Source organism: Camellia sinensis, chromosome 5 (assembly GCF_055761805.1).
Source record: "Camellia sinensis isolate YWXY chromosome 5, ASM5576180v1, whole genome shotgun sequence".
NCBI lineage: Eukaryota > Viridiplantae > Streptophyta > Magnoliopsida > Ericales > Theaceae > Camellia > Camellia sinensis.
Genome location: NC_138965.1, coordinates 130,546,790 through 130,618,878, shown reverse-complemented (window position 1 = coordinate 130,618,878; position 72,089 = coordinate 130,546,790). Strand labels below are relative to the sequence as shown.

The 72,089-nt window shown below is 32.9% G+C and overlaps 3 protein-coding genes and 2 long non-coding RNA genes across 6 annotated transcripts in view; 4 read left to right on the top strand and 1 right to left on the bottom strand.

Annotated features, from left to right (window-relative positions):
* The window catches only part of LOC114258970 (putative UDP-rhamnose:rhamnosyltransferase 1), a 1,895-nt gene extending 891 nt beyond the window's left edge, over nucleotides 1–1,004 (bottom strand). For both annotated transcript variants that reach the window (XM_028198966.2, XM_082869793.1), the window contains exon 1: nucleotides 1–1,004. This exon is cut by the window's left edge. In XM_028198966.2, the coding sequence (XP_028054767.2) occupies nucleotides 1–908 (908 nt within the window). In that variant the 5' untranslated portion in view covers nucleotides 909–1,004.
* Nucleotides 1,005–16,380: 15,376 nt separating this feature from the next.
* On the top strand, nucleotides 16,381–19,332 carry LOC114258969 (uncharacterized). The gene is made up of 2 exons (XR_014330136.1): nucleotides 16,381–16,597; nucleotides 18,410–19,332. It is a non-coding gene; the product is annotated as an uncharacterized LOC114258969 (long non-coding RNA).
* A 19,425-nt stretch (nucleotides 19,333–38,757) lies between these two features.
* Nucleotides 38,758–39,751, top strand: LOC114258951 (uncharacterized). The gene is made up of 2 exons (XM_028198953.1): nucleotides 38,758–39,619; nucleotides 39,681–39,751. The coding sequence occupies exons 1-2, from the start codon at nucleotides 38,758–38,760 to the stop codon at nucleotides 39,749–39,751; spliced, it is 933 nt and encodes a 310-aa protein (XP_028054754.1).
* A 1,023-nt stretch (nucleotides 39,752–40,774) lies between these two features.
* On the top strand, nucleotides 40,775–48,724 carry LOC145791685 (uncharacterized). Its single transcript, XM_082872097.1, has 6 exons — nucleotides 40,775–41,387; nucleotides 41,610–42,398; nucleotides 42,491–42,931; nucleotides 43,705–44,367; nucleotides 44,490–44,739; nucleotides 48,577–48,724. Exons 1-6 carry the CDS (start codon nucleotides 40,775–40,777, stop codon nucleotides 48,722–48,724), a joined length of 2,904 nt encoding a protein of 967 aa, XP_082728223.1.
* Nucleotides 48,725–56,381: 7,657 nt separating this feature from the next.
* On the top strand, nucleotides 56,382–58,457 carry LOC145790861 (uncharacterized). The gene is made up of 2 exons (XR_014330135.1): nucleotides 56,382–56,792; nucleotides 57,086–58,457. It is a non-coding gene; the product is annotated as an uncharacterized LOC145790861 (long non-coding RNA).
* The last annotated feature ends 13,632 nt before the right edge of the window (nucleotides 58,458–72,089 follow it).

Genomic DNA, 72,089 nt, shown 5'->3' with positions numbered 1-72,089 from the left:
ATCTCGTAAACTTGGTCTCTGGAGAGTTTACACTCGCTTCCGAACCCAACAAACACCACCGAATTGGGTTTCTGTTCGTCGAGCCATTCGAAGATCTTACTCCACTCCCCGTTATGCGCGGCGGCTATGGGTGTTTTGTTGGATTTTTCAGGCAAAAGTACGCCAGTCGGAATCACCCTCTTATTACCCATGATCTTTCCGAACAAATCAAAATACTCACCTTCGAACTCTCTGCAACTACGAATCGCCACAGCTCGACACCCATCAAGTGCTCTAGCGACTCGCTCGGCAGACGAAATTCCAGAGGCATTTGCTGTGTAGAACCCAGCAATGGCTCCGATTGCTTCATAACAACGATAATGTACCGATGATCGGAAACTGACCCACCACGGAGGCGAGGTTAAGTCCTCCGGCGACGACCTCAGTCTTCTCTGGCCATTACCGGATAAATATTCCGGTGGGCCGAAGAACACATTGGTGGCGGCAGAGAAAGCAGAGAAGATGACGGGAGGAATATGGCACTCCTTGGCTACATCAACAGTCCAGTAAGCAAGGAAGTCGGAGATGATCCAATCGGGTGATTGTTCAATAACGAATTGCTTAAAGGGGTGTTTGAGGAGATCGAAGGCGGCCATTAAGTGCTCGACTTTGTCGGCGGGTATGTCGACGGTGGCCTCCATACCTTCTGGGAGAAGGTTCGAGCCCACCGTCGACCACGAAAGGGGGACGAAGGTGATGAGGGATGACAAATGGGGAGGGAGTTGAGGGAGTCTCTGAATGTTGTTTCGGGTAGAGATGAAGGAGACGTGAATACCGGCTTTGGCTAAGGCGATGGACAGCTCGTAAAATGGCATTAAGTGGCCGAATGCGACGAATGGTACAAGGGCTGCGTGAATGTCTCTCTCCATTGTTTGTTTGGGGCTTCAGTGAGTGTGGATAGAAGATGGGACTGTGTAACCTATTCATTCATTTATATAGGGAACTTATCACTTGGTTTAGATTTAAGAATTATAATTTGATTAGTGTATCATCCATTTATATATGGAAATTAGTTTTAGAATTATAATTTTAGTATAAAGTTATGTTTTGAATTTTGAGTTTTTAAATCATGATTTAAAAAGAAAAAATTTATTTGAATATAAATTTTGAAAATAATTTTAGAATGATTTATTATTTTTTTATTTTTTTAATTAATAGATATATAGAATGTAAGAGGAGAGGAGAGAAAAAAAGTAATTCATTATTTGACTAATAATAATAATAATTAAAAAAGATAGAGGAGTTTAGAAAATAATTATGAATTGTATTTTAAAAATATATTTAGTTAACATGTTTCATCAAAATTATAATTTAAAAATAGAGTTGAATTTTGAAGAATAAATCAAACATTATTTGTTTCATCAAAAAATATCTTTTTTTTGGGGGGGGGGGATTGCATAGTGAAGTAGCAGATAAATAATTATATTTTTTATCTAAATTTTTGTATTGTACAAGTTCATTGTCGTACTTGGTACAAGTATTTCTTATGTGTTAAAATTATATCAAAAAAAATTCATTTCGATAATGTAATTATTTTGTGGTTTTCTTATTTATTTATAATTTGCTTTCTTTTTTTTTTTGAAAAATGATATATATGTTCATTTTTTAAACTTACTTTCTACACTCTACACCGGGTAATGTGTAAATGAGATTAGTTAATAATTAAAGAATAAATAACAAAGAAAACCAACATAGATATTTTAATTTAAAAAAAAATCACATTATTGAGTTTAGAAAATAAATCTAATTTTTAGACACGAATAGCAATATTTAATTTTTTTTTTTTTTTTTTTTTTTGGAAAAAATTAGTACATAGTAAGGTTGCATGCACTTGTACTTACTTTTTTTTCTTTTTCCATTTTTAGATACAAATGAGTGGGTTTTATGTATATTTATTGATATGAGCGCTTTATTTTGTATCTAAAAATTAGAAAACATTGCTCTATTTTATTATGTCCTATAATTTTTTTAATCAATAAAATCTAACTTAGAATACTAAATACTTTTTTAAAATTTTAACAAAACTTTTGATAATTTTAACCTTATTTAGGTGTAAACGCAAATTTTGGGTAGTGGTAAACATGGTTATTTATAGGAGGAATTACAAATAAATTCAAACAGTAATGCTACGCATCATGAAATAAATATAATAAAAAGTTTAATGAAACTAATCTAAAGGTGATTATGTAATATACAATAAAACACTACAAACACTATAAACTAATCTAATGGTGGAGAATTTTCACGAAAACTTTTCATGATACTTCTTTCATGATACCTAGCATTATTGAAATTCAAATGATCAAAAATAATTACACAGAGATGGTGTGCATGTGAGTTTGTTTAGGGAAATTATAAAATGTTTTGGGTGATCATTATTTATTATCACTCAATACAATACTCATTTACTCATCTTCTTTATTAGTTGTAATATTACAGAGTATTATGTGTTTATACTCTTGAATTTCTTGAATAATTATTATTAAGATAAATTACAAATACACTCTCTGAAATTTTATTAAAATACGAATCGCTCCCTGTAGTTTTGAAAATTACATTCTACCCCCTGATATTTCTAATTTCATAATAAATTGTCCTTTTATTAATAAATCATTAAGTCAATTAACCGTTTTTAATGATATTAAAAATATGTTTCAATTAATAATTTAGGTAATTTTATTATTGTATAGGAGAGCAATTATAAATTTAATTTTTTCAGTTAATTTTGATAAATAAAAAATTCTAATAAATGGATATTTATAATTTTTCAAACCACATAAACTAATCTATATTTTAAACAAATCTCGAATAAGTATTTGTAATTTATCCTTATTATTATTATTTTTTTAGGGAGATTTGGTGATAGAACTCTCATTATCTAATTTGTCTTTCAAAATGACAAGAATTATAGAGGCACTTTCAAAACCTCCTAATATTTTAAAATTTGTTTCTTTTACTATATTATCCTCATATCTATCAGCTCTCATATTAAGTCATCCTCACAGTGTATTTCAGAGTAAAGTTTACTATGATTCAAAATAAAATTTTACATCGTTAAGCAAATCAACATATTTTTAACTAGAGTAAAATTTTACTTTGAATCATAGTAAACTTTACTCTGATTCAGAGTAAAATTTACTCTGAATCGAAGTAAAGTTTACTATGATTTAAAGTCAAATTTTATATTATTAAGCAAATCAACATGTTTTTAACCCGAGTAAAATTTTACTCTGAATCATGGTAAAGTTTACTATGATTCAAAGTAAAATTTTATATTATTAGACAAATCAACATATTTTTAACTAAAGTAAAATTTTATTGTTACAAAAAATAAAACATATACTAAAAATGAATGAACCAAGTCAAATTTTATATTGTGCGTATTATAATACAATACAACCCCTGCTCTGTCTTGGCATTTATATTCTATTCTCCATTGTTTTGCTCAACGCCGTTCAAAAGCACTCAAAGCATATAATTAGAAAAGAAAAAGCACTCAAAGTATATAATTAAGGGTATGACTTCTGTTCAGTTCGGGATTGGATTGGATCATATTGTTGGATTCGTGGGGGCCCATAACGGGTCTCGTTTTGATAATTTGAACCGCTCAATATGTAGAACTCGTCGAGTACTATATACCTGTAAAACATCACGTTGATCGGATATCGATAGCTATGTGATCAAAACAGTTTTTTGTCAACCGTTAATTTGTTTACCGTCCAATTTTTTTAATACGAAACTGATTTGATCATATAGCTATCGATATCCGATCAACGTGATTTTTTATAGGTATATAGTACTCGACGAGTTCTACACATTGAACGGTTCAGATTATCAAAAAGGGACCCGTGGTGGGCCTCCACGGGTCCAATAGCACGGTCTAGTCCGATCCCGGACTGGATAGCAGCCATACCTTATAATTAATAATAAACAAAAAAATGAGTTGAACATCAAAATGGTATCGACATCAGCTGTTGAACTCGATTTCTTCAGAATGGAAAGACTGCTCCTCCAAACCTCTTCCGAATAAGCTCTTCGATTGTCGTCGAAGCTTTCAAGGTTCGTCCTCATCAATTTGATTTCATTTTTAAAATTCATTATCTCTCTTATTATGTGAAAATCATTTCGTTGTATCTGATCTACATATATATATGCAAATATTTAAAGTTGCGTTTCAAAGATGAACCCCGAGCTTCTAAAGACTGTGATTGCTTCTGGCTCTATGGGCCAGAGCACCAATTTGTCAAAATCGTCTTCATTTTCAGTTCCGGTGACTCCGAAACATGAAGATAATGTCTTTCTTGCTTCCCCCTATACACTCTAACCAGATCTCATTTGAAACCCTAGCCATGGCGTCATCGTTTATGTATAAGCAATAGTTGTATCAGACGAAGTTTGAGAGAGTGAGATGGTGATTAGGAAAGATTTAGTTGAGGGTATAATAGTCTGATAAAATATTTAAATAATAAATTTTGTCCTTTATACAAGACTTTATAATTGTGAGGGAGTTTTAAAAGTATAATTTTTTTCTTAATCCTTTTAACAATAAAAGAAAGATAAGAGGAGTTTATAGCCAAATTTCTCATTTTTTTATGGGTGGCGGTGAATGGTTGTCTGTGACTTTTCTTTTCTTTTACTAGATAGAGAGAGAGAGAGAGAGAGAGAGAGAGAGAGAGAGAGAGAGAGAGAGAGAGAGAGTAACTTTTTAACAGGAAACAACTATCATTACCCGTGAAGTCATCAACCTTCTTTTTGGGGTGGGGTGGGGTGGGGTGGGGTGGTAACGGTTTGCAGTCCTGTTGTAAGTAGAGGGTGGTGTGATTGGGGCGTTTTAAGAATAAAATAATAAATTGAATAGTAGATTGGTGAATTAGCGGATTGATAAATTACAGTTTGAGCAATTTTTTACGGATTGATAGATTAAAGAATATTCTAATTAATTATCATATATTTGCATAATATATAATACTAATTTATATAATATTTTATATATATATAACACAAAATATTTTTACATAATATGTTTCATATATATAACTAGTAATTTGTAATAAATTTCATATCTTAAATCTCTCTCACGCTCATTACTTTGATATTTTATTAGAGGTTAAAAAATATATATGTATTAACTATAGCAGAGCGGAACGGTTTGGAAGATGGATTATAAATTTTAAAGTTTAAACCGCGGTTAGTGGTTAGAACAGTGCGGATTAATGTGAATCGGTGCAGTTTTAGCATATTTGGCGGTATTTTGCACAGCTATAATTGTAAGGGTTTGTGGGAGTTTATCCTGGATCTATTTTGATTATTCGAACTATTTATATTGTAGGGTTCGTCAAATATATCGTCCTTGCAAAAAAAAAATAAGTTAATCGGACATTTGTAACCCTATGATCAACTCCTAATTGTTTTTAAAAAAATTATTAAATTAAAATCATATTAAATGTTTATTTTTTAAACATCAAATGTACTTTTGTCGTAGAGCTACATATATCCAATTAATTTGATTTTTTTTTATGGATAATCTATTCGATAAATCTTATAATATAAACGGTTTGGATCATCAAAATAGACTCAGGATAAACTCCCACGAGCCCTCACAAAAGGCTACTATGTCTTTAGGCACAACAGCATCCCTCTGTTTGGGTTAGGTACGGTTGGGAATTAGTTATTAGTTGTTGGACAGAAAACGAAATTACACAAAGATGGAGGAGTGCAAGGCTTTTCCTTTATATCCCATCACAAAATCATTTGCATCCTCTATATTTTTATAGTTTTTTTCTATACATCACTGTTAAGTTATTTCACTAAAAATTATTAGTTTGTACATGGACACGGGTGGAAAAAATTAATAGTTGGTACAGGAGCATCAAAATAGACTCAGGATAAACTCCCACGAGCCCTCACAATAGGCTACTATGTCTTTAGGCACAACAGCATCCCTCTGTTTGGGTTAGGTACGGTTGGGAATTAGTTATTAGTTGTTGGACAAAAAAAGAAATTACACAAAGATGGAGGAGTGCAAGGCTTTTCCCTTATATCCCATCACAAAATCATTTGCATCCTCTATATTTTTATAGTTTTTTTCTCTACATCACTGTTAAGTTATTTCACTAAAAATTATTAGTTTGTACATGGACACAGGTGGAAAAATTAATAGTTGGTACAGGAGCACACGTGGCTATACTCTTGGGCAATCACAAATCTCCATATTCTTTCATATTTTTCAATCACCCAATACAAAATCGTTAGTTTTATCATCTCTACCAATCAAAACATTTATAAAACACCAAGTGATGATACTGCATGACCAACCAATAACTTCTCCAGATTGGGGTGGCTATTTTTTTTTTCTTCAATTTTTTTATTTTTTAATTTTGTACGAAGCACTTTTTTTTCCTCTTTAATATTTATCTAATGGAGGTTGGATTTACCCACACTAATTATCTTAATTCATATTATTTTTTCAAATTCCTTTTATTGTCATTGTATCTCTCAAATAAATTACCATCTAAGACAAGAACTACACACCTTTTGTCTAAATATGGCCCTTATGAGGGGCAAAATAGATAGCTTGGACCTTCACATTTTAACAAAATTTAGAGAATCCCAACTATAAATGGATATTATATCATATTATTTGGAGTTCATATTGTAATTATCTCAATACTAATTGAATCTATTGGTTTTTATATTATTGTATCGTGTCATTTTTAATTTATGTCCGATTAATAGTTAAAAGTACCAAATGTATGATGAGAATATAAAAATAAATTCACAATTTAAATTTCATAAAACTAATCACTATTAAATAAAACTATTTACAAAATATTTTAATTTTAATTCAATTGCAATTTCTTTTTGAAAAAAATAATTTACTTTCCTTTGCTCATAATTTTGTTATTAGTTATTCGAGTTTTTTTTTTTTTTTGGGTGTTCTTGTGATTAGGGGTGGGCGCGGGTCGGTTGCGGCCACGGAACCTCCAATCCGCCATCCGTCCGCCAGATTGGCGGATTGGAGAAAATCAATCCGCATTCGTCCGTCAATCCAGCGGATGCAGATTGAGCAGATTGGCGGATGGATACGAATCGGTTTAGCGGTTTGAAATTTTATAAATTTTCAACATAGTTTAACTTGTGCACTTCTTCCAAAAAAAAAGAAAGTATTACAGTCAATGACTTAAAAAAATATTACAATTACTGCATGCCTCATCCAAAGAAAGAAAGTTTGAAACTTTAGAATATCACAATCACTGTATGCCTCATCCACATATTACAATCACAGGATGCCTCATCCACATAAAGTATTGCAATCTGTAGTTCTTCAAATATAAAAACAATTCAAACCACAAAAACCATGAACAGAGCAATAGTAGAGATTGTATGTCTCTGTATTGTTACATTTATATATGTTTTGAAAAGTAAAACCAACCAGCATTTATCATATTTTTTATTTATTACTTTTAGAGTTAGATTTAAAAACCAAAACATATAGATAAATAATACGTTTATTTTTTTCAATTAAAAAAATATATTCAAGTTGAAAACTTTTTTTCAACAGAATATTTGAACTCTTTTTCAATTGAAAACACAAACAAAATGTTTAAACAAATTAAAAATACAAAATCTTATAAATTACTAAGGGTACTCGCAGTTTGGCGGTTTGGTTGCGGCCAAAGGAACTTCAAATCCGTCATCCGTCCGCCAAATTGGCGGATTGGAAAAAAAAAAAAAAAATCACTCCACCCTTTGTCTAACTAGGGTTCTTATGAGGAACGGTAAAAGAGATAGCGGGACCTTCACATTTTAACAAAATTTAGAGAATCTCAATTATAAATGGATTAAAAATGCTTGGGAGTTCTAAATATGGAGTTTTAGGGAGAGTTTTAATGAGTTGGTTCTCCCATGATATAATGGTTGTGTCTGTTTTTTCTCTATTTTTTTTTTTTTTTTGAATTTTCAATTCATTAGAGTTGGTTTAGTGCTTTTTTTTTTTTTTTGAGGAATGTATCGTGATTGTAAATGGATTTTATATCAAGTCACTACAACAAAATACACATTCGGCGACCAATATTAGCGACAAAAAAAAATTTCGTCGCCAAAAGTTATGAAATTGGCGACCAACTAATTTTTTTAGTCGCCAAAAGTAAAATATTTAGCTACTAAATTTTTTTAGACGGGGTATATTAGTTTTTGGTGACTAAAAAAAAAATTTCATCGCTAAAAATGCTTGAATTGGTGACTAAAAAAATTTATAGTCGCCGTACATTAAGTTTTGGCTACTAAAATCATTTTGTCGCCAAAAGAAAAATAAAAAATTAATTTTTACCTTTGGCGACCAAAATTTGGTCGCCAAACGTTTATTTTCAGCGACAAAAAAGAATCTTGGTCGCTATATGTTGACTTTGGGCTACTAAACCATTTAGTCGCCAATTGAAAATTAAAAAATTATTTTTTTACCTTTGGCGACCAAAATTTTGGTCACCAAAAAAGAATTTTATTGTTATTTGGTGACCAAAAATATATTTAGTCGCGAAAGGTTGAAATTTTCGTTTGAGAGGGAAACAAATTATTTTTGGCGCCTGATCTATTTAGACTCTGTTCTGTCTCTCACACACACAGACACACGATATCATATACACTTCTGTGTCAAACACTAGCAAACCTCACCCTCACCATCCCTACTAACAGTTACCATCGAACTTCCACCATCGACATCGCAGCTCTCGCTACTGCCGCTCACCATCACGGCTCTCGCCACCGTCGCTCACCATCGCGGCCCCCCTCCCAGCCACATTCAGGTTTCTCTCTCTCTCTCTCTCTCTCTCTCTCTCTCTCTCTCTCTCTCTCTCTCTCTCTCTCTCTCTCTCTCTCTCTCTCTCTCTCTCTTCCTCTATTTCCCCATTTCACCATCTTGGATCTAGGGTTTTATTAGGTAGATAGCAATTGATTTAAGGTACTGAACAATTTAAGAATATTATTAGCAGGTAAGTTAATGGAAAATTTTAGGACTCAATTCGGTGATGTCCTCTTTGTTTAATAGGATTGAAATTTGCTCTGTATTCTACATATGGGTTTTGACTTTTTTATTATTTTTTGAGTTTTATATTTCAAATCCTACTCAATTTAAGCAAATGGGTTTCAATTTGATTTTTTTTTTTATTATAAAAAAAATGGTCTTGCTTTGATTTGGTGGAGGTAGTGATTTTTGTGATCCTAATAGCTATTCGTGCTCATGATTGAATGATTTTGAGTTTTTTATGCATAACAAAAGCTTGAGTTACTGTGAAATCTCATCCTCCTTTTTGTTTTTTGAATTTGAATTTGAGGGCTTAGCTGTGTGTAAGTATTTACCTTCACAGAGATGTATGAATTTGAATAATAAATGATGTTTCCTTAGCTGGGTAGAATCTGATAGGTGGTTTCATTTTCTTTGAATTTTTATATCCATATTTTGTTTGTCTTTTTTTCTTTTTCATATATTAAACCATACTCAATTCAAGCAACTGGGTTAGAATTGAATTAGATTTTGTTTTTCTCAATTAGCTTGGTTTGAATTATTATTTTTTTTTTTTGGTGGTTGGTAATTTCTGATGCTCTCACTGATTCTGTATTCATGTGGCTTCCCTTCTTGTAAAATAAGAAAAGAGAAAGAAAGGGAAAAAAAAAAAGTATTATTTATTATGGACCTCCTAGTTACACTGCTCTGTTTGTTCTCCAAGAATGTGACAGTCATCAAAGTAAGGCTGATTTCTGCAATGGTTTATATAGATGCAAGATACTTAAGTTTGATAAGGAATTTGTGAATTGTCTTCTTCATCATTGTCATTGATCTACAACTCAGGAGTTTTGGATCTTTCCTTTTTCTATGTTGAGAATCTCATCAGTCATGCTGATCAACATTGACTTGTTGTCAAAGTAATAGCTTAAGAATGGTAGAAGTAGTTCCAAAATTACATAAAAAGTTACTTGAATATACCTGCTTTAGAGTGTGAAAAGCATATTTTTTCGAAATGAATGGATATCCATTATTCATTTTAAAGCTCAAAGATGTTGTGCTGTATTTTTTCTTTGGGCCTCTTTATGTTCTGAACAGTTAGGCTTTCCCTTCTTAGACTTTTTGGTCAATTGTAGCTTCACTAGTGACTTAAACTGCCAATATAGCCTCCTTATTTACTGAGCTTTTTTACTTTGATAATCCTGGACAAAATTAATTTGTTCAGAAATAGACAGTTGATGGTTTGTGGCTGTTATGCTGGAAAATGGAAACCAGTTCAGCTTACATATTCCCATTATGGATCGAACACCATTTACAGGTTTCTGTCCCTCTTAATTTGATGGCATCAGTACTTTTGTTGGATTGCCCTTTTACAATGATGGTCTCTTATGCCGCTGCTGGGTTTATTTTGACCTTCAAAATGGCAAAATGGTGCCTTTAGTTATCTTAAGTTCTTAACTGAATTTCACTAAGAATGTAATAATGCAGTCATAAAAGAAGTGTCCAAATTCAGGTACATCTGGATATCCATTGGGAACTGGATATTTACATTTTTGTGCTCCCATAGTTTGGAGTGGATTTTACTTTGGTCCTTATAGTTTTAATTGTAATGTATTGAACTTCATATTTTTTAATCGGTTTCAATTAGGTCCAACTGTTAATTGTTGTTAGCGATTTGGATGCAAAAATACATGTCAATATCAAATAACTTTCTTTGATCATGTGAAGCTCTCATGAATCTCACGTGGATCACATGGAACTGATGTGGAACTCAAGTGTATTTAATTCTTGTCTAAATTCTTAAGATGAAGTTGACAATTAAACTTAATACACACAACAATGTGTCATACTTGAAACTATGAACACTAAAGTGTTTTTTTTAATAAAAATTATATGGATGCAAAATTTGATTTACCCTTCGAAATATAATGGCTCAATATGCATGAAACTTTAATTTTATTGTATGAATCCATAATACATTTGAGTTACTGATTTCATTTAATACTAAATCCCCCTTTTACATGATTCCTGGTTTCCACATATGCTTTGCCATTCTTACTACTTTGGACCTTTATTTAGTGCTTCTGGGACTGTAGAGTAAAGTTTAGAAGAAAGCAAGCTGGGCCATTTTCAAAGTGCATAAACAAAATTTGTATACTGTTTGAAGTCATTGCCCTTGCCATAAACCCTGTTTACACTGACAGTGGGGGGAGAGAGAGTCTTATTTAATTTTGGGTGAATTACAGTTTGACCCTCTGACTTTAATTGAATTCACTTTGTTTCAATTACATAAACGTGGTGGTGATTAAAATTAATGGGTAAAATTTATCTTGTGATAGAAACTGTGTTTGTTTCTCCCATCCAGGTTAAGTAATGGGGGATTTATTGTGAGATCAGAGAGAATGGAAGCTAAAATGATACAATTATACAAACAGAGGTGATTCTGTCTTACCTTAGGAAGCAAACTGCAAATGCTAAATTGTTTGCCTTCTGAATATTCATTTCTGCCCTTTAGTATGTTCATCATTACCAGCTTGAATATAAATTTCAGTTTGTCTATAAATTTCAGACTAAAATGATTAGTTTATTGACAAACTAAATGGTGATTTTTTTACTTCATTAGTTTGGAGAAACTGACACTACAATGTCAATAAAATGACTTACTTTATTAGTTTGGAAAATGACAATATGAATCTGAGTTTTGACTTATTGCAAAAAGGGTGTGGAGAAAATGCTAACCCTTTATTAGTTGTTATAGGTCTACCAAAATTCAATCTTTTAAAAATTAAAACTGAGATCCATTTTTTGACTGACTTTGTGATTAAGTACATTAAATATATATTTCATTAACTTAAATGGAACATAATGATTTTGGATGCTTTTCATGCCCTAATTGTTTCTTCAGAAAATAAATAAATAGTCTGATTCCAATATCCCATCAAAACACATTCATCCTAAATCATCTAATTAATGACACATTTTTATATACAGTTGAGGATCATGATGGTTTCATCTCTGTGTCTTCAGGGATTGTTGATTTTTGGTAGCTTATGGATTGTTTTGGTGACTGCAATTTGCATTTCTGTTTCCAAAAACTCGATTAGAAAGGCCATGAACGTATCTGCACAGATTATCAGATTTGGTGCTGTTCTATGTATACATTTTTCATTTTTGTTCAACAACTTTCAATTCCTTGAATTTTTTTCCCCTTTTCCCTTTTTCCATTTCACGCAGAGAATATCTGCAAAGGATGCCCTTAATGCTGAATATTTTTGGACTGACCCCTTACCTTGCGATCCTAGAAGGTATGTCTCACATCTTTCTTCTTAGCTATGCTGCATGAATTTTACTTACTTATTCATTGTACTGAGGAAAAGATTTGGTAATAATCATATACCTTCAACAAGACTTGGAAAATTCAGTCATAGTGTGCCAAACCTTCTGCATTTCATATGTTTACACCTCCAATTGAGGTTTCCTGAAGCCTCTCTATTAATATTTTGACTGATCTCCGCTTGTCAAATAAAGGTGTCTCAGTTTTGTTTATATTAAATTAATTTCCACCTGTTCTTTGATTGCATAGTTTGCCTGATGGTGTCTCAGTTTTGTTTATATTAAATTAATTTCCACCTGTTCTTTGATTGCATAGTTTGCCTAAATATGAATCATCACACGAGTTCCAGACAAAGAAAAAAAGGCAGCAGCAGCGACAAAACAAAGAGATGGCAAAGAGACAGAAATTGCAGCACCCACAACAACATGCTAATCTGATTGCTTGCTTTTGCAGGCATGATAAAGAAGGGAATGCTAGATTTGTAGTTTTTGAGTTTGTGGATTATGCTTTGCATCCTTGTCCAGTTGTGTGGCTCAGGAACACAAGTTTTTTGATGAGAGCAACATCTTGAGAATGAAAGTGGTTCAGATTTGGACACTAAGGATGTTGCAACCACTGTTTTCTTAGGTAGCTATCATTTTAATCTTTTGACAAATGGCTTTACAGTGTAGGCCAATCTGCAGAAGTTCACCTGGATTTGGGATAAAGGTTAATTGAGATCTGGGATGGAATCTCACCCACAACTTGATTATAAATGTTCTGAGTTTGTCTCATTGTGTTGATTTATGGATTGACAGAAAAAAAAAATGTGGATAATTTGTTCTGTATACAAATTATATTTATTTAGATATTGTTTGGAATAAATCCCATGCAAGCTATGGAACTGTCATCCCACCCAAGCTTGTAATTTGCTAATTCTTTATTTAAATACAACTGTCATGTTAGTAGCTAAAAATTAAAAAAAAAATGGAAAAAAAACTTTTGGATACTAAATATTTAGTAGCTAAAAATAAAAATAAAATAGAGAAAAACTTTTGGCTACTAAATATTTAGTAGCTGAAATAAAAAAAGACTTTAGGCATCAAGAATTTAGTAGCTAAAAAAATAATAATAATAAAATAAGATGGAAAAAAATACCCTTTGGCGACTAAAACTTTGGTCGCCGTAGATACTGCAAGTTTTGGCGACCAAAGTTTTAGTAGCGGAAAATAAAATTTTTGGCGACTAAAATATTGTTTTTGGCGACTAAAACTATTAGTTGCCATTTATAGGACTTTTGGCGACCAAAAAAAATTTAGTCGCCAAAACCTTCTCCGACCGTTTTTCCGCGACAAATCTAGCGACCAAAATATTTAGTCGGGAAAAGGCTTCGGCGACTAAAAACCTTATTTTTGACGACTAGAACTTTAGTCGCCAAAAGTGCATCTTCTTGTAGTGAGTTATTTCGAGTTCACATTATAATTATCTCAATACTAAGTGAATCTAATAATTTTTATATTATTGTATTGTATTATTTTCAATTCATGTCTAGTAAATAGTTAAAAGTACCAAATGTACAATGAGATTATAAAAAAAAAAATCACAGTTTAAATTTCATAAAACTAATCTCGACTAAATAAAATTAGTCATTAAATATTTTAACTTCAACTCAATTACAATTTCTTTTCGTAAAAAAAATAAACCTTATTATTATTATTGTTCTACTTTTCTTTGCTCATAATTTTGTTATGAGTTTGGTTTGGTGAGCTGTTGATGGTGGGCCTATATGTCTGCTAGTACTCAAGTTTCGTTTGGCAAGTTGGGTTTATAGTAAAAAAAAATGTAATATAAATTATTATATTGTTTTTTTTATTTTCTACATGTATATCTTTTTTAAAAGTTAACAAAAATAATCAATTTCTAAGCAGGACCTTAGTGGGAATTCTAAATTTGATAGACAGAAGGTTTACCATGGCACAACTCGATTAATAGTTGGAGTTCTAAATTTGATAGCCAGAAAGTTTACCATGGCACAACTCAATTTGGAATTACTATTTTTTTTTTTTTTGGTTTGGAAGGGGGGGTAGGGGATGAATTCACTTATTTAGAAACATGATGTACAATTTTGAGGGTCGTAGAATGCTTTCTTTAAGGTAAAATTTGCTTGCACTCATAAGAGTTTGCAAAAGGGTTCCTAGCAAATCGCCATCAGTATACAACGTCATATAGATAACAATTCTTGAGATTTTCTTAGAACATTCTTTTTTTAAAAAAGTATGTTAGTGAATACGAAATGGGGAGGAAAAAGATGAGAGAAAACAATTTTGTAATAATCAAAATGTTGGGTCTAATTTGTAGCGTTGTTTTTTCTTTTCTTTTCTTTTTTTTTCCTTGAGGAAATTACCTATCAAAGAAATTTTTAAAAATTAATTATAAAATCAATGAAAAAATTATAATTTTATTTTTTAATATTTTATAACGTTTATCATTAATTTGAGAATAATTATTCAAATCTCCACTGAAATATAATTTTCCCTTCTTGTTTCAATAAAGATTTCTTTTACTAATTGATGCATACATAATTAAGATGTGCAAGTCAATTTAGGAAGTCAGACTTCAAACTAGATAAATAATTTTAATTCACTTTATTCGACTAAAGCATCACTTGAAATGGGGTTACTAATATATACAGTGAAGATCTGGGTTTGATAGATCAACTCATAAGATCCAAAACTTAGTGAAATTGAGGCCCACCACCACTAGTGACCCAAGATAAAGATCTTCTATAAAAGGTCAAGATATGGACTATAAACCCTAAACTCTCTCTCTCTCTCTCTCTCTATATATATATATATATAAGTCTACACATCTAACAAATGCATCAAAAGGTTTTTAGCCAACACTACACCGATGCCACAAAGACGCAATTCACCTTCTCTGGCAAGTTATCTGATCAAATCGAGCCATTCAAATCTAATTACTATCACTAATAAGAAAAATAGTATTAAAATATCAAAATAAAATAAGTAAATAAACAAACAAAAAATGGTTTATTACAGTTTTTACCCATAAAATATCATCAAATTCGTTACTTTATTCCTAAACTATTAATTGAGTCTACTAAAGTCCATACAGTAGATAAATCAAAGTCTATTTAGCACATAAACTATCAATTGAATCTATTAACTACATAAAGTATTTAATTCAAACCTATTTAATCTTGAAAAGATTATAAAAATAAAATATAAACTCATAAGTATTATAAATGTGACGACCTTATCACGTATAATAATTAGCATCTAATTAATTAAGGAGATTTGAATTTTAATTGCCCATTATTCTGATTTTATTTGGGATTTATGAAAGTTGTGGAGGCTGATTCGTATATGATTTTATTGAGGATTTATTTTGGGATTCGAAATTAAAAGTCTAAATGGCTGAAGAGAGTATAATTGGTGAATTGAATTATTTTAATTTCGCGTATCGGACCATATGAGAGTTTAATTAAGTATTTGATTCAAATTTGTAAAATTGAGATTTGATTAATTGGGTCTGAATTAGAGTTAATTAAGTTATACAAATTGAAAATTAAGATTATTATGAATTAAATTTACTTATGACGGTCCAATTTGAAGATGCAATTTATTGACAGAGATTTTGAGTTTGATCTAAAATCGGAGGCATAAATGATTTGAGGAACCAAAACTGAGGATGGAAGTAAGTTTAATTTAATATTTAAAGCCTTTTGGGAGTTTGATTAAAAATCTGATTCAGACTAATAATTTATATATAATTAATTAAACTCTAATGGAAATCAAATTAGATTAATTACATTATGTGGGGTTTATGATAAGTTAAGAGTAATTTAATTATGTGCTAATCAAGACTTAATTGGGTTTAATGGGATTAATTAACCAAGTGTTACTTGTAATTAGTTAAGATTAAGTGGGTTTAATTGAGTTAATACATAATTAGCCATTAAGCTAATCTTATTCATTTATTAATCAAAGAAAAGTGTAGATGACTCTAGAGTAGTGGTGTGTGAGTGTGTGATATATGTGCTGAAGCCTTGGAGTCTAAAATATAGAGAAAGAAAGAGAGAAAGCCGTGAGAGGCAGAGACAGAGAGAGTCCACGAACCTCAGAGACAGAGAGAGTCCACGAACATCAAGAAATTGAGAAGGAAGAAGAGAAATTGAAGGGGAAAACTCATGAACTCATCAAGGAACTCAAGAATTTAAGCTCTAGGTAAGCATTTCACCCTTAATTTTTGTAAATAAGACACCCCATCACACGAATTCAAGGAAGAACTAGAATCAAATGCATGCAATTTGGAGGGATTGAAGAATTAATTCAAGAACATGGTTAAGATTAATAAACATGAAAATAATTTGGGTTTGGGAACCTCGATATATATATATATATATATATAAGATGTGTATTTGCATGCACCATGAGTTTTGAAAGGATTTGAGTCAATTAATTTCATATTTTAAAGAGAAGAAGGAAAGAGTTTTATGTGTGTCACGTTCATAAAATTTGGAGTTAATCTTAAAATTAGACAAGGTTGTGATTTTATTATGAAAATTAGAAATTGGTTTAATTTTGAATTCTAATCCATGCATGTAACTTAATTTAAAAGTGTCATTCAAATTAAATATATTTTGGAACATCTATGATTATGAATTAAGTTGAGGTTGCAAATTGAGTTAAGTTTAAGATTATGGAAATAAGTTTGGAAAGTAGTTAGTTTGAGTTTGATTTTGTCATTCTTCATAAATTTGAAACTCAACCTTACATGTATCATGGAATTTCAAGGTTTTGAGATTTTAATTCATGTTTTATGAGTTTGAATTTGGATTTGATATGAGAAAAAATAATAAAAATCTAAATTAGGGCAATTCAAGATTTTAATTATGGTTTGAACTTATTGGTTAGATTTTGATAACTGTTTCATACGTGCAAATGATTTTCTAAGAAGTTTATAACTTTAATTTCATGTTTTGAAGGAAAATAGAAAGAACTTGAAGTCAATTTTATGTAATTAAAAAGAAAATGAGGAATTGGAGCTATGCTCAAATTTATGGAAATTAATATAAAAATTAATCACATTGAATTTCAATTGTACGTGCAGTATGAATTTTTCAAGAATTTTGAAAGTTTAATTCATTTTTTTTAAAAAATTTGTGGGTTTGAAATTGGATTTGATATGGAGAAAATAAATTAAATCTAAATTTGAACAAATTTGGAAATAAATTATAATTTAGATTTGAGAATCAAAAATTAGTTTGATTTTGATTTAAATTTCTTACATGTAAATATTTTGAAAAGGCTTTTTAGCTTTAATTTATGTTTTATAAAATAAAGAAGAAGAATGTTAGAATTATTATATTCATAAAATTATTGGTTTTAATCTTGATGATCAAAGATATTTTTGTATTAGAAATTAAAAAAGTAGTCATGGGTTCATCTTTATTAATAAAATTACATATTTAAATTGGTTCATGCAAGAGTTTAAGTTTTGAAAATGTGTTTGGAAATTTTTTATTGATTTTGAAAGCACAGGAAATTTGCTAGCCGCTCGAGCGGTAAAGTCACCGCTCGAGCAAACATTAAGGCCAACTAATATTTTTTTACAGAGCTTTGCAGACCGCTCGAGCGACCAAAGGTCCGCTCAAGCGAAGACCCTATTTTTAGCATATTTTGAAAAATTGCATTTAGTTCACATTTTTATTCTCATCTCTTTCCAAAACATTCTAGACATGATTTATGGCTCAATAAAGATTAATAAGTTAACAATCAATATTAATTAGTTGATTAAAGAATAAGTCATTAATTTAGTAGTACTTGACTAAGAAGCCAGGTAAAGAATTGGTTTATTTAGAAAAAAATAATTTAGTAATGAAAGAATATGTGAAATGAAAAACCAATTCATTTGAAAAAGAAAGAATAAGCATAGTAGAACTTCGGACTACTTAGACAAAAAAAGAAAAGAAAAGTCAAGTTCGATCAAGGAATTGATATTGTATTTCAATGTGTATATGTTATGTGCTTGTATAGGTCACACGCTATTGTCTGCCTGATTTATCTGATCTGTCTAGCCTGTCTGATTTGCTTCTGCAGCTATCTGTAAGTAATAACTTAGTAAAACTATGTTTAGGTTAAATTATTTTCTATATATGGAATAAGATCTATTCTGAAATGCCATGTTTTATATTATGAGTGATTGTCCAACCCTAACAAATGTTTGTGGTATATATGCTATGATTCAAGTATGCTATCTGTACCCGGACCGGATGTTTCTTATAGAACTGACAAGCTATCTGTACCCGACTGGAGGTTTCTTTACGGAACTGATAAGTTATCCGTTCCTAGTCCGGAGGTTCCTTTATGGAACTGACAAGTTATCCGTACCCTGCCGGAGGTTCCTCCATGGAACTGACAAGTATGATCTATGATACTCTGTAAATGATTTGTTAGCGTTAACGGATGTACTATGTAAGATTAAGCATAAACTCTTATTTCTGTATATGATTTGAATATGAATATGAATATGAATCTGTTTCTAATTGAAATCTGAATATGCATATGACTCAGTTTCTAATAAGAATCTATTTTTGATATAAACTCTAATTTCTGACTCTATGATGAACATCATTCATTAAAACCCTTTACTTTGTTATTATTCACTGGGCTCTAGCTTACTGTATTATTTATATATGTAGGTGATCAGGCGCGTGACCAAGCTTAGAGGCGTCTGCTTGGAATCTGCTTTTGTCAGCCAACTTATGTGCCTCCCGTGGAGATTCCGGATATGTCAAATGGTTATGGCTATGTGATTAAAGTTTAAGTTTTATTTTCTTGATTGGTTAAACAAGTTTTTGTTTATTTTGTAAATAGGGTTAAGTCCCTTTTTGTCTAGCCTATATATATATGATGATGTGTAAATGTATGAATGTAAAGTTCAAAATTTTTCAGTCTCATGTAAGTCTGTACAGCTCAATGGACGTTATATATTTGCTATCTGCTTCTGCTAGCCCCTAATATTATGTTAATTTGTCTCAGAGGCCTTCGGTAATCTCAAGATTACTGGGCGGTTACGATGCTAAATCTATAGGGGCAGGTTTAGGTCGTGACAATAAATTAGTAAAAAATCATACTTAGTTAAAGTTTTATTTTTAAAAAATCTTAAATTTTTATTCTTTTTTTGTAAAGTTGGCGTAAGTTATTCTGTTGAATTTTATTTATAAAAGTAAGGGTAATTATCTATAATATTTTCCTACTTATCTTTTACAATGGCTACTTGCTTGTCTTTATATAGTATTATATGTCATAATTTGTTTTATGAAATCTACATGATTGTCTTTAATTTTTTTCACTAAGTTCTTTTTATAACTTAATTAATGTATTATTTTGTTCTCTCGTTATTTGTAGTGAAGTGTTCTTAATTAAATTATCTAATTCTGCATTTCTAATATATTTAATGCTTATATAATTTAATTGGCATGACTGAGAAATTAGACTCCGATACTAATTTACATGCACAATGAAATAAAATATTTTTTAAAAATAAAATAAAAATTTAAAGTAATATTTGGTAGAGTTTTTTAAATATGATTTGAGAATAGAGTTGTATTTTGAGTTTTTAGAATTATGATTTGAGTGTGAAAAATTTGTTTGGTGAATGAGTTTTAAAAAGAGTTTTGAATTGAGTGGGGAGTTTTTTATGTGACATATAATATTTGATACAAAAAGTTATTACTCATAACCAAACACAACTCAAAATTCTATTCAATGCTCATAAAAAAAATTAAAAATTTCATTTTTTTTATTTAAAATATAAAAAATAACAAGTGTTAATTGTTAAAAGAAAAAAAAAATATATATATATATATATATAGCACTGTTCCGGTCAACTGGCCGGACATCAGGGAGGACGACCGGTTAGCCCAAATTTTCCCGCCTTGGAAAGAGTTTTCAAAAGTGGGTGTAGAATTAATTTTTAAAAACTCTAAACAAACAAGACACTCAAAACAAGGGGTGAAAATGTGTTTGGAGAAACCTAGGATTTTCTAGAATAAAATCTTAAGTAGGCAGAATCGTATAATAATTTATAATACTTATGGATTTAAATTTTATTTTTGTAATTTTTTAGGGACTAAATATGTTGAATTAAATAATTTAGAGACTTGACAGATTCAACTGATAGTTTAGGGATTAAACAGATTTTAATTTGGGTAAACTATTAATATGTCCTAATAATTAGACACTACAACAAAAACATACTTTAGTGGCACTACACTAGTGGCATATTTTTAGAAAATGCCACAAAAATGATTTTTAGTGGCACGTTTTTTAAAAATACCACAAAACGACAAACATAAAAGGCTCTAGTGACATTTCAATGAAAAGTGTTACAAAACCGCACTTTAGTGACATTATACTAGTGACATCTTTTTCGAAAATGCCATAAAAATAATATTTAGTGGCACGTTTTTGAAAAATGTCAGAAAACGACAAACATAAAAGGCTCTAGTGACATTTCAATGAACAAGTGTCACAACACTACAACAAGAACACATTTTAGTGGCACTACACTAGTGGTATAGTGGCATGTTTTTAGAAAATGTCACAAAAATCCATGTAGTGGCATTTTTTAAATTGTAAGTCTTCTTTAATGGCACTTGATAGCGTTATGAATAGTGTTTACCATGACATTAAAGTGTCACTGAAAGTGTGTAGCCTTGATGGTGTAATGGCACTTAGAAATGTCACTAATTTTTTTTTTTTTAATGGCACTTGATAGTGTCATAAATAGTATCTATCATGACATCAAAATGTCATTGAAAGTTTTTAGCCATGATGATGTGGTGGCACTTGCAAATATCTACCGTGGCACTAGTATCTACCGTGGCACCGATAGAAGTGGAACTTGTTCAAAATGTCACAAGACTAAAAAATGTCATTAAAAGAATAGTTTTGTGGCATTTTCAAATGTCATTAAACTAAGAAAATGTTGTAGTGTAACAACCCTCGTCACTATTTACCGATTAACCACTGATTACTGCTAAACTGAGACTGATTATGATTGGTAACTGAATTGATTGAAGTACTGAACTGATTGACTGAAATCTGGAACTGAATTGATTAAGTATATCTGTTCAATTGTATGTCTATCTGTTGACTGTTTGATTATCTGTTCATGCCTTTGTGTTTAAATTGCGAATTGAAGGCCTTATCGGCGGCCGAATCTGAAATTGATTGATGATTTGTGATCCTTAGAATTAATGTGATTTTATGGCATATTTAGTTAAAATGTGATTTGGTATGATTAAATTAGGTTAATTATTGATAAATTACACAACTTAGACTTAATTACTATTTTGTCATCCTTAGTGGCCACTACCTAGGACATCTTTGAGCCTTGTTTCACTCAAACAAAAACATTTCCTCAGCCCCTTTGTCCTTGCAAGCCGACCAAGAGAGAGTGATAGTGAGAATAGTGAATTCAACATAGAGATTTGGCTTGAATCTTGAAGAATTGAAAGCTTAAGTGCATAATTGAGCCTCTGGGCTTGTAATTGAGGAACCTAGGTATGAATTTCATCTTTCTTATTGTGTATTTAAGTTCCTTCTAGCATGGATCATGGTAGTTTAAAGAGCTAAGTCAAGAATTGGTTCATTAATGTTGGATTGGAGCTCATTCCATGCATGCATGTTTGAATTGTTGAATTTTGAGTTGATTCCATGGAGAATTGTCACATGCATGCTCATGGTTATGTTAAGTCCATGTTTTCATCTTGTTTTTGTAAGAGTTAGCTCATTTGAGCTTGTATTTAAAGCTTTGAAATGATTTAAATACATGCATGTTTGCATGTTCTTCATATTCATGAAAATTGGTTTGAATTGGATTTATTTGAAACACCCTTGGGCTTTGATTTTACAAATTGAGCTTTGAATCATGTTAAAGTATGAGTTTTGGGATATTTTCTGGAAAATTGGCCCAAGAGGATCGAAATTTATGGTTTAAAACTTGGTTTTGAGCTTGAGGTTCAAATCTGGAATTTCCAGAATTTGGACTCACGCTTGAGCGTGGAAATCGTGCTCCCAGCACTCTGCACTGTTTTGAAGTCCGCTCGAGCGGTATAATTGACGCTCGAGCGGGACATGGTGTCTCATGCTCGAGCGGGTGTCGAGCGCCCAATCGAGCGTGATTTTCACCTATCCAGCACTTTTGACTGTTTTGCAGAACGCTTGAGCGGGTAATTCTACACTTGAGCGGAAACCTTTGTCTGCATGCCCGCTCGAGCGGAGTAACCTGCGCTCGAGCGTGACCCCTGTTTTCTGAAAATTCTGAAAATGCTTTTAAAGTGCATCTTTGTATCCTCATCTCATCCTAGGCATTATTAGGCCTAGTTTAAGGCATCTTAATGAGGATATAGATGTAGAACCACACCGAGGTAAATTAGGGATTAAGTTGTTATCTTTCCCAACTGTGTAGCTTAGTGTGTGTTCGATCTGTAACTGTGTAGGGTTGGCGACTGGGGACGCGCTCTAGCTTTACTGTAGCCCAGAACTCTGTGAGTAACAACTGTGTAAAGATATGTTCAAAATGATTATCTTCTGAACAATTGAACTGTATTGCTTTCTGAACTGACACTGTTAATTGAATGAATGTATGTCCTATATTCTGAACTGTATTGTGGCATCCTTAGCAACTACTGTTTACTGTTACTGTTACAGAGATCTCTGTCGGTTCCCTTGTTGGAATCACTACTGTTTACTGATTGATGGCCATCATTTACTGTTCGGTCTTTTAAGACCTACTGTTTACTGTACTGTTACGCTAATAGATGTACCACATATGACTGTACTGACTGAACGACTGAAATACTGATTTAATGACCTGTTTTCAATACTGACAAGACATTCATTCTTAACCCCTTTACGTATTGTGTTATTCACTGGGCTTTAGCTCACTGCTCATATATATATGTAGGTGTACAGGCACCAGACCGTGGTTAGAAGCGTCGGGGTAAGCTCCAGTTTTGTCAAGCCAACCACTGTGCCTCACTGCGAGGTTCCGAGGCTGTCAAGTTATGGCTTAGGGGTGTTTTAGTCCCCCCTTCTGTCTCTGTAACTGTTTTGTTTACTGTACTGTACTGTTTAATAGGGATTAGGTCCCTGAACTGAACGATTGTATATATGTACAAACTGTTTTGTCAGACTGTATATATCTGAATGAAAAGTCTTTTTGCATACAGACTGTCACAGCTCATTGGACATTGTTTATTTACTGTATTGGTTTCTGCCAGCCCCTGTACTCTGTATTACTGTATTACTGTTAAGCAGGCCTTCGGTAATCTTGGATTACTGGCCGGTTACGGTGCTAAACCCATAGGGGCGGGCTTGGGTCGTGACATGTAGTGAGATTTAATTCCCATCAAGTATTATTGAAAATAAGTCCTAATAAAATCATCGTTAAAAATAATTTTTGTGACGATTTTATGTATATATCGCTAAAAATTGACAATTAGTGACTTTTTGCCACAATTTTTATAAACTGTTGCTAAAACTTACAACTAATGACTTTTTCTGTGACAAATTTTTTAAACTGTAGCTGAAAGTTAAAAATTAGTGACTTTTTTGTGATGATTTTTTTAAATTGTCACTAAAACTTATAATTAGTAACATTTTTTGTACAAAAATTTTGAAATGTCATTGAAAATAAACAATTAGTGACTTTTTTTAATAGTGTTTGATAAAAAAAGGTCATTATTTATCACAGGACCTATTAGATAATAAATTCACTTATTAGGACTAGGGGTGTGTGCAGTGCGGTTCAAACAGTTTGAGAGTAAAATTACAAACCGAATGGTGGGTTAGCAGATTAGCGGATTGACAAATTGCGGTTTGGGCAGTTTTTGGCGAATTGGCGAATTGAAAAATATTTTAGCTAATTATCATACATTTGCATAATATATAACGCTAATTTGTATAATATTTTTCAGATATATAATACAAAGTAATTTTACATAATATATTTTATATATATAACCATTAATTTGTAATAAATTTCATATCTTAAATCTCTCACAATTATTTTTATATTGATATTTCATTGAAAATTAAATATATATATATATATATATATATATTAAGGCTTTGTTTGACATATTTGAAAAAGGTCAAAAAATCACTATCCTATTTAAGTCATATCATCTTATTTAAGTCACATCACCTCTCTAACACATCACTTTAAACCCAATGCAAACCCAACCCATATTTCATAAAAAGTTAAAAAGTGCACTTATTTAGATCATCCCAAACAACTCCTCACTATAGCGGAGCGGAGCGGTTTGGTTGACGGATTATAAATTTTAAAGTTTAAATCGTGGTTATAATGGTACGGATTGGTACGATTTTAGTAGATTAAGCAGTATTTTATACAGTCCTAATTAGGACCTGCATGTAAGTTTCTTTTAATTTATGTACTACTCTAAGGATTTAATAAATTCAATCGATGTTCAAGAACTAATTTAATGATACTTTAAGAGTAAAACACCTTTAATTTTTTTTTTTAAAAAAAAAGAGAGTAAAGAAACATGTAATAAAGCATGCTAACATTCTAAAATAGCATAATTACATACGTCTACAATGGAGGTAAAGGTTTTGACGATTTGGACACTCTCGTGCCTTACAGACCATTTCTTCAGCAGAGTTCCCCTTTTTAGGGTGGGGGTTGGCCCCTTCTCAAACTATTTGAGTATGATGACATTTACATACAGTACAGAGTTTTTTTTTTTTTTTTTTTTTTTTTTTTGTAGTTTTAAAAAATTATAAAAATTTTATTTTCAGATTTTTTTATTTTCTAAAATTAATAAAAAAAATAAATTTCTTAATTACTCTTCTATACAATAATAACATTATATGAATTATTTGTATGACATCATTAAAAATTATTAACTAACTTGATAATTTATTATGTGATTATAAATTTAAAAAGATGAAATATAATTTTTAAAATTATAAAATATAATATATATTTTAAGTAAATTTCAAGAATGTATTTATAAATTACCCTCTTCATTTTATGATGATGGATGTGCTAAACCACCTCTAGTTGCGCCAAAATGCCCCAAGTATGTTCTTCCAATAATATATTTGTTGAAATGATATTTTCCCCACATTGTTAGAAGTTTGGGCTACTTGTTGATCATCTTAGGTGATTTTATTTGCACTTAAATAGTAATTTAATATGCCTAATTAAAATTTTAAAATTTTAATTTTTATTATATTTTAATATAAATTTATTAATAAGGACAACACACATTAAATTTTAAATAAAATATTTTTTTTCAGGGTACACTCTAATCATTCATGGAAAAATTAGTCTAAGGTCCTTCTCCCATTTTTAGTAATGGAAGAGATCCACAATATTATTTTACGATGTTTAAGGTCTCTCAACGTCACGTATACCTCATGGCTTCAAACCTTCACCTCTCTCTCTCTCTTCTCTCTCTCTCTCAGACTCACGTCTCACCTCTTCTCTTGCTTCGCTGCACTTCTCTCTCTCATCGATCCAGCTCGATCAATCCAAGATCCCTATGTCAAGAACTCCTCGGCAACTTCTTGCTCCGATTGAACCAGCGTATGAAGGTCTTCCACCATGGCTCGGCGACGCCGTATGAAATGATTGATATCAATGTGGTATGTTGTGTTGTGTATGGGGTCTCTCAAAATGGGTGTGTATCTCCCTCTCTCTTCCTAACCCAGGAGAGAGAGAGTGAGATCTCTCCTTTTCAAAATGCAACCCACCCCAATGAACCACACCTTCCTCATGACCTTTTCTCTCTCTAGACACCCACCCCTCATATCATAACTCTCCACTTTTTATCCGTGTGTTCTCCCCTCCCTGAATTCAACACAGAGAGAGAGAGATTGAGTTTCTATTTGGTCCACCAACTTTAACACCCCTCCAACCCATCACAAGATAGAACCAAAGATGATAGTCTGAGAGAGAGAGAGAGAGATAGTTTCGAAGATAGGTCCGTCTCTTGATAGAAGTGGGTGCTTACTCCCCTCCATGCGAGACATGTGTGTATAGATCAGACATGCACAGAGAGAGATTAGAGAGAAATGGGTTTCTATGGTCTCCATGCCCGTGTGTGCTGTAGCCTCATGCGTATATCAGTGTGTGTATTTTTTGTCAAAGCTAGCGAGAGAGAGATTAAACATCAATTTTAATCTTTTTTTTGTCAAAGCTGCCGACAGAGAGATTAAATATCAGTATGTATAGATTAAACATCAATTTTTATTTTTTTTAAAGAAAAAGAAATTAAATAATTAAACATGGGAATTGTTTACTCGAAGGCATATTTTGGGAAGTGATTTTGTTTTGGAATTTCTTTGGATTCTCAGAATTTCTCTGGAGGAAGATGATGATGAACAAAGAAGATAATGATAAAGGCTTTAGGAATTTCTCTGGGAAGTCCATAATTTCTTTGGAGAGAAATTTCTCTGGACTTCTCAGAATTTTCTCTAGACAAAAAAGATGATGAAGGCTTTAGGAATTTCTCTGAGAAGTCTAGAATTTCTCTGGAGAGAAATTTCTCTAGACTTCTTAGAATTTCTCTAGACAAAGAAGATGATGAAGGCTTTAGAAATTTCTTTGGGAAGTCCAGAATTTCTCTGGACTTCTCAAAATTTCTCTGAACAAAGAAGAAGATGAAGGCTTTAGAAATTTCTCTAGAGAGAAATTTCTCTAGACTTCTCAAAATTTCTCTAGACAAAGAAGATGATGAAGGCTTTAGGAATTTCTCTGGAAAGTCCAAAATTTCTCTGGACTTCTTAGAATTTCTCTAGACAAAGATGAAGGCATTAATTTGAATCTGTACAATGATCGATGACATCAACTATCATAATAAACAGAAGTAACCCTTACCTGTTGACTCTTTCATCAATATGAATCTGTACAAGTTGAGGGTAGAGAGAACCTGTAGAATACGATACAATACATGTCATCTAAATAAAAGAAGCATTAATTTATCAAAAAAATAAAAATAAACAAGCATTAAAGAAAAATATCTCAGATGAAGCAATGGGTTCGGATCTTAAAGATGACTCTGTTTCTTTGTGATTAGAAAGACAAAGTTCAGATTCCAGAAAACTGTAAATTTAAATGCCTATACTGACTTTCAAACCTCAAACTCCCTTGGAAAAAAAAATTCATGGTGTTCTAAATGTCAAAGTTGAGAACTTGCTTTTATTAGACAGAATTAAGAAAATTGGAGTTGGGTAATCCTCACTCCAAGTTTGATGCTTTCTAAACTGTTATTAATTCATTGAAGTGGAAACAACCTTTAATTAGTTAGGAAGATAATGGCATGAATCCCCCACTCCCAAAATCACTCTCCCCGTCCCCAATACACTCCGAACCGCTTGATCATGCTTTGAGATCTTTATGTTTTGAAATTCGCACCACATCGCACGTTTGAGGGCATAGTTTTAAATATGATATGTATTGGTGTTTTTATCTTTATGATGCCGTTACACTTCAGTACACCAGTAGGAATGTGAATAAAAATTGTGTTGGTCCGTTCACGATATGTGTTAGTTGTTCACGATCAGATTTTTAGAATTTCACGATCAGTACACCAGTACGAAGGTTTAAGTTAGAAATTTCTCTGGAAAGTTCGGATTTTCTTTGAAGAGTGAAGTCCAGAGAAATTTTCATCAGATTTTCTCTGGGCCAAATTTTCTCTGGATCGATGTTAAGGGACCTTAGACATTATGAAAATATTGAGTGTCCTTTATGCTATAAAATCTTAATACCATGGACCTTAAAAAAAATCCCCCATCATTCATATGTATTTTTCATATTTAAATGGGAAAATCGGTCTAAGGTCCCTATCCAACTTTTAGTAATAGATTAGGTCCACAATCTGTTCTTTTGTAGTCTAAGATCCCTCACCCCATTCCCACTCCTAAACTCACCCATCTCACACCACTCTCACCACCACCACCACCACCGGAATCTGACCCATCAGAAGGACACAACAACTCGAACAGCGAGCTATCACCGAGGGAGCAAGACAAGTTCCTTCCGATCGCGAACGTGAGTCGAATCATGAAAAAGGCTTTACCGACGAACGCCAAGATCTCCAAGGACGCCAAGGAAACAGTTCAAGAGTGCATTTCAGAGTTCATCAGCTTCATCACCGGCGACGATTTGCTCTGGGCCATGACGACACTAGGGTTTGAAGAATACGTCGAGCCATTGAAGGTGTACTTGCTGAGGTTCAGAGATATGGAAGGAGAGATATGTTGTGTCCTGTTTGGTAATTGATTTATGTGCATTTAAAAAAAATTTATGAAAAAATTTGTTGCAGTTTTAACAAGTCGAAGATGAGTTGAGTATGAATAATTTGATTTTTTTAAAAGTATACACACAAACTAGTTCTTACAAAATTCTCTAGTTTGGTTGGACTGGATTTTCTCTGGGTTGTTGGACTGAATTTTCTCTGGGTTAAACCCAGAGAAATTTGAATTTTCTCTGGGTTAGATGTGTATATAAGAACCAGTTTGTGAATGTTCATTCATTGACCAACAAAAAGAGCTTGGAGTAATCATGAGAAATATAGAAGGCCAAGTCAAACTTGGTGTAAACTGGTTGTTGATTGATATGCAGTTGGTTTTGAAGATTTGGCCAATTCTGCAGACTAATACGAGTTGAGCAGAGCAGGAGTAGAAGCAACAGGAGAACCTAAAAATTTTGGAACAAAGCTACGATTAGAATTGGAAATTGGTTGTGCTATGTTAGGAACAGGTACTGGTATTCTGGTTATAAATGATGAGTTTGCAAGCTTGGAAACTGATATGTTAGACACACATGATGACTTTATTTCTTCTAATGAATCAGAAATAAAAGAATGGGATTTTCTTGAGGAGGAACTAGAATCTAATGATTTGGGAAGCCGCAATTTATCATGAATATCAACAGAAACAGAAGCTATGGCAACAACAGCTATTGCATCTGGTCATGCCCAGAGAAATTCTTTGGGTTGAGAGAATTTCTTTGGCTGGGAATTTTCTCTGGATTGTGGAGTCCAGAGAAATTCTCTAGGTGGGAGAATCTCTGGAAATGTATGTCTGAGAATTTCTTTGGGTTTGGGGAGTCCAGAGAAACAGAATCCCTTTTCTTTCCCTCCCCTCCTCACAGTAGCTTTCTCTATACCTTCTCCCTTTCCTTCCCTTTTCTCCCCTTCTACCTAATTGGCAGTCATAGTTATATATATATATATATATTCACAATTCCCAGAGAAATTTGAATTTTCTCTGGGTTGAATCCAGAGAAATTTAGAATTTCTCTAGATCAATTTTCTCTGGATCAATTTTCTCTGGACTAATTTTCTTTGGACCAATTTTCTCTGGATCAACCTGAGGGACCTTAGACATTATGAAAATATTTGGTGTCCTTTATGCTAGAAAATGTTAATACCAGGGACCTTAAAAAAAAAAAACCCCTATTTAAATCTCTTCAGCTTCTTCACCAAGTTTTAATTATTTTCTTTTCATCTTATTTTTTATTCCAAAACTGTAATCCGCCTCACCAAAATTCACTATTATCATCAATATCATTATTTCTTATTGTGTTATTACTTGCAAATAGAAGAAATTCTGAATAAAATTAAATAATGAATGAGAATAATAATCAAAATTATTTTTTGAAATAATCTATCAAAGGTTAAGTAAGTATTTATATAAATATCGACGTATAATTTTTTATTTCTATAACTTTTTTTAATGTAAAAACAAATATTCGAGAATCATAGTGCCATAACAAGTCTTATAAGGCTCACAAAAAGGAATCAAGAAGTCCAAAAAATTTGTTCAAAAAAAAAAAAAAAAACCTAGAAAACACAGATATACCTCCAGTAAAGGCGTATTCTCTCTCTCTCTCTCTCTCTCTCTCTCTCACTCTCATCTAATCTGTTAAAATTATATCAATCAATATCAATTCGTATCGCTCTATTTATTAATCACGATTTAAACTTTAAAATTTATAATCTGATTTTGAAACCACTCCGCTCTATTATAGTTAATCCATATATACATTTTTTAACGTATAATGAAATATCAATTTAAAAATGAATGTGAGAGAGATTTAATATATGAAATTTATTACAAATTAGTAGTGTTATATACGAAAAATATTATGTAAAATTAGTTTTTTTATATATATGAAAAAATTATTCAAATTAGTATTATATATTATGCAAAAACTTAATAATTGGTTAAAATATTCTACAATCTGCCTGAAATAGTTCAAATCGTAATTTGTCAATCTGCCGATAAACTAATCCGTCATTTTATAATTTTAGGGTAAATTACAAATACATTCCTTGAGGTTTGCTTAAAATACATATTGCCCCCTGTGGTTTGAAAAATTATAAATATTCCCTTATTAGAATTTTTTATTTAACAGAATTAACTAAAAAAAATGAAATTCATAATTGCTCTCCTATACAATAATAAAATTACTTAAATTATTAATTAAAATATAATTTTAACATCATTAAAACTGTTAATTAACTTGATAATTTATTAATAAAAAGAATGATTTGTTATGAAATTAAAAACTTCAGGGACGAAATGTAATTTTTAAAATTATATGAAATTATTCGTATTTTAATCAAATTTCAAAAAATATATTTATAATTTACCTATAATTATACTATCGAAACATAGGCCCAATTCTCTCTCTCTCTAGTTTGAGAACTTCTCTCTCTAAACTTTTCTCCACCTAGGGTTTCAGAGTATGTGGCTGTCGGTAGTGGGGGAGGGGTCTTCCGGCGGCCTCCGGTCCCCTCTCCCCTCCCCCTACCCCTCTCTTGCACTTTCCTTTCCTTACTTTTTTTCCCCATAACTTGGAAGCTTGGCTTTCCATCCTCTCCCTCCTTTTGTGAGGTGTTTTCTTTCTTCCCACAACCATCCACTCCGGGAGTGCCCTCTTCCTCGTTGTCTTCTCCATAGCTCGTTTTGCCGACACCAGATCCGCCTCCCCCGCAGCCTTCATCACCTCTTCTCCGCCTCTCTCGCCGCCTGCATCGCCTCTTCTCCACCGCCTCTTCCTCGCCGTTCTTCTCAACCGCCGGATCCCTCGAAGCCGTTACCGGATTTGTCTGGGTGTGGGTCTGTTTTGCTTTGTTTGTTTGGTTTGTTTGGGTCTGTTTTGTTTTTCCCTTTGTTTATGTTGGTTTTGGGTTTGTTTGGTTTCTCTAGAGTCCATCTGTGCGATTTGTGAAGCTCACTCTCATTGTAGTTGGGATCTATGATTTTTTCGGACATGCTTTATTACTGAACTTTTATGATCGACTCTGCTTTGCAGTACGAGCACGAGTATGATACGTACGTCTAAATTTTTTCATAGTTTTCTTCCTTGATTATTGCGTTATTTTCACTTTGTTTGGTATAAATTTTAGATTATTTAAACTCTTGTAAGTGCCATTTGACTTTCTAATGACATATTTCTTCTGATAAAAAAAAAAAAAAAAATTTTGAATCACACTGCACACGCCTCTATTCATACCCAGATAAATTTTTAGATACAATAGGATACTAAGCTGCAGATACAGACTGTACATGTAATACACGTGTATCGCGTGGGATGCGTGGATACAAATTATACACGTGTATCGCGCGGGATGCGAGGATCCAAATTAAAATAAAATAAAAAAGAAATAAAATGAGGTTGTAGATTGATTGGTTGAAGCAGCTGCACCGAGAGGATAACAACGTTTCCGGCCTTTGTGGAAAATTTATTTTTAAAATAAAAAATTAATTATGAGTCTTAATACTTTATATGTAAAAAATTAAATAAATTATAAATACATCGCTTGACATTTGATTAAAATATGAATCGTTCCCTATGATTTTAAAAATTACATTCTAACTTCAGAAGTTTCTAATTTCATAGCATATCGCATATTTTATTAATAAATTATCCAGTTAATTAATAATTTTTAATGATATTAGAAATATATTTCAATTAATAATTTAAGTAATTTTATTATTGTATAGAAGAACAATTATAAATTTTATTTTTTCAGTTAATTCTATTAAATAAAAATTTATGACAAAGGAATATTTGTAATTTTTCAAATCACATGGGGGCAATCTATATTTTAAGGAAACCTCAGGGGGTGTATTTGTAATTTATCCTAAAAATATTTTAACAATTAAAAATTAAATAAAAATAAATTTATTAATGATTGATAAAAAAAATTTGTTCGATCCTATGTAAAATAAAGGGTAAATTATACTGACACCCCCTGAGATTTATATTTATTACAGTTCCCATTCTCGCATTTAGGAAATTACACTGACCCCCTGTTAATTTAATTTTATGTATGATGATCATTATGGTGAGGGGAGAACTGTTATGAAATTTTAAACCTCAGGGGCAATCTGTAATGAAATTTTAAACCTCAGGGAGGAAGATATAATTTCCAAAAGGTGAGGGGAGAACTGTAATAAACATAAACCTCAGGGGGTGTCAATGTAATTTATCCTAAAATAAATTAAAAATAATAATTTCTTTCAAAGTTTAAAAAAAAATTGTGTATTTTCAATATGAAATCAAATCTTCACTTGTGTTAATTAAATTTACCAAAAATCATGAATTTCATTTGTTTTGATTTTTTTTTTAAAAGAATAAAAACAACAAAAATTATATTTTATATAAATTATGAATTAATTATAATTCATTGTGTATTATTTTGATTATTAATCAAAAAAATCTTTGTTAATTTTTTATGTTTTTGTTTATATCTAAAGTGATATATCGAGTCTTTAATTATTTCAAGTGATGTTTGATTATGATCTATTATAATATTTTTATATAACAAAATTTAAGTATTTTATTATACAAAAAAGTACTTAAAGTGGATTGACTCAAATCTAGAATTTATTCTTATATCAGTAAGATTGTAAGAGTTATTTACATTGATACATAAAAAATTATAAATTCAAACCATAAACATCATCTTCAAAGGTAATTAAGTATAAAATTTCTATAACCTTAATAATGTCAGTTCTCAAAATAATAACCGTAAAATTTTTATTATAATCAAATTAATTTTGCATATATTTTTTGACAAAACTTATGAAAGGGCATTATTAATAATATTATAATTTTAAAATTTTTATTTAAAAATTATTTAACAATCATTAATAGGTATCTTAAATATACACAATTAATGACATACTCTCTCTCTCTCCCCCTCTCCCCATATTATATGTACTCATTATGCTTCGTTTGAGAAGTTAGATTGACTTTTTAATTTTTTAGTTATTTTAGCCCTGGCTAAAAAATTCTTTTGAGTTGGTTTTATTAGTTTTTTTTTATAAATTTTTTGTGAGAAAAAAAGTGAAATAATTATGATTTAAATGTGATATTTTGTCTTATTAATTTTTAACCTATTTTATCTTTTTGTGACTAATTTAGCCAAAAAATCAACTCAACTTTCCTGCCAAACGATACCTATGTCTATATATAGAGAGAAATTTTTAGGTGCGGATAGGATACCAAGCTATAGGTGCAAATTGCACATGTAATATTAAGGGGGAACTACATAAAGATCGAAGTAGGAAAAAAAATTAGTAACTGTACGAATACAAAATAATCTTCTCGTATAATCCTGTTGATCAAGTTTGCACTCCTCCAAACGTCGTCGCTTTACTACCTGAAAACACAAACGTGAGCTAGCCGGCAAGGGTGTGCTGGAAACCTCTCTGATACCTAAGTCAGCGAAATAGACAATAGACACAAATGCTCTATGTATTTGAGAGTAAGAATTGTGATACCTATACATAGGTCCTGTCATGAGCTTTTATAGATTCCACCAGGCACAATCCTAGTAGGACTCCGACTCTCCTTATAAGAGTCCTCATAGGAATCACACTCCCAAAGATAATGCATATCCTGATAACACCCTACTTACTACCAACCAAGTGAGATTGTTTGCACAATCCTAGCAGGACTCTACTCTCCTTAGCAGAGTCCTTCTAGGAGTCCCATGCCCAAGGATAATGCTTATCCTTAAAAAACCCTCATCACTGCAAGCCAAGTGAGATGGCCACACCTTCATGCTCAAATATACATTCCTGATCGAGATGTTTTATCTCGATCCCCTGCCGTTTGGGCCGTGTGACCAGAAGTCGAGCTACCAAATGGCACCCTGCCGAGCTACATATAGCTCGACCCTCTCTATTGACAACATCTCGGTCCGATAAAGGATTACCTTCAGATAGCTAGGTCCAGGCCCTGGCAACCAGCCTAGTGTCTTCTTAGCCCAAAACTGAGCTACACCAGCTCTTATCTCGGCCCATTGTGCGGCCCAACTTCCAAAGAAGACTCTTCCTAGCTCGGCCCAATTTGTTCACAAATTACCCTCTCAATTGCCCCTTAATTCTATCTGCGTAGCACGATTGAGATTATTTTTCTCTAGCCGAGCTAAGAACACCCAACTCTGTCGAGCTAGAAAATCAGTTTCACAACTCGTTCGGCCCCAATAAGTCTTGTCAGTTGCTCAGTACGTCCTTCTATAAATCTGGCATGTCTAACACGACGTCATTCCTAGGATACATGGCGTGCCCCCATTATCCTCGTTCTTTTGTTACAACCGTCATATACCTCTAAAAATTTGAACAACCCTGCGCTTTTGCCTTCAACATTTATATCCTTTGAGTTCACAATCGTACTAGAAGGCGTTCTTTCTGTGTAACTGGGTTATATGTCCCACCTTTTGTAATCATCTTCCAATTATTGAAAATTTTGCTCGGTTACTGTGTTTCTTTTTCAATATTTTGTATTATTTCGACCGCATGTCTAGCCGAACTAATTAGCTTGGCCTTACTTGATCTTGCCAACCTTCTTTGGCCGAGATTACCATCTCAGTTCAAGAGTTCAAAAAGTTTGTTGGTCAAACCTACCAACCTTCATCGGTAGAGATAAGCATCTCGGTCCAAAAGTTTAAAAATTTTGTTGGTCAAACCTGCCAACTTACTTTGGTTGAGGTAACTATCATCCGGGTCAAAGAGTGCAAAAGTTTTGTTGGTCAAACCTGCCAACTTGCTTTGGCCAAGGAAACTGTCATCCAAGTCAAAGATTGCAAAACTTTTTGTTGGTCAAACCTGCTAACCTCCTTTAGCCTAGATCCTCATCTTGGCGAAAGGGTGCAAAAATTTTGTTGGTCAAACCTGCCAACCACCTTTAGCCTAGATCCTCATCTCGGCTAAAGGGTGCAAAAATTTTGTTGGTCAAACATGTTAACCTTCTTTAGCCTAGATCCTCATCTCGGCTAAAGAGTGCAAAAACGTTTGTGTTGGTCAAACCTGCCAATCTCCTTTAGCCTAGATTCTCATCTCGGCAAAAGGGTGCAAAAATTTTGTTAGTCAAACCTGCCAACCACCTTTAGCCTAGATCCCTATCTCGGCGAAATGGTGTAAAAATTTTGTTAGTCAAACCTACCAACCTCCTTTAGCCTAGATCCTCATCTCAACTAAAGAGTGAATTTTATTGGTCAAACCCGCCAACCTTCTTTAGCCTAGATCCTCATCTCGGCTAAAGAGTGCAAAAAAGTTTTTGTTGATCAAACTTGCCAACCTCCTTTAGCCTAAATCCTCATCTCAGCGAAAGGGTGCAAAAATTTTGTTAGAAGGAGTTGGTCAAACCTGCCAACCCCTTTTGCCCCTTATTGGGCAAAGATTTGTTAGAAAAGAGTTGGTCAAACCTACCAACCCACTTTACCCCTAGTTGAGCAAAGACTTTTGCGCGGTCGGTCCTATTTGTCAACCGTGGTAACTCTCGCCAAAGGCTTTTTGTCTGGCATCGCTGTTGTGCCAAACTCTGTCTTGGTGCGCGCTTCATCTTCCTCTACTCGGATGTATTGGTACACTCTTTCCATCAGGGCTTCCATAGTAAGGGGCGGCGTCATTGTCATTGAATCCTTCAACTTATGACCCACTGGCAAACCCCGCTTTTACTGTGTGATAACTAGGTTCATGGGGCAATCTTCGATCTGATTAAAAGTCTTTCAATACCAGTTGTTGTAAGACTTCAGTGTTTCCTTCTCACCTATGTTGATGAAAAGCAATTGGTTTATCTCCACTGGTGTCTTGGTGTTCGTCCTAAACCTGGTAACAAATGCCTCCGCAAGTTGCGCCCATGAAGCAATACTGCCTTCTAGAAACCTCTCTAACCATGTCAAGCTTAGGTCGCCTAGGCTAGAGGGAAATATGATATACATTAGAGCCTTGTTCTGTCAATACATGGCCATAACTTGGCGAAAGTGTATGTAAGGGTCTGACTTCCCCTCATAGATTGTGAACTTAGGCTGGTTGAAGCCTAAGGGCAGTGGTGCGTTCTCTATTACCGAAACGAACAGCGAGCTTTCTAACTTGCCAATGCCTTATCGGCTTCGTAGGCAAGGCGCGGTACTAGCATTCTAACCTTGACGCTCCCGTGTGTTCTAGGTGCCAATCGTTGTAGAGCCAAGATCCTCTGAGGGTCATGGACCTGGGTGTCTTTCCTTCTTTGCTCCCTTTCTTCTAGAATAGTTCGCAAATCCACCGATCTAGGCATCTCGGTGTGCCTAGATGTTGTTTGGCGCGTATGCGATGGCCGATAACTGCTTCCCTCTGTGTAAGACCTTTCAGTCCTTGTTCTCTCAAACCTGGAGTAACGAGTCCTGGAAATCCTTGACTATGTGTCGCCTGTCCTGAGGCTTCTGTTTTCAGTTTGTGATGGTGTGACTTGCCTGTTACGATCTCCTGAGTGGCGAGAGTGCATTATGTCTTTGCCCATCTATTCTTCTGCCACCCTTTTGCTTTTTATCTAGCGTTTCATGGTCTCCATGTCAGCCACCATTTTCTTTATCAATTCATCTTGCTTCATTACGCGATTTTTTAGTACTTGAGGATCCATTCTCTGCCTTTGCCTATCAGGGCTTTGAGAGCGATGAGTACTTGAGCCTTGTCTTTCTCACATGTCTCTCCGTGGGTTCCGTCGTTGGGAATCCAATTCTGCCATAGGCTGAACAAAAGGCAAACCTTCGCATCTCCCGCTCCCTTTCGAGGTTTGCCCATCAATAGCAGAATGTGGCAAGTCTTCGTTATGTGCCATTGAAATTAATTGAAGGAAAACTCAATCAAAAGGTTTGTTCTCTGTCAGATTTCCACAGACGGCACCAATTGTACGAGCACGAAATAATCTTCTCATATAATCCTGTTGATCAAGTTTGCACTCTTCCAAACGTCGTCGCTTTACTACCTGAAAACACAAACGTGAGTTAGCCAGCGGGAGTGTGCTGGAACCCTCTCTGATGCCTAAGTCAGCGAAACAGACAATAGACATAAAAGCTCTATGTATTTGAGAGTAAGAATTGTGATACCTGTACATAGGTCCTATCATGAGCTTTTATAGATTCCACCTGGTACAATCCTAGTTGGACTTAAGCTCTCCTTATAAAAGTCCTCTTAGGAATCATACTCCCAAGGATAATGCCTCTCCTAATAACACCTACTCACTACTAACCAAGTGAGATAGTTTGCACAATCCTAGTAGGATTCTACTTTCCTTAGTAGAGTCCTCCTGGAAGTCTCATGCCAAAGGATAATGCACATGCCCAAGGATAATGCTTATTCTTAAAACACGCTCATCACTGCAAGCCAAATGAGATGGCCACACCCTCATGCTCAAATATACATTCTTGACCGAGCTGTTTTATCTCGGTCCCCTGCCATTCGGGCCGTGTGACTGGAAACCGAGCTACCAAATGGCACCCTGCCGAGCTACACATAGTTCAGCCCTCTCTATTGACAACATCTCGGTCCGATAAAGGATTACCTTCAGATAGCTAGGTCCAAGCCCTGGCAACCAGCCTAGTGTCTTCTTAGCCCAAGATCGATCTACACAAACTCTTATCTCGGCCTATTGTGCGGCCTAACTTCCAAAGAAGACTCTTCTTAACTCGGCCAAATTTGTTCACAAATTGCCCTCTCAGTAACAAATGAGAATGTAAATATGTCTGTAATAAAATACAAATAAAAGATTGTAAGAATAAAAATATCACTTGCACTTCTCATAAGTTGATTATTTTTTTTTCCTCTTATTTTACTTGCATATAGTTCCCACAATATCAACCAATTATACATGTATATCACCCGGATTCGAAATTTCTAATTAAAATAAAATGAGGTTCTCTCTCTAACGGATATCATCTCTCTTTAACGGATAGCTTGAGATCTACGCACCAATGATGGCTTCTTCCGGCGAGATCACTCTGATCTCTGCCGGAACAACCTCTAATGATCCCGATCCTCCGATCATCAATTAAGATCACCCTATGGTTGAGATTTCACCGAATCCTCCCCATCTCCTTGCTGGTTGCCAACCAGTGACCATTGTAGAGGAACCTAACCCTAATACCCTGTCCACTGCAGCTGATGCTCAAATGCTTGACCCCTCTGCAAACGCAATTGAAGATTCATCCCCAACCCATCCAATTGCAAAAGGGGATCAACGTATTAGGGCCCAAGAAACTGAAACCCAGCAAAAATCCTTCAAGCAAGTGCTGCTAGACCCAAAATTCAACGAAAAACTTTTCGATAGTGATGCAGACAATCTCTCTACCGACGATGAGCTCATGAGTGATGGAGAAATGGAAGACTTACCTGAGGCGGACTCAAATCTCAGCACCTCTATACCCAGAGTCCTTCTCCCTCAAAGCCTTTTAAGGAAAATCCGAAGGCCATGGAAGGATTGCTTAATTGTTAAATTAATGGGCATGAGCATAGGTTACAAAGCTCTTCTGAATAGGGTCAAGAGGCTATGGGAAATCCAAGGTGATTTCGAAGCTGTTGATCTGGGATTAGGATTTTTCCTATTCAAGTTTGAGGTAAAGTCAGATTTCACAAAAGTATTCACAGGAGGCCCTTGGGTTATTTTAGATCACTATTTGACTGTGAGAAAATGGAAGGCAGATTTCAAGCCATCTGTAGCTGAAGACATCTCCACAGCTGTGTGGGTGAGGTTTCCACAATTGCCTATTGAATACTACAATGAAAAGGTCCTCTTCCACATAGCCAAGCTAATTGGCAAACCAATCAAAGTTGATCTCAATACTGCTACAACAACCAGAGGGCGCTATGCTAGAGTTTGTGTAGAAATCAACCTGGGAAACCCGCTAACTTCGCAATTCGCTATAGGTAAATATGTCTATAATATAGAATATGAACACTTACACTTTTTTTGCTTTTCTTGTGGCAGGGTGGGTCACCGGCAAGAGCATTGTGGAAGGACTCCGACTACGAAGCCAGACAAGTCCACAGAAGCTTTAGACAGCACAAACGCACACCGGCGCGTGGAAAACTCAGCTTCTACTGAAATTATGGAGTCCGGATCAGACAAAACCAGGTATGGGCCATAGATGCTAGTAGCTCGAAAGCCCAAAAGACCAAACCAAGGGAAAAAACCTATAACCAACCAACCCAATTTGGAAAAGAACAGATTTGGTTCGCTACAAAATGCTAAACAAGGCCCATTTAAATACAAACATTCTGAACCTAAGCACAAAGCTAAAATGGCCCAAACTCAACCCTCTACTTCTCAACCCAACACTGTTTTTACAGCCACAGAAAATCAGCCAGATTCCTCTTGTATGGATAGAGATACGTTATTGACGTCGGATGTAGACACAATCCCTGAAGTGTAAATCACCACCGTCAATGCTTTATCTCCTTCTGAGAAACCTACAATGAAGAGTAATAAAGTTGATATTGCAATGAAGAGAACTAAAGCTGATGCTTCTGTCCACCCTACGTCTACTTCTACAACCTCAACAGAGATGGAAAATTTTCATAACTCTCTTACCTCTCCAAACCATAACCAACCAACAAATGATCTAAACTCCAATCTCACCCAACATCATCATTCTCACTTATCTCCAGTTCAATCTAACCTTAAAGAAAGACCCCCTGATACCTCAATTCATCATGGATCCAACGGAACCGACCCATCATCGCATGAAATACAATAATGTGAGTTTGTTTATCGAGCTAGAGACCGAAGCAACTCACCTAGTCGTCGTAGAATGGTGGGTAGAACACGCAAGGATGAGTATCGAACCAAGATGGAAATGCCTCTCAGGCCACATTCAACACTTGGTGAAACTAGCATCAATGAAGTCCACTCTGGACGATTACAAGAGAGTTAATCACATCATGGGTCAACTAGACTTCAACACTCCCCTATAACTTCCCAATAAGGGATCAATGAATTTGCTTATCTGGAACTGCCGGGGGGCTGGCAATAACACCTTCAAGAGAAACATCCGGGATCTCATCTGAAACCACAAACCTGATATGATAATTCTCATGGAAACCAAAGTCACACTTAGTTCTATGGGCACGTTTTTCAACAACTTGGGCTTCACTGCCTCATCTAGTGTTGATCCGAATGGTAGAGGTGGAGGAATTTGGCTCTTATGGGAGCCCTCACAGGTTAGTGTTAATGTATTCGAAGCCAATAACCAAGTAATACATGCCACAATCAACAGAGTGGATTACGAGGAATGGGTTCTTTCAGCCGTGTATGCTAGTCCTAATCCCAGAAATATAGATGCTCTATGGGAAGGCATTAAAGCTATCTTTGAAGACATTCAAAACCCATGGCTAGTGGCAGGTGACTTTAATGATTTTGCTAATCAAGAGGAAAGAAGAAGTTTCAACCCCAACACTAATACGAGTAGGAATTCGAAATTTCTTGAAAGACTCAGCAACTGCAACCTCATGGACATGGGCTGTTCTGGTCCAAAACTCACTTGGACCAATAATCGTCAAGGATTAGCCAATACCAAAGAAAGACTTGATCGTGCTCTTTGCAACACTCAATGGATGAACGCATTCCCTGAAAGCTGTATCCGGAATCTTCCCCGAACATACTCTGACCATGCTCCGTTGGTGGTCTTCATTGAAGGTATGCACTTTACCCCTACTCCAGTAAATAGACCTTTTAGATTTGAAGCTGCTTGGATTACCCATCCTAATTTTAAAGAAGTTATTCAAAATGCTTGGAATGATTGTAACTCTTCCTTGATTGCTAAAACCAACTTCATGATGTCTAAAGTTAAAATCTAGAACAAAGACATTTTTCGCAACATTTTTCATAAAAAAAAGAGACTGTTATCTCGCATTGAAGGCATTCAAAAAGCCCAAGACTCTAAGTTTACTCACAACATGTTTCTCCTTGAAAAAGACCTCATAAAAGAATTCAATCTTGTTCTTCGCCAAGAGGAAATCCTTTGGTATCAAAAATCAAGAGTTAAGTGGCTCACCCAATGGGAAAGAAATACAAAGTATTTTCACATGGCTACCATCACTAGAAGAAGAAAACTTAGAATCTGCATGCTTTGTGATGATAATGGTATCTGGATTAACAACCCCAATGACTTGAAATCCCTTGTTATTAATTATTTTCGCAATCTCTTTAGTCATAAAGATGTCCTAACTCTTGAGCATTACAATAACATTGCCAAAGTTAAAATCAACGAAGAAGAGAATCGTCATCTTAAGCAACCTGTTAGTAATAAAGAGATCTGGGACACTGTTAAGAACATTGGGGCCTTTAAAGCCCCTGGCCCTGATGGTGTTCAAGGCATCTTTTATCATAAATTTCCATCTGTTTGTATGTTTGTTAAAAATTGTTTTGCCAATAAAGAAATTCCTATTGAGGCTAATGAAACCTTGATCACTTTGATCCCCAAAATTGATAACCCTGAGAATATCAAGCAATTTAGGCCTGTCAGCCTCTGCAATGTGAGCTACAAAATAATCACTAAAATTATTGTTAACAGAATTAGACCTCTCATTGATAAGATTATCAGCCCCAATCAAAGTAGCTTTATTTCTGGTAGATCAACCATTGATAACATCATCATTACCCAAGAAATTCTGCACACTTTGAGACATAAAAAAGGCAAACTTGGCGGTATGATTCTTAAATTGATCTTGAAAAAGCTTTTGATAGGATCTCTTGGGAGTTTATTTTTAATACCCTTGTTGAATTTAATTTTAATAAAGACTTGATTGATCTTATTATGAGTTGTATCTCTTCTGTGAACACTGCTATTTTATGGAATGGTGAAGCCTTGCCAGCTTTTCACACTGGTAGAGGCATCAGACAGGGCGACCCCCTTTCTCCCTATATTTTTGTCCTTTGCATGGAAAGGCTCTCTAACATGATCAATCTTAAGGTTGATTCTGGTGATTGGAAAGGGATAAAAGCCTCTAATAACTGCCCTCCTCTAACTCACCTTTTCTTTGCTGATGACCTCATTCTTTTTTCCCAAATGAATATGGTTCATTGTGATGTGGTGATGGAAGTTTTGAATGATTTTTGTGATATTTCTGGCCAAAAAATCAATTTTCATAAGTCTAAGCTTTTTATCTCTGCTAATGTCTCTAGGAATAAGGCTCGAAATCTTAGCCACCATTGTGGTATTCCTCTCACTCAAGATCTTGGTAAATACCTTGGCACTCCTCTTCTTCACAACCGTGTCAATAGAGCTCAATTCCAATTCATCATTGAAAAAATGCGCAAAAAGCTCTCTTGTTGGAAAACTAATACTCTCCTTGGCTGGTAGAGCAACCCTCATCCAATCTGTCACCTCAAACATGCCCTTCTATGCTATGCAAACCATTGAGCTCCCCAAAAACCTTTGCAATAACATTGACAAATTAAACAGAAATTTTCTTTGGGGCGACTCTACTTTCAAGAAAAAAAATTCACCTCATTAATTGGGACCAAGTTTGCTTACCTAAAAATAAAGGGGGGCTTGGCATTAGAAAAGCTAGCCACCATAATCATGCCCTCATTGCCAAACTAGGTTGGAGGATCCTTAATGATGATCATAGCCTGTGGACTGTTATCTTGAAAAAGAAGTACCTCCATAAGCACTCCCTTTTTGACTGGCCTTTGGGTAAGAGAGGCTCTCCCTTGTGGAAAAGCATTGTCAAAACTAGAGATACTCTTAGACTAGGTACCAAATGGACTATTGGGGATGGTAATAAAGCTTCTCTTTGGAATGACTGGTGGTACGGAACCCAACCTTTAGCTAATACTTCTCCTGGCCCTCACACTAACACTCATAACATTGTCAACACTATCATCAATGAGGAGGGGGACTGGAATTTGAACTCGATTGCTAGTCACCTTTCACCTACTGATATTGCTAACATCCATAAAGTCAAACTTCCCTAATTTGTGACTTTTCCTGATAAACCCCACTGGACAGGTTCTCCCCAAGGTAGATTCTTTTCCAAATCTGCTTATGACCTCATTATTAATGTTGAAGATCATAACTTTTGTTGGAATTGGATTTGGAAATTAAAAATTCCTCAAAAACTCAAAGGCTTCTTATGGCTTGTTATGCATGGCCGACTCCTCACAAACCAACTCAGAGTCAACAGAGGTTTTGACAGCAATGATCTTTGTCCTAGATGCCATTCTAATGGGGAAAGCATGAGCCATCTCCTTAGAGGTTGCTATTGCTCAAGGGAGTTGTGGAAAAATTTGAAAAATGATCAATGGATTAAGGATGGCATTGATAAGCCTCTGGATGTTTGGCTTTCTTTCAATCTTTGTGATAAAACAAAACTTGCAAGTATCAACTGGAACATATGGTTCACTGTCACCCTTTGGTTCATCTGGAAAGGTAGGAATAAAACTGTTTTTGATAATTGTGATGTTCACATTAGTGACAGCTTACGCCTAGTGTTCCAGTATACTCAAGAGATCCACGAGGCTTTCCAATGCCCCCTTAGCTCTAATCATCAAAGAATTAAACTAATCAATTGGTTGCCTCCTTCTACAGGTAATATCAAGCTAAATGCTGATGGATGTGTCAAGGAAAGTTTGGGAAAAGCTGGTTTTGGAGGACTCTTTAGAGATGCAAAAAGTTCTTGGATTCTGGGATACTCTGAAAAGTTGGATGTAGCAACAAGCCTCGAAGCAAAAATATTTATCGCGGAACAACCATCATTCATGAAAAAGGTTGGAGAAATGTGATAATTGAAATAGACTGTCAAGATGCTGTCAACCTCATCAATGATAGAGCTCATCCAAATTGCCCTTACTGTGCTCTTGTGGAAGACATTAAATTCCTTACTTCTCGTATGGGCTGCACTATCAAACACATTTTTCGAGAAGCCAATAAATGTGCAGATGCCCTTGCTCATATGGGAGAAAACCAAGTGGAAGATTTGAAGATCTATGAAGACCCTCCTATTTTGTTAAGGCCCATTCTTGTGGCTGATATGGTTAGAATTGTGTATGAGAGGGATTAACCCTCTCTTTTCTTTTCTTTTTTCTGTTGTTTAACTTTCCTTATTACCTAAAAAAAAAGAAAGTAGCTAGACCGAGAGCATGACGACGTTGCAATTATACACGTGTATTGCGCGGATCCAAAATTTCTAATCTATACATTATATATGGAAATAAGAGTTTTTAAGGAGAAATCTTCTAAGAATTTCAAATTTTTATTGACTAGTTTTTATTCATCTTTTATTTAATAATCTCATATCGGGAAAAAAAAATAATAAGCGAATTGTTTCATTTATATAAAGTGAATCTTATATTCTCATTAGTGAGAAATCTTATGATCAATATATCATACTAATTTTTTTGATTTTCTTATTAATTAACATTCATTTAACTTTTATTTTACAATCTCACATAAAGGTTTTGATTTTAAAAATAATTTTATATAAGGTTTTGAAACTCTCATATTATTTATCCTTAAAAATATTTTTTTTGGTAAAATATATAGATATATTGATAATCTCAACGTCACTCTTACTACTTCTTAATACAAAAATTGTGAGATAATTATGATAATTTTCAATTTGTATTTAAAACTTAAAAATTATGAGATAGATTATTATAATTTTAAATTTATATTGTTTCAATTTTAAATTTAAATTAATATATTGTTTTTCATATTTAGTGACAGTTTAAATTTTAATAAAACAAAATTTAAAAGTTTTAATTAATTAATTTTTGTGTAAGTTGGTTGGTCTTTTGATCTAACTGAAGCTAAATTGTTTTTGCTTTGAATGATTTGTTGGTTTAACCGTGACTTTAGCGGTTTACCAAAATATATTGGTTAGATTTATTTAATTCGAAATAAACTAAAAAACTGAGATTGCTTGAATAGAAATAAGCCCAAACAAATATTAATTTTATTTTATAATCCCACATCGAGAAAAAAAAGAAAAAGTTAGTTATTTCACTTATATAAAATGAATTTTATAAAGGGGATTTTGAGGGAGAAACCTTCTAGAAATTCCAAACTCTCATTCTAAAATTATTGAATTTTCTTAATTTTAAACAATTAAGAAAATTCTCACTGGCTAGCTTCCATTTATATTTTATTTTATAATCCTACATCGGGAAAAAAAGAAAAAAGTGAATTGTTTCACTTACATAAAGTGAATCTTATGTTCCTATTTATATAAATTATTAAATTTTTTAAATTTCAAATGATTAAGAAAATCCTCATTAGCTAACTTTTATTTAACTTTTATTTTACAATCTCATGCCGGAAAAAGAAGGGAAAAATGAATTGTTTCACTTATATAAAGTGAATCTTATACTTCTATTTATATAAGCAAAATGGGATTTTTGGTGAGAAACTCTATGATCAATATCTCATTCCAAATTTGATTTTCTTAATTTTAAACAATTAAGAAAATCTCCATTGACTATCTTTCATTTAACTTTTATTTTACAATCCCTCATAAAGGTTTTAATTTTAAAAATAATTTTGTATGAGATTTTGAAACTTTCATAATGTTTAACTTTGAAATAATTACAATCCCACCTCGAGAAAAGAAATAAAAAGTGAGTTGTTTCATTTATATAAAGTGAATCTTATACTTCCATTTAATATTATAGTATTGTGCAAGTTTCAGTTCAGGATGGTTTAAATTTTAAAGTTTTCATTAATTAATTTTATTGTAAATTGGTTGGTCTTTTGACTTAGCCAATTAGGCTGAATCATTTTCGGTTTGACTTATTCATTGGTTTAACTGTTGTTTTAGCTGTTTTATCAAAACATATTACTTAGATTTGTTTGATTTGAAATAAATTTTGATCTTATTAAAAATTGAACGACTGTGATTGTTTAATTAGAAATAAATTTCCCGTCCAAACTACTGTTAACTTTTATTTTACAATCCCACATTAGGAAAATGAGAAAAAAATGAGTTGTTTCATTATATAAATCTTGTACTCTCATTTAATATTGTAATGTTGTATATGTTTTAGTTCAAGAAATTTTAAATTTTAAAATTAAAATAAAATTTAAAAATTTTAATTAATTAATTTTGTTAGCTGATTGGTCCTTTGACCTAGTCGATAGGATGAACCGTTTTCGGTTTGACTGATTCGCTAGTTTAACCATAATTTTAGCAGTTTTATCCAAATATATTGGTTAAATTTGTTTAATTCGAAATAAATTAAAAATTCTAAAATTATTAAATTTTCTTAATTTTAAACAATTAAGAAAATTCTCATTGCTCAACTTCCATTTAATTTTTATTTTACAATGCTACATCGAAAAAAGAAGAAAAATGTGAATTGTTTCACTTATATAAAGTAAATCTTATACTCCCATTTGTATAAATTATTGAATTTTCTTAATTTTAAACAGTTTAATTTTTTTTTCATTGACTAGCTTCTATGTAATTTTTATTTTACAATCTCATATTGAGAAAAAAAAGGAAAAAATGAATTGTTTCACTTGCATAAAGTGAATTTTATGCTCCCACTTATATAAGCAAAACGAGATTTTTAGTGAGAAGCCTTATGATCAATATCTCATACTAATTTTTTTGATTTTCTTAATTTTAAATAATTAAGAAAATTTCCATTGATTAGTTTCTATTTAACTTTTATTTTATAATCCCACATAGAGATTTTGATTTTAAAAATAATTTTGTATGAGATTTTGAAACTCTAATAATATCTCTCCTTAAAAGTATTTTTTTGTAAAATATATAAATATATTGATAATCTCAATGTCACTCTTCCTGCTCCTTAATACAAAAATTATAAGATAATTATGATAATTTCAAATTTGTGTTTAAAACTTATGAATTATGGGATATATTATTATAATTTTAAATTTATATTGTGTCAGTTTTAAATTTAAATTAATAGATTGCTATCCATATTTAGTGACAGTTTAAATTTTAATAAAATAAAATTTAAAAGTTTTAATTAATTAATTTTTGTATAAGCTGGTTAGTCTTTTGACCTAACTAATTAAGCTAAACCATTTTTAGTTTGAATGATTTGTGGGTTTAACCGTGATTTTAGCAATTTTACACGTTATGATGATTCTTTCTTACTAATTAAGTTTTTAAAATTTCTTTAATTATTTCCCTTTCGAAAACCAATATGACAATTTTTTAAAATTCATATATTTTTATTCTAAAATAATGAAATATTAGAACTATATCATTTTTTTTGGGAACAAAACATAATTTTAATTATTAATTGTCAATACAACAATTTTAATCTATCTATACTATATGTTATAATAAATGAACATTTAAAATAAAACTCTTTATATATATAATTTATTTACGAGAGACAAAATATAAAAAAATTAAATATAATTATCATATTTTTAATAAGTAATATATTATTTTATTTCGCATATAGTACGGATGATATGCTAGTTAAAATAAAATAAAAAAGAAATAAAATGAGATTCTACATTGATAGGTTAAAGCAGCTGGACCGAGAGCATGACAACGTTGTTCCTTATGCACGGAAATTTATTTTTAAAATAAAAAATTAAAATTCTCTTTGATGAATTTGGAAATTAAAAATTGGAGAATGAAAATTAAATATTAAAATTGAATGTTAAATTTTTTAAGTTAAAAAGTGATTTGATAAAAATTTAAGTGTTGAACTAAAAATAAGTTATTTGATATGTATAAGATCAAATTTACAATTTATTACTTTCAAATTGTAATTTTAATTTTTATATTGTGATGGCGGTGGCGGTGGCGGTGGCGGTGGCGGTAATGTTGATGGTGATGGTGATTGTGGTGGCAATAACGATGTAGTGGTAGTAAAATGATGATAGTATTTATAGCAACAATAACAATGGTGATGAAAGTAGCGGCGGCGACGGCGACGGCGGCAGCGGCGGCGACGGCGGCATGATGGTGATGGTGGCAGTGGCAGTGGTAGTGGTGGCGGTAGTGGTAGTAGCGGTGGTGGTAATGGTGGCGGTGGAATGATGGTGGTGATGGTGATAGTAGTAGCGATGGTAGTAGTGATGGTGGTGGCATGATGGTGGTGATGGTGGTGGTGGTAGTGATGGTAGTAGTGGTGGTGGTGGCATGATGGTAGTGGTTGTGATGGTGGTGGTGAGTTTGTAATAGTGTATATTAATACTTATATTTAATATTTATAAATTTAATCAGAATTAAGTAAGTGTTCATATATTTTCTTAAATTTTAGCATACATTTTAAGAGACACTGAAATTTTAAATGATAATAATTATAAAAAAATAATTGGGAGCTCTAATAAAGGAGCTCTAATGAGATCTAATGGGAGTGGGTCCCACTGTGATGTGATGTTTTGACCTTAGTTTTTTGTTATTTTTTTTTATTCCCCGGTACATCATTAGAACTCCCAAAATAAGAGGATGTATCATTGCTCATTAATTATGGTTATCAAACGAGTTTAATTGTTATCACTTAATACATTCAATTTGAAGTGCCAAATCTGGTTATCAAACACTCCCTAAATGTGAGTCTTAATACTTGATGTTTAAAAAGTTTTAACAATTAAAAGTTAAATACAAACAAATTTATTAATGACTGATAAATTTCTTTCATAAAATTTTTTGTCACTATATGTGATCTTATGTAAAATAAACTCATAAAAATAATTTCTTTCATAATTTTTTTTCTTTGAAAAAATATGTATTATCAATTTGAAATCAAATCCTCATTTGTGTTAATCAAATTTATTAAGAATCATGAATTTCACTTGTATCAAAATATTTTTTTTGAAAAAAAATAAAAACAACGAAAAATTCTATAATATACAAATTATGATTTAGTTATAACTCATTGTGTATTATTTTGATTATTAATTAAAAAAGTCTTTACTAATTTCTTATTTTTTTGTTATGTCCAAAGTGGTGCATCGGGTCTTTAATTATTCTTTAAGTGGTGTTTAATTATAATCTATTATAATATTTTTATATGACAATATCTAAGTATTTTATTACACAAAAAAGTACTTATAGTGGATTGACTCAAATGTAGGATTTATGTTTATATTAGTAAGATCGTAAGGGTTATTTTCATTGATGCATAATAAATTATAAATTCAAACCATAAACAGCGTCCTCAAAGCGAATATGACACAAAATCTTTATAATTTTAATAATTTCATTTCTCTATGTAGTTTTGATTAATTATGTGACACATCATAATAATCGCAAAATTTTATTATAGTCAAATTAATTTTGCATATATTTTCTGGCAGAAGTCATGAAAGTGTATTATTAGTAACACTATAAATTCAAAATTTTTATTTAAAAATTATTCAAGAAATATCAACCTTAAATATACACAATTATTTTTGATGAATCATTATTCTTTAATAATACTCCGTACTGTTTATCATTTGACATTTGTCAATTTATCTTTTTAAAACTTAGCAAAAAAAGTATTGAGTTTCATTATTTTAATCAGTCAATATCTAATGAATAATGCTATATGCACAAATTAGTGTACCAACTAGTGTACCAACATTAGTGTACTAACTAGTTAGTACACTAATTGATATATATAGTACCACCGATATCTAATTGGACGCTACACATATGTAAATCACTTATACAAATATGATATTTTATATAAAATAATAATGGAGTTAATTTTAATTAATGTAATGATATTTTACATTATGATATGTGTTACAAAAGAATAAAATTAATTTTAATTTAAAATAAAATTTAAATTTAAATTATTTATTTTAATAATATTAGCCTTATCATTATATAAAAGTGTTACATGAATACTTATATATAATAAATTTAATTAAACTATTTGTTTATTTTGATAATTTTAATTCTATTATGTTGTAAAAGTGTAATTATTTTATAATGATTTTATATGATATATATATATATATATATATTAAATTATAAGATAGAAAAATAAACACTCATTTTGATATTAAAAATAATAGTTAATTTAGAAAGAGAATTGCTAATATAAAATTAAAAATGAGTCTAATGATTTAATTTTAAATTTATTTTTATATTTATTTGGAAAATAAAAATATGTAGAAATAGAATTATACAAAATTTATTTAAAAAATTAAATATAAGTATGTTGTGACTGAATTAAGAAAAAAATACATAAATTAATAAATAATTTCATGTTAAATAAAAAAATTAATATTAAGACATCAATAAGATAGACAAAAAATAAAAATATAAAATAAAATTGACTTAATCTATGCGATGTACATAATTAAACACATTATGTCTTATTTATTTATTTGTATATGGAGATAATTTTTTTAAATATCATAATAATTAAATTAATATATCAACTATATAAAAGAAAATTGACAATGACAAAACTAAATATATGATGAAAAATATATAAAAAATAAGTATTTCTCAATGGGAAATTTGGTCAAAACCCCCTTATATATAATTAAACTTTAATGCACTACGGATAAGCACAATTTTTTTTTTTTGAAAAGTCCAACACATACCACTATTATAAAAATATTGAATTTTAAAATAATAAAACTTTTGACTAGATGTCGGTTTTTAATAAAATTAGTGTTTTTAGAATTCTCTCTTCAAGATCTATCAAACAAGATTTATGTTCACTATGAAATCCTAAAAAAAAAAAAATTTATTACCTTTGAAATTAATTTAAATAGTAACATGTTACTTTATTTGACAGTAATATAATATTCTGTCTCACAGTAACATGTTACTTTGGTAATTTTGTCCAAGAAAAAAAAGCGTATTTTATTTTGTCCTTACTCAATTATACGTCTTCTCCTTAGGGGGTTTATGAAACAAAATAAATTTGGTTGATATTTTCACCAAATAAAGGTCCAACAAAGGGGTTTTGGCTAATTTCTTTTTCTCAAATAGAGTTTATATAAAATTAGTTATTATAATTGAAATTAAGTTTGTGTAGAACTTTATATGTAAATAAAAAATGCATGCTGATGTAACTTTTTTAGAAAAAATAAACTTCTAGAATGTGCCATCTAAGTAAGGAAAATCAGTACATATATATATATATATATATACTAGTAGCTAACCCATGCGATGCACAAACTAAACATATTTGTTTTTAAATATTTTATATATATAAAATTTAGTTCAATTATTTATATTTTTGAATATATAAAATATTTAAAATAATCATTAAATTGGAGAAAAAAGAAGTAATAATTTAAAATTTAAATAATGATTCTAATTATTTATTTTCGTAATTTTAATTGTATCGTTCCATAAAAACATTTCCTAAATCAACACATATACTGATTTTAAATAAATTATTTATATGTATTTTAATAATTTTATCTCTATGGTGTTATAAAAATGTAACTTACATAAATATATACAATAAATTTCATAAAAATAAATATTTTTAATAATTAATTTTTTAAAAAAGTGAAAAAGGTAGAATAAAAGTAATTGGTAAAATATTTTTAGTATGAATAATTCTATTAAGTTTTGTTATGGGTAATTTAAATTAAGTAGAAGTCTTTTAAATATTAAATTTTAGAAACAATTTTGGTAAAGATATATTGATCTGGAATTTTAATAAATAAAAAAAGAAGATGCGTTACATAGGAGAGAGAGAAGAAATTAAAGGTAAATAGTATTTTTTTTTATATTTATTTTGATAACCTTAGTCCTATTGTTTTATAAAAGTGTTATTTAAATCAACACATAATAATTTTAAATAAATTATTTGTGTATATTTTAATAATTTTAGCTCTATCGTACTATAAAAATATAAATTAAATTAATATATATAATAATTTTAAAATATAACATAATAAAAGAAAACATTTATTTGATAATTTTAACCTTTCGTGCTACAAAAATGTAACTTAAATAAATATATATAATAAATTTATATGATATTAAATTATAACTTGATATTAGAAATAATTGTTATAAAATTAAAAGTGATTCTAATTATTTAAGAAATTCAATATAATTAATATTATAAATAAGATAGACATAAAAATAAGAAATAATTTCAATATTTTTCTTTTAAAAAAAGTGAAAAAAAAGTATAATATAATTAATTGGTAAAGTATTTTAAATATGTATAATTGTGTTAGGTTTTGTTTATGGATAATTTAGATTTAAGTAAAAAGTCTTTTAAATATTTCATTTTAGAAAGAATTTTGGTAAAAGAATATATTGATGTGGCATTTTAATAAAAAAAGAAAAAGAAAAAAAGAGAGACGTGTTACATAGGAGAGAGAAAAACTGAGAGTAAACACTACTTTTGATTATATATATATATATATATATGAGCAATAATACATCCCTCTAATTTTGGAGTTCTAATAATGTGGTAGGGAATAAAAAAAATAAAAAAAATAAAACCAAATCCAAAACATCACATCACATTACAGTGGAGTCCACTCTCATTAGAGCTCCTTTATTAGAGCTCCTAATCATTTTTCATATATATATATATATATGATGATATGATAGTGTATCATCCATTTATAAAAGGATTTTTTTTTTTTTTTGGGAGAAATTGCATTTAGTGAAGTAGCGGAGAAATAATTTTGTGATAGTTTTTTTTTTTTTGCATGTATAGTGAAGTTCATTCTTGTACCTAGTGCAATTATTTCTTATATGCTAGAATTACACCAGAAAAGATTCACATATGTAAAGTAATTATTTTGTTACTATCCTACTCATTTATAATTTGCTTAATTTTTCTTTTGAAAAATGATATAAAAATTTACTTTTTAGACATACTTTCCGCACTCTACACCGAGTAATGTGTAAACAAGATTAGTTAATGATTAGACAATAAATAACAAAGAGAGTTAACATAGATATTTTAATAAAAAGTCACATTATTGAGTCTAGAAAGTGGATATAATTTTTAGAAATGAATAGCAAATAGTCTTTCTCTCTCTTTTCTTTTCTTTTTTCTTTTTTTTCTATTGAAAAATTAGTAAATAGTGAGGTTGCATGCACTTATATCTTATGAAAAAATATTATATAGAAACCTCTTTAATACCTTTTTTTTTATGTATAATTTTTAGACACAAGTGAGTGGGTTTTACGTGCATTTATTGATATGAGCCCTTTATTTTGTTTCTAAAAATGAGAAAATAAAATAAAAAATATGATTATGTATAACATTGCTTTATTTTATTATGTCTTATAATTTTTTAATCAATAAAGTCTAATTATATAAGTTATTTAGAATACTAAATACTTTTTTAAAATTTTAACAAAACTTTTGATAATTGTAACCTTATTTCAAATTCAATAATGACTTGGACTCCCTTTTTTTCCCACTCCCTTGACCCCCTCTTCACCTGATTGGCTATTTTTTTTTTTATTCCTTCTCAATAATCATTTTTTTTTTCTCCCCACAAACATCACATCTAATTATAAAAAAATCCAACCCTCTTCTCCAAATACAAATATTTTAGCCTATTAAAATAGTCAAAAACTGAAATAGCCAACTTTCCAAAGACTATAATGATATATTTTGACACATAATCTTTTAGTATGTTTTTAATATGAATTTTAATATATACACCATTATAAAAATAATATATCTAGACATATTTTTTAGACTCAATGATCTATCAACAAGATAATAATTGATGGAGAATGAATATGAGAGAGAGAGAGAGAGATTTGACTTAGATATTCTAATAGAGTGATATATTATTGAATTTAGAAAATGAGTCCAATTTTGAACCTGGACAGTAATACTTTAGTTTTTAATATGTGATTGATTGAATTTTTTTTTTCCTCTACTTTTATTTTTACTTGAATTCTATTTTAATGTTTTTTCAACATTAAAAATGAATTGGTCGTGTAAAAATTAATTAACTGGGTTTAATAATCACACTTGTATCACATAAAAATTTAAATAATTTTCAAAATGTAGACTAAAAATTTAATTGTTCGGTTTTCAATGTTTTTTTTTTTTTTTTGAAAATGAGTTTGTTGGTTTTTTGTGTTTTTTATTTTTAATAAATTTTTTAATATTTGAAGTAATTTTTTTACTTTTCAAGTACTGTAAATACACTTAAAATTACAATATTTGTATTTTTTTTAAATACAAAAATTTAGTATATTTTCGTATTTTTACGTATTTATTATTATTTATTTTATATTTTTAACAAATATTTTATTTTTTAGGTACATCTAGATAAGTGTATTTAAAAATTATTATTTTTAAATATTAAAAAAATATGAAATTTACGTGTAGGTCCTAAGAGGTGAACTTATAGTCCAATAAGTCTTATAATAATTAATAGCGTTTTTTATCAAACACTATTAAAAAAGTCACAAATTGTTAATTTTCAGTGACAATTTGAAAATTTTATCACAAAATATATCATTAATTATAAATTTTAGTGACAGTTTAAAAAAATAGTCACAAAAAGTAACTAATTTTCAACTTTCGACGACAGGTTAAAAAATTCGTCACAGAAAAACGTCACTAATTGTAAGTTTTAACGATAATTTACAAAAATTGTGATAAAAAAGTCACTAATTATCCATTTTCAATGACATTAAAAAAATTGTCAGAAAAAATTATTTTTAATGACGATTTTACTAGAACTTATTTTTGTAATAGGATTTGATGACAATTAAGTCTAATTATTAGGACTTATTGATAATTTATCTTAAAAAAATCACTAAGAAAAAAAAAAAATTCCAATTTTCAAAAACGTCTAAACCAAACCAAGCAAGCTGAGCTGACTCTTTTAAGGTCCAAAACATTGCCCCAAAGGGGGCCAGGTTCTGGGTTTCAAATTGCAGCCCAAGTTTTCCCTGAAAGGGGCCCAAGTTTTCCCTGAAAGGGGCCCAAATACAAAACGTTAAAGTTGTAGCCTTCATTTGAGATGTGAGTTGATTTTTTGAATTTTTAAATTTTTAATTTTTTTAGCATAGGGTTAAAAAGTCTCGTTTCGGATAGGTTTTTTGACTTTTGCAAGTGAAAAAAATGAAATGATTATGGGTTAGATGTGACATTTTATTCTGTTGGGCTAAAATAACTAATTTTGTCCTATATGACTATTTTAGCCCAAAGTAGTATACCAAACATAGCTGTAGTATGCTATCCCCCAAACTGAAACCCATAACGAAGTGGTTGGCTAAGAAATTTGAAAAATGAGAAAAAGTGCATGCAAAATCCACGCAAAATAGAATTGTGTGATTCTAATTCATGCAAAATCCAAATTTATCTTCTTAATTGTTCCTAATCTGCATTTTGTTTTAGTCTAATACAGTCATATTTTGATATAAATTTTGGGATAAAGTGTGTATTAGTGAAAAATGTAGATGATTTTCCTTTCTTATTCTTATGTCGCAGTCACATTCTTATTAATGACTAGATTCTATTAAAGATTTTAACAATTGAGTAACAGAAAGGGAACATTAACATTTGTATAGGGACCAAAGTGAGATTTTACCAAAAGTACAGGAGGTTGACTGTTACTGTAGAGACCCTAATTTTTGGTAATTACACATGAAATCCTGAGCCTTAGTTTAATAGCATTTTAGCACCTAGTTTCGTAAAAGTTTGCAAAATGGCCCAATAAAGAATAATTTTCCTGTATATTATCAAAATTAAATCGAGAACACCACTTTATAATTGGAAATACCCTAAAACTTGGTTTTTATTTATTTACCTCTTAGTTTGTAAATTAAGTCATACATTTTATTTTTATTTTTATTTTTATTTTTGTTTTTGTTGTTCTTTTATTTATTATTTATTTGAATATTTCTTATTTATTTGAATATAATATTATTTATTTGAATATGTACATAGGTGTCACAAATAATATTTTGGTGGAAAATTGATTGAAAAACAAAATAAAAAAATATTTAGATATTTATGCTTCCTTAGTCATTAAGCTAAGACCAAGCTTATTTCCTATAAATTGAGAGCCTTGTCTCAATTCCACACACACACACACATACCAGCAGCCAAGGAGAGGGTGAGAGAAGGAGAGTGTGATTAAAGGGAAGTAGAGAAGAAGAAGAAAAGAAAAGGAAGAAAATGGTACCTTCTTGAGTCAAGGTAAGAACACTTCTTCCCCTTGTCTTCTCCAATTCTTTCACCATTCCATCCTATTGTTAGATGCCCTCTTGTGTTGCATGTTAATGGGAAAAAGGGTTCTTGATGTATATAAGAGTGTGGGTTTGATTTAGTGACTTTGCCTTACAAATTTGTCAAATTAGGCACTGCTGCAAATTCTCTAATTTAAAAGAAATATCAAATTTATTTATTTCTTAATTCTGAATTTAGTGTGAGATATTTGGTGTGTTTAGAGCTTGTGGTAATTTTATTAGCCCCTAATTGTGTGTTTTTAGGGCTTGGATACCTTGTTTAAAAATCTGGTCCTGAGTCTCTGAAAAACAGTCAACTTCTTGCAATTTTATAAAATTCCAGAAAAATCATCTCAGGTTTGTTCTTCTATAAAAATTTATGATTTTGAGTCCTCTTTTCAATGGAATTTATTTGGGTGAAAATCATTGGCTAGATTGAGAGGAAAGCTAGTTTTCCCAACGGGTGACAAATCTGGACAGGTTTTCGAATATAGCCTGTAGATGAATTTCTGGAGGTGCTATGCACATTCTGTGAACTGGAATTGAAACTAGACAGGTTAATTAGTATTTCTGTGCAATTTCAGCCCCTAATTTGACCTAGAAGTATTTTTCCCAAAGCACTCTTGTTAGACCTGCAGAACCAAACAGTGCTGGAAATGGTGTTTTGTTGTGTTGTTTGTCTCTAAGTGTTTTAAAGCATGCCTAATGCTATTTGCTTGCCTTACCATACCTATGTATGATTATCATGGGCTATATTTCATTTCTTATATTTGTCTCATGCTCTTTTATATTACTGAATTACCGAATGTGGCTAGCTTGCTTGGCAAAAGATCTAATAAATGGGAAGTGGGAAATGGAAAGGGGTTGGTAATGGGTGACATTCACCCTTGTGCTTCAGAATGATTTATGTAATAAACATGTGAATTGGAATTAAAACCAAATGAGTTAAGTCCTACGCAAGCGGTCTAAGTGAGCCCCTAGGTTGACACGGATGTATTCAGACTCTATGCGGTGGTTTCAGGGTGTAAGCGAGCCCTTTGGTATGGTATGTGCAGGGTGTAAGCGAGCCCTAGGCACGATTTGGGTGTAAGCGAGCCCACTTGTTTGGTCGTCCCTTTTGAGGTCCATCAATGTCATTAACCGGTAAATAACCAGGAGGTGGGCATAGATGGTAAGGTCTGCAAAGCAGCAAAAGGGGGAGTTCTGAATAGTCCGGTGTTCAATCCTTGTGGTTGGGTAGAAGGATCTCTTTGGGGGATTCTAGTTGTCTAGTCTAACTACTAATTCATAGAACCTTGTTGTAATATTGTAAGTTATGTTACCTAATTTGTTCTGTGTATGGTTGATTGGTTGATAGAAGATATGGGGGGTGTGTGTGTTTTTACTGGGCATTCCAAGCTCATGGCGTGTCATGCCAGGTGATGAAGCAGTTTACAATGGTGAAGGTTATTTTGAAGGCAAATAAGATGAAGTGTTGGAGTCGTGGTTCATTTGAAGACTTAGACTAGTTGTTTTTTTTTTCCTTTTGACTTTTGGTTTGGCAATGTTTTGGTAATCCTGTAATGGAACATAAACGAATTACCTGTGATATTTACTTTGGTTATATATGTATATTAAGATGTTTTGGTTATCTATCCTACTTGCGTTGTATTATTGTACGTATTTAACGGCCCGGAAGTTGGGGCGTTACGGTTACAATTTTATGTGTAGAGATCAAAGTTAAATTTGACCAGAAGTGCATGGTTAACTGTCATGATTTCATGTGTAAGGGCCAAAGTGAGATTTGGTGCAAAGTATAGGGGTGCAAAGTGTTATTTATACATATTTATTTGAGAAAAAATTAATTAAGATTTCACGAAGAAATAAGTCTCTGTTTGATTCCATTCTGGCATAATGATTCTACCCTTATATCCCAACCCTCTCTTTGATCATAATTTTCAAAATATGATTCCAAATCACATTTCAAAACACATTTGAAAACATGTTTGGTAACGAGAGAGTTTTTGAATTTTTGGGTTTACCCAGTCGTCCACCCGAACATCCTCTCGGACAGTTTTTAAATTTTTGGATCTATCCAGTTGTCCACCCGGACATCCTCTTAGATGTTCGATTAGTTGACCGGAATAGTGCTTGTTTTTTTTTTTTTGGTGTGTAATTGCCACCTATTATTTGAATATATATATATTTGATATTTTTTAAATATAGAAATTATTTTTTTGACCAAAATGACAAATTATTTGGCCATTTATTAATTAAAAAAATTAAATAAAAATTAATTTGTCGCAGTAATTTCTAAAAAATAAAAAAACATTTTAAAACAAAACAATTAAAAAAAATTTCAATCAAATATACAATCAAAAGTAACTTTAAAGCACTACTGAATATTTTTTTTAACAAAAATAATATATATTTTTCAATATGTTAAATAAAAAATATTTTCGAAATTTTTTGAATTTTTTAAATAAAAAATGGGTAAATTACACTGACCTCCCCTGAGGTTTACCTTAATTATAGGGACCTCCCTTGTAGTTTAAAAAATAACACTGCCCTCCCCTGCTTTTGAAAATAATATACAGATTCTCCCTTCTCGTTAAAAGAGCATGGACGACGTTAAGTTCATAGCCAAAATGACCATAATACCCTTAATAGAAAAAAACCCTAATTCATTCCATTGCCTAGGGGTTTACGATCAAAAATTCGAAGAGAGAAGAAGAGTGAGCAGCGAAGGAATGGAGGAGAAGATGATGACTTAGGGATTTTTTCGAAGATCTGGTCCAATTATGAAAGAATGGAGGAGAAGATGATGGCTTAGGGATTTTTTCGAAGATCTGGTCGAATTATCTTTCATAGTGCAAAGTGTGAAAGGGTTTAATTGGTTTGTTTTGTGATTTATAACTTCCAAGTAAGTTCATTAACAAATATGTTGAAGATAAAAATTTTTGGAGAAAAAAAAAAATGCAATACATGGGTTTAGGGTTTATGAATGAAGGATTTTTTTTTACAGTTTTGGGAGTTTTGTTAGTGTAATTTTGAACAAATTTTTATGGTTTTAGAGTTGTATTTTTGGGTATTTAGGGTTTTTCTAGTTCATAATCAAATATTGTAATTTTTTTGGATTATTCAACATTATTACTTACTAGATTTGGAGTATAAAAAGGGTTTGTTAGATTTTATTGAATTATTTTTGATTTAGGGCTTTTGTTCGATTTTGTTTAATGTGGATAGATTTTGTTCAATGCAATGTTGTATTATCTGTTTAATGTTGTGAAAAATATATACAAAAATTGTAATTTTTTTGGATTAGTAAACATTATTACTTAATATTGTGCATTATTCATGATTATCAATTTGTTTATTTGGTTCAATCATGGTAACTTTTTAATTACTTGAATCTGTTTTGCTAAAAATTCATTGAATTGGTTCAATTTGTTTAGCTGTTCAAATTAAATGTTAATATGTTCAAATTTGTTTATCTGTTGAAATGAAATGTTTATCTGTTGAAATTAAATGTTTATCTATTTAAATTAGTTATATTAATCAAATATAGTAATGCTTTGGATTAGGAATTATTTATTTATTTATTCATTTTTTTAAATTTTGTTCCGTGTGTATTGATTTAGGGTTTTGTTATTTGTTTAATTACCATTTCAGCTATGGCTGCATTTTCTTCATTTGATTTAGTCATCCATTACAAGGGTAAAGTAGGCAGGGTATACAATGTGGATCCTGATATGTATTGTCATGTTGATCTGTTGAAGAATGTACATGATTCAGTTCTTAGTAACATAGGTTTGATTGAGGCTCTTGCAATTCATTTGTACTGTGATATACCTGGTACTAATAAGAGAAGAATGTTATAAAATGATCTTGATGTACTAGATATGTTTTACATGCAAAATGTGAGTAGAACAATTAACTTGTATATAGATGTTGTTCATTCGATTGGGAGTGAGGGTAGAGAAGTTAATGCTAGGGATGAGGATACTATAGAAATAGATCAATCAGTACACGATGGTGATGGTGATGGGGATGATGAGTACCACATGGATGATTTTGTTGGGTTTAGTGATGAAGACTTAGATTGGAATGAAAATGTGGATGTTGAAAATGAATCAAATAGCATAAGTAGTGAATATATGTTAAGTCAAGATGATGGTACACTTAGTGATTATCAATCAGGAGATGATGTAATGGTGTATGATGTTAGTACTGATGATGACTTGGATGATGAACCTATTTGTAGACCTAAGAGGAGGGATTTCAAGGGAAAATAGTTTCATACTCCCTATGATGATAAAGAGCCATATTTGAATCCAAAAGGGGAAGTGGTATTGGAAAAGGGGATGATTTTTGCAGATGTAAACAGCTTTAGAGCTTCATTGAAAGATTATATAGTGGAAACTGGCTTCAAGATTGTGAGGGACAAAAATAAGAAGTCTAGGGTGTTGCTGAGGGATGTCCTTGGAGGATTCATGCATCTCCTCTGCCAGATGGGGTATTTACAAGATAAAAACCCTAGTTTCCCAACACACATGCAGTAGGTTGAAACAAAATACTGAGGCAACTTCAGATTGGATAGCAAAAAAATTAGCTGACAGTTTTAAAAAAAATCCAGACATGGGGTTAGATACAATGCAAGGCAAGTTGAATAAGATATATGGGATTGATGCTTCAAAGATGCAGTTGTATAAAGCTAAAATACTAGAGTGTGAATGTAAGGAGAGTTGGACATTTTTCCTACAACACTTGAAAACAATACTAAGTGATGCATTGCCCACTAGGCCTTGGACCATCATGTCTGATGGACAAAAGGGTCTTGACAAAATTGTGACTGAAATCCTACCAGAGGCGAGCCATAGAAGATGTTGTATGCATTTGTTTAACAACTTCAGAGGTAAATTTCCTGGAATAATCTTGAGGAAGAAATTTTGGAAGGCATCAAGGGCTTAGAATCAAAGGGCATATGATGAGGCTATGCAAGCCATTCAAGGTATCTCAAAGGAAGCATATGCATGGCTGCAAAAAGTTCTTGTTGAAGCAAGGTCTAGGCATGCATTTCATGGTAGGATAAGAAATGATCATATCACAAATAACATGACAGAATCATTCAATAATTGGTTGGGGATTTCCAGAAGTGAACCAATTTTGACAATGTTAAAGACCATAAGATGTAAGTTAATGGGCAAGTTTCAAATGAGGTATCAAAAAGCATTGCAATGGTAGTCCAATGTAACTTTGAACATTAAGAAAAAGCTTGATAAGACCTTGTATGAGTCTAGAAAGTGCAAAGTAGAGTATGCAGGAGATCAGGAGTATGATATTAAGGACAATGAGGGAGTGAGACACATTGTTCATGTAGGTAGAATGAGTTGTTCTTGTAGAGAGTGGGAGATTTCTGGGATTCCATGCACACATGCTATGGCTGTTATCTCACATAGTAGAATGAATATGGAAAACTTTGTGCATCTCTATTACTCAAAGAAAAAATATTTGACGGCTAATGGTGGGATTATACATCCAATATCAGACCACACTATGTGGACACTGATAGATGAAGAGCCTTTGTAGCCACTACCTCTGAAAAGATTGCTAGGAAGACCAAAGAATTCTAGGAAGAGGGCTGCTCATGAGCCTCTTGTAGGCACAAGTCAGGCCAAGAGGTCTTTCACTTTGAAATACAATTGGTGCAAGGAATTTGGACACAATACGAGGACATGTCAAAGAGGTCCAGTCAGGGATAGCAGAGGAGGAAACATTTCATTTGGTAGAGGCATAGGTTCTTCATCTGACAAAGGAGGTAGATCTGTGGGCAGTGGAGGTAGCATTTCATCTGGCAGATGCATGGGTTCTTTATCTGACAGAGGAGGTAGATCTGTGGGCAGAGGAGTTAGCACTTCATTTAGCAAATGAGGCACTTCATCTGCGAGAGGTAGAGGCAGATGAAGCAGTTTATTTGTAAGCATCTTTTGTTTTCTTTGCCTTTGTATTTTTTTTGTTTCTTTTTACTATTGTTATTATGGTTACTAACTAATTTTAGTTTACAACTAATTTTGGCTTGCAACTCAGGATATTCCAAGTGGCAGAGGCAGAGGAGGCACTTCATCTAGGAGAGACAGAGGTAGAGGAAGCACTTCATCTGTAACCATCATTTGTTTTCTTTGCCTTTGTATTTTTTTTTCTATTGTTATTATGGTACTAACTAATTTTGGTTTGCAACTATATATATATATATTTTTTTGGTTATAACTCAGGATATTTCAAGTGGGAGAGGCAGAGGATCATCTGGAAGAATTATTTCAGGTGAGAATGTTTGGTTAGTGCTCTAAATTGTTTGGTTTGCAAGTTATGTGCTCTATATTCTACATTGTTTGGTTTGTAACTTACGTGCTCTAAATTGTTTTTGTTTTTGTTTTTTTTGGTTGGTTGTTTATTGCAGATAAATGGTGCACTTAGTGATGGTTTTTGGGTATGCATGTGTGACAATGAATAGGTACAGAATATACAGATAGTGCATAGTGCTTAAAGGATGATGCACCCACTTTTGTTTTTTTGTTGTGGGCATCTTGATCATACTTTTGTAACTATGATGTAGTGATAGATGAGGTGCATAGTGGTAAGACACATGTGTGACAATGAACAGGTACATAATATATAGATAGTGCATAGTGTTTATAGGATGATGCACCCACTTTTTGTTTTTTTTGTTGTGGACATCTTGATCATACTTTTGTAACCATGATGTAAATTTCAACCAACTATGAATCATCAAATGTAACTATGAAGCATGGATATTTGAACTTGTTTATATATGTCTGAAGAACTTATAATTGGATCACAATTTGGGATTTGTCCTGCTTTCATTCCAAGGGAAAAGTAGTACAAGCTTGTTGCCTTACACTTAAACTTACATATTTCATTACACAAAAACTAGCACAATACTAGGATATCCTTGCATTACATATCCATAGAACAAGCTTTACATATGATAAATAGGTTACCTCATCATGGCAACAAATAGGGCAAACAAACTTATCACTAAACTTATGATTATTAGTAGCTTCATATATCTTTGGTTGTCTTCAACTACTTGCACTCTTGTATGCACATCCTTGAAATTGCCTTGAAGTAGTGGCCTTTTAATAGTATCAATATCTTCATCAGTTGAGTTAACAGAATTGCACCAATCCCAGAATTTGCATTTTTTTTTTCTGCACAAGCATAGTACAACTTTCCTTTGTTTTTGTTTCTTTCAGATTGTGTCACCTTGATAGCTGCCTTTTTACCATACAAACATGTTTTGCTTTTATATTTCAGTATGTTGCTTCCATTGTTTGATGATGCCATATCACTGAACTTGTGCTTGAAAAAAAAAAAAAATTACATAGTTCATCTATAAATTACATACACAGAACTAGAAGAGAGAAAGAGAGAGAGCTCACATGAAATCTTCATCCATGTCAAGCAATGTTGTAGAGAGAGAGAGAGAGAGAGACTTTGGAGGCAAACTTAACAAGTGCTCTGGGAATTGGAGGGAAATAGTGAGCAAGGAGGTGTATTGTTTTATAAAGGATGCCAAGGGCATTTTGGCCATTTGCAGATTTATGGAGGTTGATGTCACTGATTTTGTTACTTTATTAACATCAAGTTAACAACAGGGGGAATCTGTATATTATTTTCAAAAGTAGGGGAGGGCAGTATTATTTTTTAAACTATAAGGGAGGTCCCTGCAATTAAGGTAAACCTCAAGGGCGGTTAGTGTAATTTACCCATAAAAAATTTATTTTTTGAATAATTATTTTTTTGAATTGAATCTTAAAAAGAGTTTGGTTATGAGCTTTGAATATAATTTTCAATAGAGTTTTGAGTTGTGTGTTTGGTTATGAGTTATAAGTTTTTGAATTAAGTTTTGAAAACTCTTTTCAAAACGCATAATTAAATAATTTTTCTTATTTCAAAAATTCAAAATTCAATTCAAAACTTTTTCAAAACTCATAACTAAACAAATTTTCTCTTTTCAAATCATGATTCAACAACTCACAAACTTAAAATACAACTTCATTTTCAAATCATGATTCTAAAACTAAACCAAATGCTGTCAATGATATTCCCATTTGTTGAGGCCAATATGTTTCCAGTTTTAAATACCATTTTCAATCGTATGTGTCATGACCCAAATTCGCCTCTATAGGTTTAGCGTCATAACCGGCCAGTAATCTTGGGATTACCAAAGGCCTCTGAACAAAATTACAAAATATAAGGGCTGTGGAAGTAAATATACAAAATACAATGTCCATAGAGCTGTGTCGACGTACATGAGACATAAAAGATTTAAAACTTATACATATAATGTCAAACTTCCATATGCCATGTATCACCATACAGATACAAATAGTGTCATAAGGGACTTAGCCCAAAGTACAGATAGACAAAAAAAAAACAAAAACATCCTTCACATGATTAACAAAACTTGACTACATGACTTTCGAAACCTCCTTGGGAGGCACAAGGGTTGGCCAACAAAACAAGCTCCAGGCAATCATCATTGAGCTTGGTCACGCGCTTGATCACCTACATACATAAAATAACTAGTGAGCGAAAGCCTAGCGAATAATAACAGAGTAAAGGGTTTAATGAATGTTGTCCATAACAGTTACAGAAAATGGAATTCATAATCATGTTTAGAAGCCAGAGTTCATATCAGAAACAGATTTAGAATCATACTCATTATCAGAAATTGCAGTTAATCATACGTGGTACATCTATTAGCACTAGAAGAAATAGTTGACCCATAAGGGACTGCCATGAAGGCATACTGTAGACACCCCATTTTTGATCGTCCGCAAGACTCAGATGTTTGGTTCAATGCACTCAATGATGAAAGCTGAATTGTGAATTCGCAGCGATTTGGAATTAGTCAAGCTTCTGAAATAACCTCACATTTTCAACATTTACCTTGTTTGAACCCTTGGGTTTCATTTTTGGACCATTTCTCACCCTGAGCTGAGTTTGAACCAAAAAAAAATAGGGGAGGCCATCAAGGCCTGGCCGTGCATTGGTGATGGTCGGTTGTGGCTATGAATGGCCGGCCGGCCTTCGATGGCGATACACACTGCTTTGGGCAAGAGGCAGCCAACTGTCCAGTTTTGAAGATATTTATCACAATTTCAGCTCAAATTCCATAAAACCGAAGCTCTGGGATTGTTTTGAGGGTTGAAAAAATATCAAGAAGAGATATATACACCTTGAAGCCCCTTCACACCTCCTTCTTCCATTGCAAGTTACCTTGAAGCCAACCTAGCTTGCTTACACCACCACTACACACCATATACAACCTTGTATTGCCACCCTAAAGCCTTGGTTGATCTTGAGGAAGTGTAATTCAAGCTTGAGATTGCATTGAAACCAAGTTTGAAACCTCAAGAATAAGCTTGCTTCTTGGAAGGTATAAGCTTGCTCTCTCTTTTCTTGCTTTCATTTCTATCCTTTACTTCATCATTCTTGCTGTTTTGGTTGTTTTTGAGTTTGTTTGAAGTGTTGGAGTTGGGTTTGAAGGGTTACCAGAAGGGTAGAGAGAGCTTGCTCTTTCTACATCTTTATTCATAACTTAAACTCTTCTTTTTTTTCACTCTTTTTCCTTGGTATTCATACTGATTTTCAGAGGTTTAAAAAAGCTTAAAATCATATTTTGAAGCTTAAAAAATGGAGGGGTTAGCCACCCCTCCTCACCCTTGTTTACTAGCCTTAATGCTCATCTTTGTTGTCTAGCTTTTTAACCCCTTTCCATGCATGTTTCACCTCTGATTTGCATGTATTTAGGACTATTTTGAGGTTGTCTAAGCTTTTCCAATTGGTTCATACCTTGTTAGATACACTTGAGGTCTCATAGTTGGCATACTTGTTGTTTATTATGCTTTCTTGGTTCATTTTACATGCTTTGGGGCTTAAATGTGCTAATCAATCAATCAATCAATCCATATATTTCTTTCATGAGAATGGTTTCAACCAATTGAGGTTGCTCATTGCATGTAAGGGAGGCCTACACTTAATGGCTTAATCTCTTTGGAGATTCATCGTCAACGGTATAGTCTCCTTCTCATGTTTTGGGAGGACCTCTTGTTTGACATCACTTCTTGTTTAGAGGACTTAACATCACATTTGGACAAATGGATTAATGAATGGCAAGGCCTAAAACAATTGGTTTAAAATTTGGATCAACACACCTAAAGAAAAAAATGGTTTAAATAACTTGAACTTGGCCGGATGTTATGCCAAGTTCCTTGTGTCAATGGTTATCAAGCATTAATTCATGGTGTCTTTGATGCCCTTGAAGCGTTGCAACTTCCCTTTTTTGAGTTCATTCCATGACAAAAGGGAGGGGTGGTCCATTTGCATTACATTCATTAACTTTTGTCCAAAGTTGGCATTCGAGATCATCAAGCGATCATATCGCTCATTGATGGTTTTTGAATCAATTCCAATCTTCTCTTGAGGTTTTCCTGTGACAGAGAAGGAATGAAGGACAAACACAGCTTGAAAATGCTCTATTTGCACTGATTTCACCTCAGAGCACAGAAGCAGAGTTTGCACCAAATCAATGCACGGTCGGCCCTCTATAGGCCCGACAGGCCATCAGTAATGCACGGTCGGCCCTTGGTGTTTGGCCAGCAGTGCAGTTTTGCAGAAGCAGAGTTTGCACCAAATCAATGCCCGGCTGGCCCTCTGTAAGCCCGGCTGGCCATCAGTAATGCCCGACCGGCCCTTGGTGTGTGGCCAGCAGTGCAGTTTTGTAGAAACAGAGGTAGTGGCTGAAGGTGAAATAGAGGCAATCTGGGGCAGACAGAGCAGCTTTCAGGCGATACACATGCAACCTCCATCCATCTTCCTTGACATCCATATCAAATGCGTTGTTATTTAATTGTTTCATTAGCATAGCAAATTGTGTTGTAATATTTAATTAGTCTAATTAGTTGTAGTTAATTAGTTGATGTTGTAATATTTAATTAGCTTAGATAGTTAATTATAATAATTAATTAGCTTAGAATAGTTAGTTAATTCATTTCAAGTGTTGTAATAATTAGTTAAGTAGTGTAGCTTAGCTAGTTTCATTCGGACCCTCCTTCGTGAGGGCGTAATGTTGTAATAAGTGTGCGTGCGTGTGTGTATGTCTTCCAACCCCACATTTTTCTCCCTTTTATTTAATCACTTTTGATGGTTAGATTAGGGACATGTTTTAATTAGCATATCGCATGCTTGCATCCATTCATCTTGTCTTGCACGCACCGAGGCTCGACATATCATTCAAACTACATTGTCATTTCAATATCTTATTTGAATACGTGTTTAACTGCATGTTATCAAATCGATCCATATGTCATATTAGTAGTCGACCCTGTTAATTGTATTCTTTGCATGTGTTGCGTTAGACACTTAACATAGTTAGGAATAATGCATTTTTCTAACTCTCATGTTTTCCTAGCTTGGAGTACTAGGTGAGTTTTTACGCTTTAGCATACTTGCATAAGTGTGAATGTTGTCATGATTAGCATGCTTGCCATGGGGCTATGTGTTTAAATGCTATACTGCTTGAATGCCTATGGATGAAGGCTTGTTGTTTGAATTGGAACGATTCAACAAATGAATGGTTTAAGTCCACTTTGTTGAGTGGCAAATCATGTTTTAAGCCCACTATGTTTGGTGACAAATCCGCAAACTTTAAGCCCACTTGAGGTGGCAAATTCAAACTATTTTTGCAAACAAACATGAGTTGAATTGTTCCAAATTGAGCAAACTAGTCTATACTTGATTGTGCGCATCACATAATAACCGGAACAAGAACACATAATGTTTATAAAAAATCATATCATAATTTGTAGAGGCCGATCTGTGATCGTGCGAGCGGGGGTGCTCAATTCATGACCTTCCCCTCTCGTACCTAAGTTCTCGTGCCGAGACAACTTTGGTGATGATGGACACGTGGCTTTTGACATGAGTCATGGGTTTCCTAAATTTTCCCAAAATAAAATATTTAGGTGGCGACTTTGTATCTGGCAAAGCAGTTCAATTTTGACATTTTTGATTCAAAAATCGATTTTCCAAAAGATTTACCGGATTTGGACGCTTTGGTGTTTATCAATTTCACATTGCACTTGTGAGATTAGATTTAGAACTACAGGAGTCCGAACTGTAGGGCTTTCTTTTAAACCTTCCGAAAAGGGGGTGCGAAAAAGCTGAGTTACAGTTTCTGGCGACTTCGCTGGGGATTTAGAGAACTTGACTCGAACTCATGATATGACTTTTTATCTATACTTATGTGTTTCTTTGCATTGCATTTGCATTGGTGTGCCTATGTCACTGTGTTTGCCATCTGCTATTCCTGAGCTGTTTGTAGGAGGCTTGCTTGGAAAAGCTTGCCAAAAGGCTGATCGGTTGTGGGCTCTGCCACGGTGGGAACACAACCCTTGGATCTGGACTATCGCTGTACCGTTTGATCCTCCTTTCACTTCTCGGTGTTAGGTGTGAGAGGTATATTAGGTAGTCTTGCCGAGGTACCCTTTTTTGACCAATCGGCCTAGTTGCATATCGGAAGCCATAGAGACTGTTCCAAACTAGGACATGATGCTTACCCTAATTCAAGATTCTGTGAAACACTTTGCTTGAATAGTTAATCCTAGATCCTGACGAAACAAGGACAGGGTAACCTTACCCCATCATAGGGGTGTTTTGGCTCTCACTTGACTGTTACGTGCTTTTAGAGTGAAACTTTACAGGAATGTATGTATCAGTTACAAGTCTGGGTATCAGTTTTTGGGAGGCAAAATTCAGTATTAAGCATGGTTCTACGGCTTTGATTACATCAGTGTACTGATTAGAATTTGAGCAGAGGTGTTGTGCGGTTTCTGATTTTTTGTTTTTCTTTTTGCTTTATTTCTTTTTGCAAGGTAGTTTTTCACCGTTGCTTCGGACGATCCTGTTACCCCCCAAGCACTCTGGACCTGAGTGAGAAGGATTTGTAGATCTGGGGATCTAGTCAGGGGACAATCAGTGTTTGTTTCGCTCCCACCGGTTACCAGACGGAGGAGGATTAGGCAGAATTTATCAATTCAGCAGTCACCTTTTGCTTTGCCTGTGCCCAGTCAGGCCTAGTCTTTTACTTCTACTCCAGAAAGAGGGTATCCACCAGTTCTGGTAGATCAAAATCCTCCAGTCGGCATGGAAGATATGCTTCGTCAGCTCCAGCAAACCATTAAGACTATGCAGTTAGATGCTGCCCGCCAAGCTGAGGTCACAGCCTGCCAGGCTGAAATCGCAGCCCGCCAGGCAGAATTGATAGATTGGCTTCAGCAACAGCAACCACAACCGACAGTAGCCTTTGCATCCCATGCACCCCCAATAGGAATTTCAGCACCCGGGGTCACAATCAATGTCTAAGAGAATATGGGCATCCCGGCAGATCCGATCCCATCTCAGACCTCCAAGGCACTAGTTTACCAAATGGAGGCGCCATTTGAATTCAAGGTTGACCCCACTACATTGAAGGTCAACAAGTTAGAAAAGCTCTTCAAACAGGCACAGGACGTGAATTCAATCCCTGATATTGAGGATGGATACACTGACTCGGCAGTGACTCTGCCGGACAAATTCAAGATGCCGTTTATAGACCGGTTTAATTGCTCTGGGGATCTTATGGTCCATCTCCAGCTATTCTTAGACATCCTATGACTAATGGGTCTCACTAGACTTCAGAAGTTGTCACTTTTTGGCCGGACCGTGTCAGGTATAACGGCTATCTGGTATGCCAAACTTGAAGACTCTGTGAAGAGAAACTGGGAGGAAATGGCCGAGGCCTTCATTGTGCAGTACTCCTATAATACCTAGATTGAGGTCACTACTCATGATCTAGAAACGACTCGCCGAAGGAGGGTTTCTCGGACTTTGTGACCCAGTGGAGGGCCAAGGCCTCTATGATGACTATCCGGCCATCTGAAAAGGACCAAATCAGAATGGTGGTTCGTAACTTCCAAGGGAGATTATTACAGAAGATGATAGTCTTGCCTTTGTTTACATTTGCTGAGCTCCATGAAATAGGGGTTCAAATTGAGGATGCGATAAAGTAGGGGTCGATAGACAATGAGAAAGAACAGCCCAAGAGGCCTTTTACACGCAGCTACAATGCGAACACAAGCGGTAGCACTTCGGCACGACCTTTGGATGTGAGCATGGTCACCACTACACCCAAAACTGCCAAACCATTCGCCAACACCTCTAACACAACTCCACAAACCTCAACTAGCCAGGCTCGATCTCAAAGGGTCTTTACCCCACTCTATATTTCTTTATTCAAAGCCCTAGGGGTCCTGATCAGAAAGGGGCATCTCAAACCACTAGAGCCTTGCCTTCTACCTGATCCTCTCCCCTCCAGACACAACTCGGACAAATACTGCGCTTTTCACCAACAGCACGGTCATGACACTGACCAGTGCTATAGGTTGCGTCACAAGATTCAAGATCTTGTTGACAATAAGGTGATAACGCCTCCTGAAAAACCCAACATCACTACAAATCCTCTCCCACCACATAATCAAGTCCCCCCATCCTGGCATATAAACCTCATCCACACACTGGCCGTCCCTTATGACCCCAGTATATATATCACCCCTTTCCACCTACCTAAGCTGGCGTTATTCATCCCTAAGAGCGCAGACTTGTGCATGATGAGCATGTCCACACTTTAACCCGAACTAGTGGTGGTGACAGCGGAAGATAAGGGGAGGTCAGACTTGGTGGAAAATGCTAGCTCGTTGCCCGAGGGCTTTGAGGACTTATCTGATGGGGTGTACAACCTGAGCTGCTATGTTGTGCCAATCAATCAAGTTAAACTGGAAGTGGTGCTGCTGATTGGGATGGAGGTCAGTGTAGTTCGAGAAGATGGACCAAGTCAGGGATTAAATGATCTAGCCGACCTGGAGGACGATATAGACAATTTGCAGTTCTTTGATGAGCAAGATCAAAGAGATGTGCATATTAATTGGTTTGATCTGAACGGGTCAACAGATAATTCTGGGTGGTTAAGTGATGAACCCGATATAGATGAGGGAATTGAATTGAAGCTTGGAGAACAGAAGTGGAAAATGCTGCAATGGCCGGAACGGCCGATAGAAAGGGCAAACTACCGGAAAACACCAGTGAAGAAAAATTAGCTCAGAAATTGGGCAATGTTAGCACTGTACATACAGAACAAGAAGCCGCGCTAGAGCGGTTTAGGTAAGAA

What these genes read in the sequence shown, in the direction of transcription:
- LOC114258951 (XM_028198953.1), top strand. Translation starts at nt 38,758, where the DNA reads ATGGTTGAGATTTCACCGAATCCTCCCCATCTCCTTGCTGGTTGCCAA. An exon ending in AACTTCGCAATTCGCTATAG is followed by an intron (nt 39,620 to 39,680) that starts GTAAATATGTCT and finishes TTCTTGTGGCAG; the next exon opens with GGTGGGTCACCGGCAAGAGC.
- LOC145791685 (XM_082872097.1), top strand. Translation starts at nt 40,775, where the DNA reads ATGATAATTCTCATGGAAACCAAAGTCACACTTAGTTCTATGGGCACG. An exon ending in TCCTCTCACTCAAGATCTTG is followed by an intron (nt 42,932 to 43,704) that starts GTAAATACCTTG and finishes CCCACTGGACAG; the next exon opens with GTTCTCCCCAAGGTAGATTC. An exon ending in ACTCTTTAGAGATGCAAAAA is followed by an intron (nt 44,368 to 44,489) that starts GTTCTTGGATTC and finishes TAATTGAAATAG; the next exon opens with ACTGTCAAGATGCTGTCAAC.